Genomic DNA, 72,089 nt, shown 5'->3' on the forward strand with positions numbered 1-72,089 from the left:
CCCTAGGGACCAGAGCATAAGCATAGAAAGAGAGTAGGACCCGATACTTCTCATCCCTGTACAAGTGAGAGGGCTCAGTCCAAGCCCGCTGAAGTCAAGGGTGCCTGCCCACTGGTATTAACAGGCTCTTCTTTAGGTCTCCAATCAGGTACAGCTACATTGGAGTTACATTGGTGTAAAACCAGTATCACATTAAGACCATGGCCTAATAAGACAAGCCCAGCTCCTCAAAGGCTTTTAGGTGCCTAACACGTAGTGAATTCAGTGGGATTTTGGCATCTAAATAGCTTTGAGGATCTGAGCCAGCATCCCTCTGTGTTCTCTGCCTTAGCTCACTACTTCCTAGCTCAACGTTTTCTGTGCGGGACAAAACCTTTCCTCTCACTGGCTTGCCTGCCCCATTCCAAACACCATCTCCTTTGCTCCTTGACCCATCTCTAAATAAAGAGAAGGTTTCACAATCCAGAGCAGTTAATTAGTACCGTGGATGAAAGTACGAGGGAGTTGTGATGCATTGTCACTTCCCTCTTCTAACCTGTGCCTTCTCTCGTGACGCTGATCATATTTGATTAGCCTGGATAATGCAGAACATCTTGTTAAAAAATAAAAGTTCTGTAGCACTTAGCGCATCCCACCAACCACCAATTATCTTAATGACAAAGAAGGAGGCTTTAGATTTTGCTATTTAGCCAGACTAATCCCCTTGTGAAAGTAACAATCTCTCCAGTCACAATGTACTTGGCGCAGTCCACTGCTGCTAATACCACGCTGGCAGAACCCAAATGTGCATTAGACAGACACAAACTATGAGCAGAAAGCAATTTGGAACCTGGGGGCCTGGTCTAATGAATAGTGCACTGGGCTCTAGGGCTCCAGGGAGCAGCATTCTATTTCCAGCTCTGGAACTGCCATGCTGGATGACCTTGGTCAAGGCTCTGTGCCTCAGTTTCCCCACCTGTAACATTGGGATGATGATACAGATCTCCTTTTGTAAGGTGCTTTGAGATCTAATGATAAGTGTTTATATAAGATCTAGGTCTCTTTATTATTATTCTCTTCCACGATAAGTGCAATGTTGTTGCCCCTTTGCCAAATGTAAATCCCTTTCCCGTTTGGAGTCAAGTTCTTTGTGGGATTTGCTTAATTACAAAATGTACATCCTTGAACAGGGATGGTAACAACATGCATACAGAAAAGGAGTACTTGTGGTAGCAGCCGTGTTAGTCTGTATTCGCAAAAAGAAAAGGAGTACTTGTGGCATCTTACAGACTAACAAATTTATTTGAGCGTAAGCTTTTGTGAGCTACACCAATCTGATGAAGTGAGCTGTAGCTCACGAAAGCTTATGCTCAAATAAATTTGTTAGTCTCTAAGGTGCCACAAGTACTCCTTTTCTTTTTGCAAATACAGACTAACACGGCTGCTACTCTGAAACATGCATACAGGCAACTCACTTGTGCAAAAGTGCCCTACTCTGAGAGGTGGCTGCACCTGCCCCTCTCTAGGGTTCATACCTATCTCCGATTAAACACACTCTGTACCTGTTTTCCTCCCTCCACAGCTGAGAAACCCCTAATGGAAGGCTCCCCTTGGACTATGTGATCTGGAGAGATAGCCTGGTCATTAACCTTCCATTTATGATGCTGCTCAGCAACGCAAAGGAAGCTCAAAGGTCTACAGGCTGAGACAATGGAGTGCTTTTACCCCACTATCTCCTCAGCAGCTCTCCAACTCTGAGGGAAGATATTACATGGGATCCCAAAAGTCTCCATAGAAAGAGTGAATCCTGGGTGCTCATATGCCAATGGCCACTAATGTGTAAGCCATCAGCACCTGGCACCTTCTGAACCCTTTCATAGTGGAGCACCACCCGTAGGCCAGCTGTCCCTTATCACAAGAAACAGCCCTTATTTTTTCATCTCTGTCCAACAAGATCAGGAGTTACTGTGTGCTGCAAAAGCAGCAAGAAATATCCCTGGCAAATGTAGGTGAGTAGTGCTTATTAAATATTAATTATTATTATTTATTAATAATATCAGGAAGAGGGGTAAAGTGGAGGGGCTAAGAAAGCAGTCCCTTATTTTTGAAATACAATATTGGTAACCCTACGGGGCTGCTGTAGTTAAAGTTAAGCCTTGTTTCGGTTTAAAGCTTGACTATTGTAAGTGTAGTAAAATCCACATTTACTTGGATGGTCTTGGGATTGCTGTGCCTTGTGAGGGTTCAGAGTCAGATTAACCATCCCAGACTGGGATCTCTGGAGCAAGGGGTTACTGAGATTCAGCCCTGCCCCTCCTAAAATCAGCTGTTTACAAAATCATCTGATTCTAACTGATCAGAATCTAACTGATTCTAATTTTCATACTCCTGGGGTCAAAACTATGCCTCTCATCCTCCCCAAACTGATCTCAGCTGCTCAGGCTTTATCTGAGCTAGTGCATGGCACCCACTGTTTCTTTGGGAAAGCAGTATGGCAAAAGTTTTATTTAACGTAACATTTGCAGGTATGACTATACTGCAGCTGGGCGTGTTCCACCTCATCAGCCCAGGCCGACAGGCACAGGCTAGCACTGCTCAAACTAGCATGTTCAAAACAGCAGTGTGGCAATTGCAGTACAGGCTAGTTACCTGAGTACAAGCCTGCCTGAGCCCTTAGCTGCAAGCACAGGTAGCTAGCCTACACTGGAGTCTCCAACTCCGCACTACTATTTGTAGGGAGCTTACCCTGCTCAAGCCAACCTGTCTGTCAGCCCAAATGGGAGGCATGCACTTATTAGGAGGGCTGCATAAGTTAAACTGAGCTCCCTGACATAATGAAATGCACCTGAACAGCACTTTAGGCTATAGCTCTGACAGCTAGAGGGTTTGCAGGCAGCCTATTGCTATGCAAGCTGGGTGGCTCAAGGTGATGTGCTGTGGTTGATGGCTGTGTTTGAGACCCATTTTTGGCAGCTTTTAGCCCATGTGGGATGGGTGCATTCTGCAGGGCTCCTTTTGGAAGCTCTGCCCTGAGACTGAAACTTGTGGTTTAAGAGTGAATGTTTCAAAGTGCACATGCAGACTGTTTTTTTGTTTTTGTAGAAGCACTGTCAAGAAAAAGAGCATTAATTAAGCAGAGGACAGATGAAAGAGTAATGCAAATGTAACCCACACATCTTCTGGGTGTGGTATTCTGTGCCATCTAGTGGCACCAAGACAATTTAAAGAAAGAGTTAAATGAGTCTGCTCTACAGCCTTAGCTAACAGGCAGTTGGCTTTTAGCTCATGAGGTAGAGGCTCATTCATTAAGCTTCAGGGGCCCCAGGTTTGATCCTGCCTGCTGACAGTTGGTTTTATAGAAACATGACACCCCTATCCCTCTGCCAAGCTTCACCCCTTAGCTCTGTAGTCTGGCTCAGCGAGTGAGGTGCTAGCACCCCCCAGACAATGACCCTTATTAGTGTAAGGGAACATTCAAACACTGATTTTAAAAACGGTGGCTGGAGCTTTGTCAAAGAACTGGGTTTCCCAAAAAGTGTCTTATTTGTTGAGGGATCGTAGAAAAGTGACCTTTGCTCTTCTGGGTACTCAGAAGTGCTGACAGAGCAGAGTTGGGCTCCTTCCCTTACAATGACATACCTGGGAGCACAAGGGTTTGGGCATTGGAACAATCTGTGACCTCCCCTGCTCCCCTACAAACCCCCAACCTCCCACAGCTGCTTCACCAGGCCAACAGAAGAGGTTCCTGAGCTTCCTTTCTCCCCATTGCTCCCCAGTCAGGGTAGGGAAGCCTGAACTCCCCACCTTCCCCACTTCTGTCTCCTATACTGGTGGAAGGGCTTTAGGCTCATCTTTCCCCAATCCCCTTGATGCTGCTGCTTCTAAAGGGAAAGAGCAGTGCAGGAGACTGGGGAAGAACGGAGGTCAAATGTGCAGTGGGGTATACAGAGGGGCTTCAGTTCCCCCCCCAAATATCCATACACCCATCTGTCTTCCTTCAAAACATGGCCCCGGAGTACTGAGAACAGGATGGGTAGCAGGAATGAGCATGTTTAGTACATAGCATAATGTTGGTCTTAAATGTGCCCCCCCTTACTGAAGCATTCCCTGGGGCTCTTGCCACCTCTTGGGGTCAGAGTCAAGGTGGTATGGATCTCAGCACTGCATTTCCTGGTTTTCAGAAGTTGAAGTTGGCATTATCTTAACTCCCAGTGTTCAGAGGGTTGACTGTACCTGAACTCAATGTTCTGAAGTGGCACAAGGTGCCAGTGGGCAACCTTGACTCTGCATTAACAAAGCTTTTGGGGGCAATTCATTTATATTACAGTAGTGCCTAGGAACTGACTCAACGATCAGGGCCTTTTTTCTTTTTTTTTGCCCCTAGGCTCAGTGCAGACATATAGAAGGTAAAGACAGTCCCTGCCACAGAGCTTAGTCTAGGTGTCAGACAGGGCAAAGCAGGTGGACAAAAGAGATAAACAGAGTGGGTGGGAGGATGAGGTAAGAAGGAAACCTCACCTTGCCCCTTTCTGAACCAGTGCCAGGGGCCAGTGATTTGAAGGCCTCATGGCAGAGGTAGGCCTTAGTAGGAGGTTTACATTTAGGCAGGACCTGTTAAATACACCAAATTGCAAGAGAAAAATAGGGAAGGTTTTTGAATCGTCTCAAACATGAGACACATTACCTGAGGGGTTTAATCCCACTAGCAGCTAAATAAGTGAGCTGTAGCTCACGAAAGCTTATGCTCAAATAAATTTGTTAGTCTCTAAGGTGCCACAAGTACTCCTTTTCTTTTTGCGAATACAGACTAACACGGCTGCTACTCTGAAACCAGCTAAAGAAGCTTTCTGATATTCAAGAAAGCTATCGTACAAGTGTGCCCCGGAGCAGCCTCTGCCAAAATTATCCTTTGCTTCAAGAGTAAGCCCTTCTTTCACTCTCCCGTGCAGGTAGATGTCATGGTATGGAGCAGGCCTGTTCCTCATTTTAGCTTTCACCCGAGCAGCTTTATACTCCCCTTTGGTTCCTCCTGTCAGGCAGTTCCTCTGTAGGATTTCTGGTTGCAGATCAAGCAAGCCAAATCTTAAATCTGTCAATTTGTTAATCCCTTTATAAACAGTTGTATTTTTTTAAACCACAAATGAAAAGTCTTGTTCCACTATATAACTTCAGTTCCCATCCAATATCCAGCCAAAATGAGACAGTCAAACTTTTGATAATTCTATTCATTTGGGACTGAACCTCAGGTAACTTGATTGTGCCCAGCAGTCTGGATTTTAATGAATCATTGACTGGCATTTTAAAGCCACTGATTTCCATTCTGCTTTATTACCTGCGGACTGCACCTGGCTCCCTATTAATTTCAGAAGGGCTCTGCCAGGTAATTGTATGTACTCTGATTTGATGTGTGAAAAGTGTGTTCTTTGGGGGACCTATCCAGGTCATTTGTTTATTAGTCCTAGGGTCTCAGGTCTTGCATACCCATCTGCCCTCTTCTTCACATAGATAGGCCGCTGCTTATGTTGTTTATATAACGGCAATGTTCAGGTGTGGAGTATAATGAGTGGATACGATGATGAGGATGGATTGACCCTCATTCGGTGAGATTTAACGTTCAGTGGGCTTTGGTTCCAGTTCATATGGTCCAATGGATAAAGTGTCTCGGTCCCTTTCTCATAGTCGATGCATGATGTCGCTCCGGCTCACGCCTCCTGGTACTGTCGGTGGCCAGTGACATGTTCAGTGTAGATGTCTCTGAACCATCAAATGGTGTCTGAGACATGAGGCGCCGCATAAGCCATGTGTGGTGTTGACCGATCCCACAGGTCTTCAGCACACGCTCGTTGCAGGGGTCCCAGGAGCCCAGGGCTCCAATGATCAGGGTGTCCATCTGCACCTCTTAGCCCTTCGCTCTCAGGGTGTTGGCCAGGGGAGCATACTTTTCCAGTTTACGAGCCTGGGCTTCGTGAAAGGCCAGCGTCCTGTGCTCAAAGGAGACCATGACGTCGACGAGGATGATCTTTTTCTGGGCCTCATCGGTGACGATGATGTCAGGTCGTTGCTGGCTGTCGGTACCAGGGATGGCAGTGCTCAGGACAGAAAGCCCAGGGCCTTGCTGGATATTCTCCAGTACTCTCTGAAAAACAGGGCTGAAGCCTTGGATGTGGACCCAGAGGTTCTCACTCTCTTCAAACTCTTAGAGTAGTTCCTCATGAGCCTCAGAGGGGATGGCAGCTGCTGGGACCACTGGACCACTTCAGTGCGGATGGCCACAAACGGTAACATCTCTAAGTCCTCATGGTTGGCTGTTGCTTCTGGTTCTGCTGAGAAATTTTGTAAGGTTCTGAATGGGAGATTTCCATTTTAAGATGGTTCAGGGAGGAGTGTGGCAGGACATCACTGATCCTTACTCTTCAATGGAACATAACTAGCTCTCCAAAAAACCATGAGAACTGTCTATGCTTCTGAGTGTTTGAAATAGAGTCAGACTGATCCAGCGGCTTTGGGGGTTTTTTTTCTAATTGGGAGAAAAATGAATGGCGTCTTGTATCTTAAGCTTTGTTCACCTTGAACGAAGATGGAAAAAGCAGCAGCAAAGCTACTTATAGGAAAATCCTACTTTCAGAACTCCTGCTGCTGCTGTAATCATTGTTTAATATTACTTACAGCTGGTCAAAATTTTTACGCTTCATTGATGTATTGGCCCAAAAAAAGAGGAAACTTCTTTACTAAACTCTTGCAAATTTTTCCCTTTTTTGACCTACTCTTTTTAAAGGTTGATGAAATCTCAAATGTTGAAAATATTCCCCTCTGTTTCCTGACCAGCTTCATTAGTATTTGTAGTATGGTAGTGCCCACTATGGGATAAACGCTGCACAGACATACAGGAAGACAGTCCCTGTTCCAGGCAGCTTGTATTCTAACCGTTGACATGATACAAAGATAGGAAACAACCATTTCTGAGTAAAGGAAGGGCAAGGAGATTGGGGGTTACAAAAATTAGGTTACATCAGTCGCCTAGTTACACAATCAACTTGTTATTCATGTACATATGGGGGAACATATCTCTGCCCCCAAACATCATAAAAATCCCCTTCTATAGCACAGACTGCTACTCAACTTTCCCCATCCTCCATCACTACCCAGCCACCCTATTTAATCTCCATGTTCCCTCTCTATCCACCCATTCAGCCTGCCTCTCAACCACCTTGTCTCCTGCTTCAACCACCCTCTCTCCTCTCCTCACCTCACCTCACATAGTGACTTCATCCTGTAAAAGTTCCATACCTCACCAAGTCAATCATGCGCCTCCCTTGGCGCAACAATCCTTCCCTTCTACCTCACTCCTGTGGCTAGGGCTAGGATGGCTATTCACCCAAACCCTGTCCTGTCACACACAGCTCCCACTCATCCTCCTCCTGGTGCATCTGTCTATATGAATAGAGATTTATATCGAGCCAGCCCTCAGAAGGTAGCAGGAGAGGGACCCCTGCCATATGTGTCTCCGGGGGGCCTACTTGGTCCTTCTGCTGTCTAATCCCTCTTTGAGGAGTTGGCTGTAATTGTCCAGGATCTAGCTAGTCACCTTTAGCCATCAGCATCCATTCTGATTCATACCGCCTGCTATTCCAGTAAGCTGGACCTGTGCTACCAAGGAGAAAAAATGAGTTTGTTCCCTCAGTAGTTTTCTATGATCATAGGCACCCCTGTATTCACACCCTACACACTCTTGCAACAATATTTGTACAAACATGTCTTGGGAGGTATCCTATGAAAGCTAATAACTTGCCAGTTATTGATATCACTGTAAAATGAATGAGTAAATATTATATGTGAAGTTATGAATTCCCTCTGTATGATGCTACTGGAACATGTATGAGACAAGACAGCCTAGCCAAAGTAAAGGCCATAAACAGGTCTGTCCTAGACAAAGGAATGTGGGTTTACCTCAGCTTTCATATCATCAGTAAACAAAGCTATTGTGCTGAATCTGAAAGACCAAGAATTAATGTGTCTCCTGCCCCCCAGAGAGACATAGGAGATTGAGTCCCTGACTTGTACACAAAGACAACCCCTTGGGGAGTATAAGGACTAGAGACTCTATCTTTATCCTTCACCTTAGAAGACAAAGGAATCAAGCAACTTGATCTCTGTGGTGGGTCCTGGCCAGTAAAAAGCTAGAAATGAGATTTTGAGTGAGAGACTCCATCTTGAACAAAGATTGTATCTTCCTACATGAAGTTTTAGATGCATGGTTTCATTTTTTTTATCATAACCAACTCTACCTTATCTCTTTTACTTGGTATCACTTAATCCATGCTCTTCTTCTAATAACCTTGTTTTACTTTTACTATAAATCAATTCAGTGCTGTGTTTGAAGGGAAGGGTATATTTACCGCTGTTAAATGAATAAGCTGGAAGGTACTGACTCTTTAACAGAGCAGTGAATCTAATATCTTCTGTGACTGCACAGTGGTAGGGGTTGTGCATTCCAAAGAAACATCTCTGAGGAGCTCGGGGGCTGGAGTTCACTGATTGTTATGTGTGAGGTGAGTTCTGAGCCAGGAGAGCCTTGAGGAGTTTGTCAGTGAGGAAGGTAGACTGGTGTGGCAGGGAGTTGACATTCAGTCTAATCATCTGCAAAACTCACTCTTTCTGAGGCAGAGACATAATAGAGTGGCTCATGACTCTGGGCATCCCCAGGGACATGTTATAGTTTCTTCCTTGCATTAGAAAGGAATATCTTCACACAGTACCCTTACACGAACCTCAGGCTTTTCGCTTCCTCTGAGAACTGAATGGAAGTTCACCGCTAGGACCCAATGAGACTACTTCACACCATTCACCTCCTGAGATGCAGGGGTGTCACAGAGGGAATGGAGTCCTTGCTACATTTGGTTTCTATGCAGTAAAGAACTAAATTAGTTCAAGTTCTTCCTGATTGCCTGTCCAAATTCCCCTAACAGCCCGTATGCCCACCATGCCATGAACAGACTTGTTAAGGATTGGTATTGCTTACTCCAATATCTGCAGAAGAGGATAGAGGCTAAAAAGGGGTTTACCAAACAGCAGATGCAGTATTGTCAATCCCAAACATTCCAAAATCATGAGTCAGGCTCTTCAAAATCATGACATTGGCTTAAAAAGCAAATTATTTTTAAGCACATCATACATATGCTAGATTTATTTTGTTTGCTTTCTGGATTCTGAACCTTTGGGGTACATACAGGTCACATTTTCAAAGCTTTTCTCTGCAAGCTTGGGGGCTAAAAACTTTTGTTCTTTACTTTGAATAAAATGAGAGTCTCTTATAATCACTTGACTCCAGGAGCAGGGGCTTTAAGTTCAGCACCAAATATTGTAAGACTTGCAATAAAAATATAATAAACTCCTCCAGAAGTCCTCTGCGGACTTACCTTAACAGAACCTATAACACTTCGGATGATCTTTGCAACAGACTGGCCATGTTTGTCTGAAACACTCCATGCAGTCAGCAGTGTTGATTCTGCTGGAAAATGTTTAAATTAATTCTGCTAGGCAATAGAAGGAACCGACTCATTGGGTGCAGCTCTCTGTGGATAGATGGGATTTAGGGTGTGTGACACTCTGAAGATACCCAACACTGTGGGATACCTTCTTAGCCTCTGCCTCAGCGAGAGAGAGACTTGCTGGTGTTAAACGGGTGTCGGCTCCCGTCCCTCTCACCCCAGTCTGTTAACCACCCAAACAATCTCCTCAGAAGCTCTGCTAACTTTTAATCAGCCTTCATGACCCCAAATACCTCAAAGGTCTTTCTGCAATGTCCAGCTCCTGACACTGGAACTCACAGTAATTACCATGTCCTCTGTCTCTAAAGAGACAGGGTACACATAGCTGGATGGTTATACCTCAGGATCAGGTCCCTCATAACAGCATAGCACTGTAATCATAGAATCATAGAATCATAGAATATCAGGGTTGGAAGGGACCCCAGAAGGTCATCTAGTCCAACCCCCTGCTCAAAGCAGGACCAAGTCCCAGTTAAATCATCCCAGCTAGGGCTTTGTCAAGCCTGACCTTAAAAACCTCTAAGGAAGGAGATTCTACCACCTCCCTAGGTAACGCATTCCAGTGTTTCACCACCCTCTTAGTGAAAAAGTTTTTCCTAATATCCAATCTAAACCTCCCCCATTGCAACTTGAGACCATTACTCCTCGTTCTGTCATCTGCTACCATTGAGAACAGTCTAGAGCCATCCTCTTTGAAACCCCCTTTCAGGTAGTTGAAAGCAGCTATCAAATCCCCCCTCATTCTTCTCTTCTGCAGACTAAACAATCCCAGCTCCCTCAGCCTCTCCTCATAAGTCATGTGCTCTAGACCCCTAATCATTTTCGTTGCCCTTCGTTGTACTCTTTCCAATTTATCCACATCCTTCCTGTAGTGTGGGGCCCAAAACTGGACACAGTACTCCAGATGAGGCCTCACCAGTGTCGAATAGAGGGGAACGATCACGTCCCTCGATCTGCTCGCTATGCCCCTACTTATACATCCCAAAATGCCATTGGCCTTCTTGGCAACAAGGGCACACTGCTGACTCATATCCAGCTTCTCGTCCACTGTCACCCCTAAGTCCTTTTCCGCAGAACTGCTGCCGAGCCATTCGGTCCCTAGTCTGTAGCGGTGCATTGGATTCTTCCATCCTAAGTGCAGGACCCTGCATTTATCCTTATTGAACCTCATTAGATTTCTTTTGGCCCAATCCTCCAATTTGTCTAGGTCCTTCTGTATCCTATCCCTCCCCTCCAGCGTATCTACCACTCCTCCCAGTTTAGTATCATCCGCAAATTTGCTGAGAGTGCAATCCACACCATCCTCCAGATCATTTATGAAGATATTGAACAAAACGGGCCCCAGGACCGACCCCTGGGGCACTCCACTTGACACCGGCTGCCAACTAGACATGGAGCCATTGATCACTACCCGTTGAGCCCGACAATCTAGCCAGCTTTCTACCCACCTTATAGTGCATTCATCCAGCCCATACTTCCTTAACTTGCTGACAAGAATGCTGTGGGAGACCGTGTCAAAAGCTTTGCTAAAGTCAAGAAACAATACATCCACTGCTTTCCCTTCATCCACAGAACCAGTAATCTCATCATAAAAGGCGATTAGATTAGTCAGGCATGACCTTCCCTTGGTGAATCCATGCTGACTGTTCCTGATCACTTTCCTCTCCTCTAAGTGCTTCAGGATTGATTCTTTGAGGACCTGCTCCATGATTTTTCCAGGGACTGAGGTGAGGCTGACCGGCCTGTAGTTCCCAGGATCCTCCTTCTTCCCTTTTTTAAAGATGGGCACTACATTAGCCTTTTTCCAGTCATCCGGGACTTCCCCCGTTCGCCACGAGTTTTCAAAGATAATGGCCAAGGGCTCTGCAATCACAGCCGCCAATTCCTTCAGCACTCTCGGATGCAATTCGTCCGGCCCCATGGACTTGTGCACGTCCAGCTTTTCTAAATAGTCCCTAACCACCTCTATCTCTACAGAGGGCTGGCCATCTCTTCCCCATTTTGTGTTGCCCAGCACAGCAGTCTGGGAGCTGACCTTGTTAGTGAAAACAGAGGCAAAAAAAGCATTGAGTACATTAGCTTTTTCCACATCCTCTGTCACTAGCTTGCCTCCCTCATTCAGTAAGGGGCCCACACTTTCCTTGGCTTTCTTCTTGTTGCCAACATACCTGAAGAAACCCTTCTTGTTACTCTTGACATCTCTTGCTAGCTGCAGCTCCAGGTGCGATTTGGCCCTCCTGATATCTTTCCTACATGCCCGAGCAATATTTTTATACTCTTCCCTGGTCATATGTCCAAGCTTCCACTTCTTGTAAGCTTCTTTTTTATGTTTAAGATCCGCTAGGATTTCACCATTAAGCCAAGCTGGTCGCCTGCCATATTTACTATTCTTTCGACTCATCGGGATGGTTTGTCCCTGTAACCTCAACAGGGATCTATTTATGGTAATCTATTTATGGTGAAAACAAAGGTTTATCAACAAAGAACAGATTGAAATGAATATTAAGTAAGAATAATGGAAAGAGAAATGGTTACAACTGAAACGAAAGTGTAGCACCGTTCTAAGACTAAGCATAACATTGACAAGCTACGCTGCTTTGTCCGAAGTAGTTTCTTGCCCTCAAAGTCCTTTTGAAGAGTTTGCTGATTTTTTCAGTCAAATCAGGATCCAGATTTTCATGAACCACCCCCTTCTCCCCAGGGTATTCCTCAGTGAAATGGATAACCAAGAGGTTTTTTCTTTCATAGAGTCCAGCAAAGTTTTGAAATGTATCACTTTGAAGTGTACCCCCAGATAAGATTCTCCTCCCCCATTGCTGGCTCTCCCGTGTGCCCAGCACCATTCAGCTTTTACATCCCCCTGTTACATTTGCAACTGAAGTAAACAGGAAAAACAATGTAACCTCCATTGTATTTGGCTTCAGAATGCTTTGTTTACATTAGAAATAGTTGTATAGACATGCTTTTGTACGGCCAAAGACCTGTTCATCCATTCTGCCGTGTTACAGACTTTACAGCATATCATTAAGTATCCATAATTCCTCAGTGTTGCTACATACATTTCATAGTGATATTAATTACCAGTGTGTCACCAGCTTACATTTGATATCTTACAAGACAATCTTTGGATAAACACTATGAAAACAGTGTTAGGTGTAATGAGTTTGTCAGGCCTGAGGAGTAGCTGACAGAACAGTTGGCATTGTAGGGTTTTTAGGGTCACACTTGTCTGCAGTGGAAAATCCAAGGAGCATGGGAAGAAGGCTTGAGCAGAATTTGTTAGACACAGGTTTTAAGACCAGCGGGGACTATTATAATCTGATTCTGTTAGTGCAAATAGGGTTAATAAATCTTATTCACCTTTCTATAAATAGTTTGATATTTACGGGTGAAAAGTACAAATTAGAATGGAAAAAAAGATCATATTGCACTTATCTTTTGAAACAGAGCATAGAGGATCTCAATATTTAAAGTTTCATCCTAAATATCCTAACCAGATAGACCCAAACCAACTCATTCTCAGTACTGAAACACTGTACATTGTATGCATCATTGAGAGCTGACAAAGGTTTTCTTGCGGCTTAGCAACAACCAGTGACTCCAGCAAATTCCTTTGCTCTTCAAATCAGTGCCATTTTTGGGGATCACTTTCTTATTGCCATGACCATCTGTCAGAACAGTAAATCAACCATGCATTTCCAGGGATAGTATGGCATTATTTCCAGCTTTTGACTTTGAAAAGGCGCTATTCATTCCCCTCCTAACAACCGAACCGATAGTGTAATAAACTACTATTGTATAAACATACCAGAGTAGCTTGCTTTTGTCAGTATTCAATCTGGATGAATTTTATTTTGTAATTTGAATTCTTTCCTTCATTGATAAGGTATTGCCATGAGAACAGTCCAGTGTATAAATGGTGATCCGTAGGCTGATATTTCTGTGCTTATATAATTGCATAAAATATACAAAGGGGTATTAAAATACCTTTTACACAGTGCTTTTCGTCAGTAGAAATCAAAGCATTTTACAAAAGCTGTTAGCATCATCTCCTCTTTACAGATAGGGAAGCTGAAGTGACTTGCTTAAGGTCCCTTAGCAGTTCGGCTGGGACGAGGATGGGGGTCTCCTGTGTACTAGTCTAGTGTGCAGTTCAGTAGGACACACTGCCTAGAGCTGCAAAAGTAGTTTGCAAACTTTAAGGGATCCCTTCACCCACCTCTGGCATGGACTGCACATCAGCTGTTTAGCAGCACACAACCAGTTTAGGTTAAGAGATGAAGAATAGCAGATTCAGCTGAAACTGCAGGGAGGTTCCTGAGGAAGGCAGAATGTGACCAGCCAAACGAGAATTTCTCTGAGAAAAAGAGGATGCCTTGCAATAGGGCTGTGTGAACCTTTCCCAAACCAGGGGAAATGTTGCAAGAGAACAAGCCCACTACATACTGCCCTTACAGTGATAGCCCAACAGTATCACTAGTGTGAGCTGTAGCATTTGGGACCACTATGGTAGGATAGTGCAATACTTTTTAGTCTATATGGGTGGAGCATGCCTTAGCCTCTTACTAAAAGGGGTATTGCAGCAGTAGGGGGCTTATGCTCCTGCTATTGCAGAAAAGGGGAGACTGAGTTGGATCAGAATTAAAAAATGCCTGATTTGGAAGGAGAGCAGCACTGGAAGAGTGCAAGCCAGCCTGGCCCTTAGCTTTTTTGTGTGTTGGGGGAAAGGGTGTGGTGTTTTGTAGTGAAAAAGGGCTGTGAGACAAGTGTTTTTTTTAATTAAATTTGCTTGGCTTCACACTGTCTTGCTTTGTCATTCAGGTTTTGAATGAACCAGAAATCCAGTGTGAAATTTCAGGGACCACAATTTCACGAACTGAACCTGTTTGTATACATGCAAACTGGCAGATTTTTGTACTTGACACTTCTACTGTTCTGTAAAGTGCCACACAACCTGTAATGGCCACTCAGGGTACAGGCTGCAGGCTTTTACTTATCTGACTGGCAGCACCACTTGCTCACTGCTGGTCTTGATTGGTTCACATTATTCCTGAACATTTGTAAGTGTTCAAATATATTGTGCAAATAACAAACGCAGCTCACCTACCCAGTTAGAAACACCTTCTTGGTGCAAATACTCTTGTGAATATTTATTGGCCCTATAACTTCCAAAGCTATTGCTTTATGCTGATCGTTATCTGCAAGGATATTCATATGCAAAGATAGCAAATACCAATGAAAAGAATCAGCAGGTTTTACACACAAGAATACTTATTTTTGTGTGTATTTGCCCAGCTCTATTAGCAAAACAGCTATGTCTGTATTCTCTAGTGACTCCTTCCATCACATATGTTACAGCTTATGCTAACAGATGGGACACATCAAAAGATCTGTAGGGTCAGTTCAGACAGTGCCACTTCCTGCACATGGAGAGTTCGATTGCTGTGGGGACTGATTTTGCTGAGCATGATTCTATGATTCTATGATTCTAAGTGAGTTTGGGGTGGTTTTTTTTCCTCTGTGACTAAGGAGCTGTTAGGAACATGGTTTTCTTGTAGGGTTGCAAAATTTCTAATTTCAGACAACCAAACACTCTTGTCCTGCTCTGCCCTTCCCCTCAGGCCCCACCCCCCGTTCACTCCATCGCTCATCTCTCCGCACTCGCTGTCCCCGCACCCTGTCACTCGCTCATTTTCTGGGCTGGGACACGGGTGGAGGTGGAGTGTGTGGGAGGGAGGGTGAGGGCTCCAGGCAGGGGTGTGCGTTTCTGGGGTGGATGACAGGGATGAAGGGTTTGGGTAACAGGACGTGGCTCTGGGCTGGGGCTGACCTATTTCAGTGTGGTGTATGTTTGCAAGCCTCTTGGGCTGGGCAGAGGCTTGAGGTGTGGGAGAGGGCCCAATGATGGAGCAGGGGTTGGCCCCCCAGTTGTGAGAGGAGATGCTGGCTCCAGGAAGGAGTTCTTGGGGCGCGGCGAGGCTCTGCAACAGGGGGTGCTCGACCTTCCTCTGCCCCCAGCACAGCCCCGACTACCCCCCTGGCACCACCCCTCCCGCCTTTCCCAAACCCTTCCCCAACGTCCCGTGCCCCCAACTTCACCCCCATTGTGCCCCTATTCTGAATCCTTCTCCAAATCCCTGCCCCAGCCCCACCTCTTCCCTGCCTCCTCCCCTGAGCATACCTCTTTCCCGCTCCTCCCCCCCTCCCAGCTGTTTGGTGGTGGCTCAGGGGAGGATGCGGAGGTGGGGTGGGGAGTGGAGCTTGGCTGCTTGCGGGTGCAGAGCACCCACTAATTTTTCCCCATGGGTACTCCAGCCCCGGAGCACCCACGGAGTCGGCACTTATGGCTGGAGTGGGCTCAGGGCTGGGGTAGCAGATTTGGGCATGGGAGTGGGTTGGAGGCACAGATTCAGGGCAGCGCTTACTAGTCTATATGCTTTGTAATTAAGGGTTTCAAACATTCATTGGACAGTACGTGGAAACAAATTACACACTGCGGTCGAGGTATATCTCCGCTTCCAGAACAAATAAAACCGAAATTCAAATAGCTGTCTTTGTATTTCCTAAATTTTGCATAGTTAATAACAGCTTTGTGTTTCTCGCTCCTACTATCTCCTCGGTGTTCTTCAGCCCTTACGGTGGTTGAACTTCTTGAAGGAAGTTCGATATCATCACTCTGTGGGTTTTAGTGTTTTGAAGCTGATGGCTGAATTAAGAATTTATCCATATCTGATACGTACTGGTTGTGTTTACAATGATTTTCCCTGTGCTATGTAACTTCTTGTGCTCCTGCTGAAATAGCTCCTTTACAACAGATGTCAACGGAGAATATACTGTGTAATCTGAGAATGTGAACACGTTCATTTCCGTGCATGTTTAGAAATACGGAAGGCAAGAGGTTCAGCATATCGTGCAGGAAAATTAACATGCTCTGCTGATTCAAAAAAACCAACCCACCAATGTGTCGAAGTAGCGCAGGTGTAATGGCTTTTTATTTTTTGTGCTCTCTGGCTTATTTTTGGCATGGGCCATGAAACCTCCTTGCAGACACTCCCCCCCTCCCCTGGAGGCTGCCCCAGCCCTGGTTGAGAACTGTTGGTATATATAAATTAAGAATCCAACTTGTTTTCTGAAGCATTCTCTTCTAAAGATCAGATCACACAAACTTTTTAAATTTTTTTTTAAATGAAGAAATGTTTCTCTTCATTTTTACAGTTCATTAATCTGCCCCATTTAATTCCAGCTCCATGCTTCCCCTATGTATCAATAAAACACAATGCAATCTGTGCCTAGCTTAGGGTATGTATTCACACATACACAATATACAGGTAAAATAAATCAAGAAGAAATTCCCTTAGGCAACTGCTGCCCCCTTGTTCCAGACAGATTTAGTGTATCGCAGTAAATGTCAATATAAATAGTTAAATATTAGTTCATTTCTTGCAGGCACTGTTTAATGTAGCCACACAGTCCCTCTCTAATTCCTGCAGAAGCAGCAGAAGGGACAGTTAGCTGCTCAGCAGAAACAGACAAGCACCGTTTGTGGTGCCGTGGCAGGAGGCCCATCAGGGATGGTGGCCTGGTGTTTTGTTTCCAGTGTGGGAAACCTGCCTACAAGACTTGCGTGCCCCAGGTGGCAGTGAGCACTAAACTGCTATCTGTGCCTTTGAAAAACGCAGGTGGGCTAGCAAGACAAAGGAGACCTCAACAGATGAACAAGACACCCCCTTTGTGGAACATTATTCTTCTGAGGTAAGAATTCTGCACTCCCTGTGTTTCAGCTAGACACTCTTCAGTGAGGGAGCTCCAGCAAACTAACCAAATACATGCACTGCCCGTGACCTGGCTCCTAAGTGAAATCCTCAGGGTAGAGAGTCCGTGACTCTACCCTGTAGGCACAACTTTGTCTGTGCCTGCATCATCCAGGGGTTGGGGTGCGCGGAATAACATGCAAACTTCTCCTGCTCTCAGTGCAGAGAAACTGCAAACAGGAAGCTGGAGGATGTTGTCGAAATGGCCAGAGATTTGAGTTTGCACACATCAATAGCAGTAGGAGAAGAGAGCGTGTGAGAGGCTCTGAAACTTTTCTGAGAACCAATAACTAACTTGTTCGATCCGCAGAGAATCCTGGGCTCACAGAGTTCCCTTCCTCTGTGCCATAGAGGAGGCTGCTCAGGATACAACAAACAAACATTCAAACTTGAGTGTAGAGTTTGAAGGAAGAGAGCGAAAAGTTCCTGGGATTTAAAGTGATTGATTTAAAGTTTGGAAAAAACAGAAACTGAGAGGTAGAAGATTGTATCTGAATTAGACCAATTGTGCCAGTTTCTGGAGGGACAAGAACAGCAACTCCTGGCCTAGCTGGGACAGCAGGACGAGGAGATTGAACCAGAAGGAAAATGTAACCAAACTCTCAGAGAGGTCCCAACCTGGTAATCTCATTAGTGAGATAGATGGGAACTGTGAGCAGCCAGCTAATAAATTCCTGCATGACATCAAAAGCACCTTGATCAAGTGTGAGAAAGCAAAATTCAAGAAGCCAGTAGGGATTGCTCCTAAGCTAGAAGAGAGACTGATTTCTCAGAAAAATATTGTTCTAAAGATGGATCTGAGGAAATTCAAAGTTCCAAGAAGGGATCTAGGAAAGAAAACCATCTATCTGTGATGTATACAGAGAGGAGCTTTGCCCATTTAGCTGCTAATGTAAAACCCATCTAAACAGTAATGAATTACGTACTTGGGCAAATCATTTAATCTCGCTGTGCCACAATTCCCCAACCGAGAAACAAGAATTCTAGCACTTCCCTACCTCTCATGGGTGTTAGGAGGATAAACACATTAATGATTGTGAGACGCTCAGATTCTGTGGTAAGAGGCATTTAAGTGCCATACATGGATTTATTTGCAAACTGAAGGAAGAAGAAAATACAAGAAGGGAGTTGGTGGTATGAGTTCCCTTCCCCTCCCTGCCCCCGCAAAAAACACAAACAACAAAGAATCCCCCTCTAAGATGTTTATAATCATCATTTTGACTTGTGTAATCCTCTTCTCATTCATTTGTGATCATTTAGGTTGAAAAGTCAGCCTTTATTCTTTTTCAATAGTAATGTTTTTAAATCAATTCTCACATGCAATGCATTTTTAAATATTACCTTAAAACCCTTCCAACTTCTTTGTATAATGTTTATCAAATATATAAATGTACATGTTATAGAAGGATAATTGCTATACATTCTTTAAATGATTACAAATAAAATCAGCCTCTTTAAGGCTCGTTAAATAAGGAATTGTTATTTACTCCTTCTCATAACACAAGATCTAGGGGTCACTAAATGAAATGAACAGGAAGCAGGTTTAAAACAAACAAAAGGAAGTATTTTTTCACACAATGCAGTCAACCTGTGGAACTCCTTGCCAGGAGTTTGTGAAGGCAAACTATACCAGATTGCAAAAAAAACGTAATAGTTCGATGAGAGTAGGTCCATCAATGGCGATAGCCATATGGGCAGGGACGGGTTCCCTAGCCTCGTTGCAAACTGGGAAGCGACAGGGATTACTTGGATGATGCCTGTCTGTTTCATTCCCGCTGGGCACCTGGCCATTGGCCCTGTGGAAACAGGATACTGGGCTAGTTGGACCTTTGGTCCGGCCCAGTATGGCCCAGATGGACCTTTGATCTGGCCCACTATGAAGAGATAAAAACATCTGGTTGATGAGACTCAGTGAGATGTTTCCCGCGAAGAACCCTAGGCCTCCCAGTTTTACCCCTTGTGGGTATACAGCCAAATAAACAGTAAAAGCTACTATGGCTACAAACACCTGGAAAAATATCTATATTAACAGCCATCGGAGGCTTATTTTTAAAAATATCAGGCAGATTTTTACGACTGCTAAATTGGGGAGTTGATGGCTAAAAGTGGTCTGAGCACAGGTCCTCTTCCACTCGGTAACTTTGCTTCTGAGGCTTGTTGTTTGTAGATGTATTAGAAGAAGTGTGATTGCCATTTCATCTCCCGAGCTCACATTCCGCAAATGAGAGAGACAGAGAGAACTAACAGGAATGCTAATGGATCTTCATAGGAATGTTGGGGTTTTGTAATGGGGGGTGGCTTATTTTTTGTTTGTTAACAAAAGGGTACACAGGGCAGATGGCTGCCCCCTTTTAAGCATCCTTGTCCTGCAAAGGGGACCTGGTGTTGCATAGCCTGTGTGGGGGGAGAGGTGAGCAGATGGGTTTCCATAACAACTATCTAGATGAGGAGCCACTTGGTGGCTTCTTCCTGCCATTTCAGGATTTCCTCCTGCAGGGGCTACCATGCCATCTCTCTCTTTTTGAGCACCCTGGCCTGTGAGTTCATCTCCTCCCTCTCACGACTCACAGGGAAGAGCAGCGCCATAGCATGTGGCCTCACTGGCTCTCATGATGGGAGGTGGGCAAGTTCTTGGGGCTGCATTTGGAAAAGGTTGAGGAGCCAGCCTGATGTGATGGGTGGCAGGTGACCCCTGGCCTTTGGCTCTGAGATGGGGTCTTCGGCACGTGGCCCAGCACATCTGGGTTCCTCCTGTGGTTCCACCACTGGCCATTGGTCACAGCATCCCTCATTTTGGGAGGCCTTGTTTACAGTGCCGGCAGGAAGCTACATCAGTTTGCTCTGCCACAAAGTTAAATGTTCCCACGCATTGGGGCACCTCCTACCCCTGGCTGCTTCATCTCCACCAGCCACCTCACTTCCCCCTTCTCTCCCACTCTGTTGGGAATATATGTGTTGTACAGGAGCCAAGGAACCTTTCCTAATCTTGACCAACTGACACACTGAAAGCTGAACTCCAAATGGCTGCTCTAGGACTTCCTTTTCCAGTTTGAAGTGTCAAAACAAAACCTTCTGATCACAAATGGCTAAATATTCCATTTAGACTTTCACGAGTCTAAACTCTTCAGAATATTTTCTTCTGCAATTTTTTTTTCACACTTTTGACTTTTTCTGTTCAGATTCAAAGAAGGGAAACTACTTTTGAAATGTCAAAATGTTCCACCGGACAGAAATCCCACCTCCCGACCAACTCTACTTATCAGTGCTTGGAGGGCAGCCTGCTTGGTGTGAGTAGGCAGAAAGTCTCTTTGAGAGTGACTCCCCAAATGTGTTTCAAAATGCAGGAGCTGCTGCGCCTTCTCTAGACGAAATGTCTGCGGAGATGCACTTGTGGTGCCGGAAAGAAAGCTGTGACATTTTTGTCTTTGAAGTATCAGCAGGAGCCACTCACAGAGAAACCATAATAGACTTTAATTCTGCCTTATTTATACCCAGGCTGCCACTGACTAGTTACCAGGCTGAAAGAAAAAAGCTTTTCAATTTTTGTAAGAAGCTCTGATTTTGGTCCTGCTGGGAGCAGTTTAATTACCAACCCAGAACTACTTCAAAGGCAGAATCACCTGCCCCTGGGGCTGAGGCTGGCACTAGAAGTGCATTTTCCAGCTGACTTTGGAGGTTTGGGGCACTGGAGATTTTTATTCATTATCAATGATTTTTTTTTTTATTTTTTTTAAGGGAAATAATAAATAATAAATAATCTTAGACTTTTTCTCTGCCCTTGTCTGTCTTGGGAAAATCAGTCAAGGGAGCTGATTGTAGCTAGCATATTCTGATCTGTGATTCTGCTCCCTCAAACCAGCACAGATGGAGTCATACTTGTAGCCCAAAAGTATTGAATGCCTGAGTCAGCCAGTGCCAGCTCCTCCTAGAATATGTGGGGCTGAAGGGCATGCTGTCTAGTACTGGAATGAAAGAACTCTGTAGCACAGGGGAGTAAGGGCCAGGTGTACCTGAGTTCTAATCAAGGCTCTGACAGTGACTTTTCCTGTCACAGTGGGCAAATTGATGACTATTCTCTGGCTGTAAAATGGAGATAAAATCTAATGTTACCTCAGTAGTGTGCCATGAGGCAGCAGCAGAATCCAACATGAAAGACCCTGTGAGGCGGGAAATTGGTTTGGAATGGGGTTTGAAAGTATTGCCCACTGCACGAAATTACAAATCACGCATCAGACTCCCCCAAAAATCATGTGGTTGAAAGAAAAAAAAATGAAATGATGATTTTTTTTTTTTAGTCTGTCTTTTGACTTTAGCTCCTGCCTATTCCTCTGCCAATGTTTGTGTGAGAATTTCAGGTTTAAAAGTCAACCTGTAATGCATGCAGAAATGCATGCCTCTACATGACTGCTCAGAGGGAGACTTCACTTACCCTCTCCTCACCCTGGAGGTAGGGGAACTGTTAGGGGTTTTCCCTTTGCCCCTCCCCTGGTTCTTATCATGCAGACAGAAAGCAGAAGACCAGAAGTCCGAAGTGCAGGCAATGTTTATTGGGGTTAGTTTCAAGCAAGCATATCCATATGAGAGCCTTTTTCCCAGTGTCCCTGGTCCCACCTCCCCATTCTTAGTGGGCATAATTATTCCTGTAGTCCACACCCTTGGTCCCACCCCTTACAATTTATGGCCCAGGGCCCAGCAGCACCACATCCCTGTCTCCTGCTGCCCCAGGATCCTCTCTCTGCTCTAGGGCCATACTCTGAAGGCAAGGCACAGTGGAAGGATAGGTCTGGATCTTCAGCCCCAAGGCTGTTGCAAGAACTCTGCCCAGCCCTGAAAATCAAGGGAATGGAGGAGCTTATTGCATCATTGTGACAGTTCTTCCTGCTAGTACCAAAATCCTGTGACTCGTGATTGATTCATGAGAGTTGGCAATCCTGCCTTTCCCTGACTGGGTGCACCCCCTCTCAAACTCCCTCCTGCTCCCCCTTGCTCTTTACATTCATCTTTCAAAGTGTCTCCCCTGCTCCTCTCAGTCCTCCCTCTGTCCTGTCTAGCCCCCTGAACCATAGAATGGCAGCCATTTTGCCTTTGAGCCTGGCTTCAATTTAACTGAAAACAATGGGAATGGCAACCAACTTTTAAGGCAGCCTCATTTCCACATGCAAATAGACTGTCGGGAAATGATGGCCATCTTGCTGGCTTCAATCCCCTTGACTATAATAGGAGAAGGGCAACAAAGATGATCAAGGGTATGGAACGGCTTCCATAGGAGAAGAGGCTAAAAAGATTAGGGTTTCAGAGTAGCAGCCGTGTTAGTCTGTATTCGCAAAAAGAATTTAAATGCATTTAAATGCATCCGATGAAGTGAGCTGTAGCTCACGAAAGCTTATGCTCTAATAAATTTGTTAGTCTCTAAGGTGCCACAAGTACTCCTTTTCTTTTTAAGATTAGGGTTGTTAATCTTAGAAAAGAGATGACAAAGAGGGGATATGATAGAGGTCTAAAACACATGAATGGCGTGGAGAAAGGGACTAGAGAAATGTTATTTACTGTTTCTTGCAATACAAAAACCAGCGGTCACCTGATGAAATTAATAGGTAGCTGGTTTAATACAAACAAGAGGAAGTACTTTTTCACACAATGCACAGTCAATCTGTGGAATTTGTTGCCACTGGATTTTATGAAGGTGAAAAGTATAACTGGGTTCAAAAAAGAACTAGATAAATCTGAAGAGGATAGGACCACCAGTGGCTATTAGCCAAGATGGTCAGGGATGTAACCCCATGCTCCAGGTGACCCTAAGCCTCCAAATGCCCGAAGCTGGGACTAGATGACAGGGGAAAGCATCACTCAAAATTTCCCTGTTCAGTTCATTCCCTCTGAAGTATCTGGTGTCGCCAGATGTTCAGCTGTGTGTGTGTGTGTGTGTGTGTGTGTGTGTGTGTGTGTGTGTGTTCTCCCTGTGTGCCGTCCCAGCTCTGCACAGACAGCTGGCACATCAGACCTTGAGCGAACTGCCCAATGACTACAAGATCCGTTAAGGCACGAAGGCACCTAGCCAGATTTATTGTCAACAAAGCATGGTCCTAGTTCCTCGGATCAATGTCTACAGTTATACTAGCACATGTATGCCTGTGACAATGGATGCAGCTTAGTGAATGGCGGGACTTTGTATTTCCCCCTTGGCTGGCCAAAGACACTTCCTTTGAGATATATTTTGCCACCCATTGTCACCCATTGCCTTGTACATATTGGTTTAATCAACACATTTTTATTCATTATGCTGTTATTTTAACCTTATTTTTAGAATGGGTCAGTGCATTTCTGTTAACTTTCAGGAATGTGCTGGTATTAAGGTGTTTTGGTAGCATACTTTAAAAATGTGTGTGCATGTATATTCTTGTACCTAGCACCACTTAAAAATGTGTGCTTCTGCAGTTTTAGCCCGTTTTTTTGCCAAATTTTGTTAGCAAGGTCTGCCTCTTTCTGACAACTTAACTTGCTTTATATTAGCAAAATTTTAACTACTTTAGCCCAGGCCTCAAGCCTCATACCAGGCCTCTAATACATGGGCTTATGTTTCAGGCCCTCTTCCTACTACATCTGGCAGTGGCCACTGTCAGAAGACAGGATACTTGGGTAGATGGACCATTGGTCTGACCCACTGTAGCCGTTCTAATGAGCTGTTAGCCATTTTGATTAAGGAAAACTTTGTGAGTTGACAGCCTTTCATAATGTTTTCAAATGACAAGTAAAAATACCTCAAAATAGTTAGAATTATGATGAAATTGTGAGAACTGGCACTACTGGGGTTGTGGCGACAGCCATCCTTGCTCTACCTAGAGGTCTGTAGCTAGCGAGCATCACCCTAAATGCCTGTCCATGCTTACCCACCTGTATGACTGTGCAGTGACCAGGAGGAACCAATGGTCAGGAATGAGGGCCTGCAGCTGGGGCTGGGATCAGCTGGTTCTCAACCAGGGGTACATGCTCTTTTCACTGTCTTCACCCTCAGTTGCTCATGTGCAGCTCTCAGTTAAGTTGATTTGCCATGCGGTCTTCTGTCTGCCTAGCCACCACATGTCTCTTCCTTCCTATCCTGCTGCTAGCATTCTGTAAACCCGCACTTATACACAAGGGATGCAGTCCTGCACTTTATCATGCAGGAGCCCTGCAGACGTACTCTCAAGTTAGTAGTTCTGTCACGCATAAGATGCCAGATTTACTGGTATATCCAGTTGCTTCACAGATCCACTCAGATTGACCCAAGCGGTTGCCCCTCTGTGATGATGGAGGAATGGCCAGTCCAAACCCCACTCACTCAAATTTGGTCTGGTCGCCCCTTCTTTTCATGACAGATGGGCCAAATTTGTGTGGCGCGGCGACCACATGCATCAGGTGAAGTGCCAGAGCGATGCTCTGGCTTGGATTTCAGCTGCCAGGGTGACGTTCTGGACTATTCCGACAGCACAACGCCCCTGCTGTTACAATGCAGTGAATGATGACAGAGCCTATTTAAACCTTAACCTGAGAGTTTCCCTTAGGCAGTTCGGTGCCTCAAAACACCACTGAGCCATGAAACAAATAGAAGATAAGTTTCAATTAGAATTAGAAACATGGCTCCCAATACAGACGGGCCTAACTGGGCCAGTAAACATCAAGTACCGTTGAATTTTCAGAAGATGGGAAAGGTGCAGGCTTAACAAACTGAGGGTCGAGAGCTATTTTCTGGTGGCAGGTCTTGTAATACAACTCTTTGAATTATTATTCTTTTGTATTACACTAGTTGCATGGGATGTTGCATCTTCTTCTGGGAAAAACCCCTGGCTCTTTCCACAGAAACGATGAGTAACCCATCCTGACAAATTTCTGTGTCTTACTGCTTCATCACGGCATCATCTCTACGAAACAGTTGTCGCTACCGAATATTGTGTCCATAATATTTAACCTGTGTTGGGAAGAGTCAAAATTCCCTTTCACAAAGGTACAGAAGAGATGCAGTAAGAGCAAAGGAGAACGGATACATCTTTTGTTCTGGCTTTATGTTGCTCTTTTTGGAGTGAGGAAATTACAACCCTTATAAACCATGAAACCGGATTGCAGTAATACCAAATAATACAATACATAGTCTTTTTTTAAAAGATTTTATTTTTTAGTGGATCCAATCAATTGCTGCAGTAATGTTTCTGCAGAGCTAACTTTACAATCGAAGAATAGGTTTGGCCTACATGCAAATTCTGATATACAAACTGCCCTTCAGAAGTCTGTAATGCGAGGGCAGTGGCCAGCTAATAAAGTAGTAGTTTAACAATTTCTCCCATTATTCATAGATTTGTAAGGCCTGAGGGAGACCTTTATGATTATCTGGTCTGACCTCGTGCATAACATGGGTCATAGACCTCACCCAGTGATTCCTGAAGTGGGCGGCTTGATATTTTCATGGGACTTTGAAAATGTAACACAAGTATCTAAATCATTGGATAAAATTGCAGCTAAGAGCTTCTGTGATATTTATCTTCATTATTTTCAGAAAGTAGAAGATTGCAAATGGATTGAATATAGGAGAGAAGTTCACGGGGAGGAGGGAATTAGCAGATTTGGAATTTGTGTCTTATGGTTTGAAAGATGAGAGAGACTTTGATGGGATTTTTTGTCTTTGGCCTGGAAACTCTAAGGCTTTGTTTACACTAGCACTTTTGTCAGCAAAACTTTTGTAAGTCAGGGGTGTGAAAAAACACACCCCGATAGACATAAGTTTCATCAACAAGAGCGCTGGTCTGGACAGCACTAGTTGGTGGGAGATGCTTTCCTGCTGACCTAGCTAACGCCGCTCTTTGGGCGTGGTTTAATTATGCCAGCAGAAGAGCAAAGAGTGGCTACACAGGCAGACTCTACAGCAGCACAGTTGTAGCAGTTCAGTAGTGTAGTGGTCCATAGTGTAGACATAACCTTAGACTAATACCCATGCTGCAGGTATAGACAAGCATGATGCACTCTTGTTTGAAAAGGACTGTACTGTTCTAGTATGTGCAAAACTTCTTCCTACTTATCTTCCCCCTCCATTATCTCCAAGAAACAGGAAGAAAAAAGATATTGGAACCAACCTTTGAAAGCTTGTAGGGGGACTGCTGGCCCTAGGATGATGATGTCACCATGTTTGAATAATGAGTTTACATTCAGGTACATGACACATGAATTCAAAGTGGAGCAAGAGAGGGCTGATTCAAAGCAGCTAGCAACGAGCCCTGAATACCAGACAGTGCAGAGTTGGGCTCTTGTAGGCGGAGGACTATGGAAACTGGATTTGCCTGAAGGCCAGTCTCTGAGGTTCTGCTCTGTATAAGAGGTGGAGGAAAAGGAGGTGTGTGTGCATTTTGCACCAGCCATTTGGCTATCACACAGTGCTCCTCCCAGCATGCTAGCACTGCCTCTTCCTTACCCCTTTTTCATCCCAATATAGTAGGTGGGGGGCCCTGCACTCCCCAGAGCGAGCAGAGGAAGTGTGGGGACTTCTGGTATGCATTATCCTGGAGTAGCTTTACACATGGGAGGTGGTTGCTTAGTCTGATAAAACACACCTGAGAGTGGGTGAGAATGTTCTCTTGCTGAAGCAGATTATTAAAAGGCAAATAAGACTACCATGTACAGTTTCAATGAAGATGAATGGTTACTATGGCAGCACTCGGCCAGTAGCATTGCTCCTGAAGAGTTTAGGATCTCAGTGTTCTCACTAAGGCAGGTGTTTACAAGATGTTTGTGATGTGAGTCTTAGCATTGGCATTGGGGAGGATGGATTTCAGATCTCACTGAGGTGTCAGGCTGTTAGGTGGCATCCTTCAAAATTTGTGGAAGGACACGGTGCTACCTACATCTGTTTTTAGTGGGCGCTCTTAGTGTTCGTTATTGGTCCGGTTGGGTGCTGCAAGCTAAGCAGAACCCATGCTTGGACATGAGGCATCATTAATTGCAGTAAGTGGGATTGTGTCCACAATCTTTTGTCACTGTCTCTTTTCACTGCGCCTTTCATCATTAGCTGCTTGCATATAAGCCATCCACTGAGCAGTGAGGAGACTAGAGTAAGGGAAAAATGACACAAAGTTATCTTTGATTTCTGCTTTAATATAACAAAAAAGATTAATGGCCAGTCAGGCAACATTTTCCCTGTATGATTTCTGTTCGTATCACATTCATGTAATTCTTCTGCCAGATGTAGCCGGCAGCAGAAAGGGCTGAGTTCAAATACATAGGGGATCCTCTGAAAACTAACAAACCCACCTGCTTGAGCCCCCACCCAGAAACCTAAGGGCCTATAAAAGGCAATACCTCCCTGCTGGACATCACGGAGTCTGTATAAAACAAGGGGAACTTTATTAAAGAGAAAAGGAACACAGCAGTGGTAAATCAACAATATATTTATGTAAATAAGAAGTGGACCATCCCACCAGGTATCTTTGGCAGAGTACTGCACCTCGTCCCCGACCCCTACACTGTTGTGAATGTTGAATGAACAAAAGTCTCTTTAGCACCACATTTTCCTGCCTTCCCTGCTGGTGCACCCCACTCATGGTGTGTAGTCATTGGTTAGTGATGTCCCAGAGTCCGGAAGTGCATTGGGGCAGTTCCCTCTCTAGTCCTGAGGGCAGGCGTGTTGTCTGGCTTCTGTGAAGAGATGCTTTTCTACTACCTCTCACTGCGATGATAGTCTGGCCTGATTCTGAGGCTCCACCACCAAACCTGGCTCTAGTGGTGAGAGGTGGGCTGGGCTGGGAGATGCCGTAATACCACTTCTGTATTGTCTCTTGCTGCAATGCCATTTCCGTGCTGGGTCTGGTCTGGAGTCTCTGCCACCTAACAGAACTGTAGCAGTGTCACTTCTTGTGGTGCTATGTGTGCAAGAGGTACTTACCATACTCCACTTGGCTGTAGCACTGTATTGTGAAGGAGAGGTTCAATGGCAGAGTCCTTGCCACCAGGGATTCACTCCTCACCAGAAGGTCCAAGCCCCTGCCTGCCTCATTCTGACTCTCTTCCTTCAGGTCACCAATAGATGGCTGCACAGGGCTGTTCCCTTTTAGAGCCTCAGACAACAGGCTTACATTCTTAAAGATCACCTGCAACAAAACATAGGTATTGTTTCCCCTTTTGACCTGAATGGCTAGTCAAATTTTGAAGCCCCGGGGATGTTCTAGTTGGAAGTAATAATAGATAGAATTTGGTGTTTTGATGCCACTTTGTTGATTTACAAAGAATATACAAAGTCCTGTGTCTCTGAATGCAGAAGGAACCATTGGGACCAAGAACAGAAGGAGCAGTCCCTTAGTTTACAGTTGCAAGCCTCTTTAGCCAACATATCCCAAAGCTCTCTTGTTAGCTTTTTCCAGCATCAGAACTGCGCTCAGAGGCTACTTCTACGCTTCCTTGTTGTTGTTTTTTCCCTCTGCCTCTCTCTCTCTTTTCTTGTCCGAGTCCTCATTTTTTATGTGTTCTCTCACATGCCCGCACACACTTGCCCAAAACAATACTCTGCCTAAAAGCTCCCGTTTTGTCTGTTTACAGTTATGTTAGTTGAAGGGTGAGTTCACACCTACCAATCTCAAAAGTGTCATAACCCAACACTTGACAAGGTTTCACCCAGCTCATAACAGTATGTTGAATAAAACAGAATAAAGGAACCGGATGAATTCTGCATTTTGGGCAAATTTGACACAAGTTCATGTCATCTTCATGGCCATCAAGAGGTCTCAGAGGCTCTGTGATATGGCTGTAGCATTGTCATGTATCATCTATAGAGTATTGTGAACTGATGCACAGTTTGAATCTGGAATAACCCTGGCAAAAAGTGTAAAGTTCGTACCTCTCTGGAATGAGGAAGTTACTCACCTTGTGCAGTAATGATGGTTCTTCGAGATGTGTGCCCCTACGGGTGCTCCAATGTAGGTAAAGCTGTGCCCCTGCGCTTTTAATCAGAGAATGTAGGTAGCAGTGTCTGTTTGGCCCGCACATGCACCCTCCCTCCTTCAGAGTCTGCCTTGAGACTATCTAGAGTTGCGCAGGCAAACTGCCCTCCAATTCCTTCTCTACCTCAGAGCCCCTTGTTGAGAACTCCGAAGTAGAGAGGAAGAGGGTGAATTGTGGAGCACCCATAGGGACACACATCTTGAAGAACCACTATTACTGCGTAAGGTGAATAACTTTTTCCAGTAGGGTCCCTATGGGTTTTCCACTGTAGGTGACTTCACAGCAGTATTCCCCATGGAGGGCGGAAGCTCCAGAATGGAGTCTATTGATGATTACACTGTGGAACTGAAGATGGTTTCAGAGGCTGAGTCTGAAGTAATTGTGTAGTGTTCCACGAAAGTATAGGCAGAGGCCCAGGTTGCTACCCCACAGATTTCTGAGATGGGGACATCTTTAACAAACATGACTGAAGTAGAAGCAAATCTCCTGGAGTGTATGTGGGTTTCTGATGGGGGCAGCGGGTTACCCACATAACAGAGCTCAATACAACTGTAAACCCATTTGGAGAGTCTTTCAGCTGATATTGCGCAGCCTTTGGATCTTTCTGTTAATGAACAGAAGGATTTAGGAGACTTCCTAAAGTCCTTAGTCCTGTCCAAATACCATGTTGTCATGATGTGGTTTTGGGGAAAAGGTAGGGAGGTGATTGAGTTGGTTCATATGGAAGGACAGGGTTGCTTTGGGGAGGAATTTCAGGTGTGGCCTCAGGGTGACTGTCTTTTAAAAAGTCTGCGAATGGTGGGAGCACCATTAACGTTGCTATTCCCCTATTCATCGTGCTGAGATCATAGCCACCAGAAATGCTGTCTTCATGGGCAGGTGTAGGAGGGAGCAAGTGGCCATAGGTTCAAAGGTTGCCCTAGTTAGACTGTTCAGAACCAGATTGAGATCTCATGTTGTAGAGGGTGATGCAATGTATGGGAAGAGGTTTCCCATGACCTTGAGGAATCTGCATGTTGTTGGATAGGCAATACTGAGCATCTGTCCAACTGATCATGGAAGGCCATTGTGGCCACCAGATGTACTTTCAGCAAGCTAAGAGAGAAACCAGTCTTTTTGTGGTCTAGAATATAGTCTAGCCTCAAAGGGAGGGAGGAAGATGTCAGAACTACTTGTTGGGAATTGCACCACATTTGGAATTGTTTCCACGTCCGCAGGTAGGTGCGATGAATCATCAATTTCCTACTGTGCAGTAAAAGCTCTTTCACCTCCTCAGAGCATTCTCTCTCCGAGTGTTCGAGCCATGAAGGAGCCAAGCCTGGAGGAGAGATGAGGAATGGGTCGAAGAAGAACTGGAGGACACACTGCCAGCTGTATAAGCTATGGGTACCAAACTTACTTCAGACATGAGGGGGCAGTCAGTATGACTTTCACTCTATCTTGCCATATCCGTAATAGGACATTTGGCATCGGAGAGAATGAAGAAAAGGTGTATAGCAGCTTCTGCCCCGTGGAAAGATGATAGAGTCCCTTACAGACTGGTTCCCCAGTCTGGCTTTGGAGCTGTAGCAGAGACATTTCTTGCTCCGGTAAGTAGCAAACAGGTCTGTTGTTGGGGTTCTGCATAGGTCAAATATGCCATTGCTGGGTTCATCTCTTATTCATGGTTGTATGAGAAATTCCAAATGGGACTGTCTACTGTCACATTTTGTGCCCCTGGCAGGTAAGCGGCTGAAATGAGCACATTGTGGTGGATGCATCAATTCCAAAGTTTCAGTGCTTCCGTGCAAAGGGAGGGTGATCTGGCGCCCCCATGGTGATTTATGTAAAACACGCATGCTATACTGTCTGCCATGACTTTTGTGTATCTCTGATGAGTAGGAGAAAGTGTGCACAGGCATTTCTGATGGCTCTTAGTTCCAAAAGGTTGATATGGAGAACCAATTCCATGGGAGACTACTTGCCCTGGGCTTTGTGGTTGTTTATGTGAACTCCCCAGCCTATTAAAGGGACATCTGATATTAGAATCAGTGTTGGTGGGGATTGTGTGAACGGGATGCCTGCACTGACGTTTGATGGTTCTTTCCACCAGTCCAAAGAGTGTCTGACCCTGGAGGGCATTAACAGTAGCTTTTTTAGCCCATCCTTGCTCTGAGAGTAGACAGATCTGAACCATATATGTAAACATCTCATGGGAAATCGCGCGTGTGGGGTCACAAGTGTGCATGTCACCATGTGCCCGAGAAGCTGGAGGCAATTCCTGGCTGATGTTTGTGGACTGGCCTGGACTGTCTCTGAGACTCATCAGGGTGTTGAATCTGTGCAGCAAGAGGAATGCTTTTAGAACATCGAGCTCGGCCCCAATAAACTCCAGACGTTGTACTGGGGTCAAGGTCAATTTCTGGGTATTGAACTGTAGACCCAGCCGCACTACTATGTGCATGGTCCTCTGGCTGGCTCGCCGGGTGTCTTCCAAGGAACAGGCCCTGAGAAGGCAGTCGTCCAGGTATTGGTATATGATAATCCCTAGTGTTCATAGGTGCACCACAGGGAGAATACCCTGCGTGCGAACAAGAGACTGAGTGGGCGCACTCTGTTTTGATGATGGTCCTGCCAAAAGGTAAATCAGAGGAATCTCCTGCGGGACAGTCAGATTGAACCATGGATGTACGCATCTTGTAGGTCAAGGGCTGAGAATCAATCTCCGTGTTTCAGAGAAGGAATAAAGGCTGCTAGTGTGAACATATTGAACTTTTGCACCTTCACATATCTGTTTAGTGCCCTTAAATCTAGTTTGGGTCTCCAACCTCCTTTTCTCCTATGGATCAAGAAATATATGGAATATATATCTGCCTCTGAGGTGAGTAAGGACCAGTTCTATGGCCCCTAGGCATAACAGGTGATCTATTTCCTGAGGTAATAGTCTCACTTTCTTTGTACAGTGTAGGTAGCTTTTCGGGCCAGTACTGGTTATATAACACTTCCAATTGGTCAATCAGTTTCTTGTATCCAGTTTTGTCACCTGTCCTGCCTTCAGAAGACAGCATACAATTTCACAAATTTCTAAGTTATAAAAAAACTATCTCCTGTGAATTTTCTTGTTGCAAGGTCTTTCTTCACACAAGTGCACTCCCTGAAACATATCCTCTTCAATGGCATTCTGACACTGCACAGAATATCTCTCTTGCTTTTCTACCATTGCTTTGAACATCAATATTTGTCGGCAGATAGCTCTGTGAGAATCAATGATTATGCAGTCATGTTTTAACAATTTGAGAGAATTCCGACAATTCCTGCACTGCATCATATATAATACCAAGATTACTGATGAACTGATGTGATGATAACCGCTTGCTTAGATCTGCATAACTTTGGCGCATTGCACTGTCACGGGAAATGCCTTTAGCTACTGAATTAAAGTGCTTATTCAGAACTGGATATGCTTTCCAAACAGCTTCCACCATTCTAAAGCTTGATGCAACCCATCTAGTGTGTAACACTCAGCCTATTTGCAAGGTAAATGTCAAGAGCTACTGCACACTCTTTTATCTGTGATCAGTTTTTTCCAGATATGCTATAGCTTGTCTAGCAAGATTTTAAAGTGATTTGTAACTCCCACATCTTTCATAACATCACTGACTGCAAGCTCTAACTGACAAGCAGAGCACTGCTATGCTATAATATTCGGAAACGTGTCTTGCAACCAGCTGTCAACACCAGTACTTTGCCCAAACATCTCTGAAGCACCATCAGAAGCAACTGCTACTCTTGCACTTGGCAAGAAAGTCTTAACCTTTCTGAGCGCAGACAATAACCTGTTCACTACTCCCCACTGAGCTCAACAAGGTCGACAAAAACAGTCACAGGAGCCTCCATACCATCTAACTGCATCCGCATATACACAACGAGAGCACTTTTTTGGTTTAAGGCTGTGGCTTCATCAAGTAAAAGACTCACTTTCGGAGCAAGTGCTATAATTTTGTGATTTTGAATGTTAGAGCATACCACATTGGAATGCAAAATCTGCCCCATGTCCAGTCCATGCAACTGCTGGCAGTCCATTTCTTCTTCAAAGCGCCTGTTGCACTTTGTTTCTCTATACGCAGTACAGAAGATTTTGACCTCTGTCAATATTTGAGCAGACGGGGCATTTGCAGCTGTTTGCACTAATGTGTCTTTCTTTGACCGCTCTGAAATACCAGAAGCTGTGACATGTGCTTTGGGTTGTGCATATTCTCCTATCTTTTTCTGGGATACTTTCTGTTGCTTGATTTTATCAGTACAACAGGACCTGCCACTAGCTTCTATCTATTCTTTTATCAAAGGGGTAGCCATGTTAGTCTGTATCCACAAGAACAACGAGGAGTCTGGTGGCACTTTAAAGACTAACAGATTTATTTGGGTATAAGCTTTCATGGGTAAAAAGCCACTTCTTCAGATACAACATCCATTCTTTTGACAGCTTCATTCCTGCAGATTTTTCAGGACCCAAGTTACCAACTTGCTGATACACCCTATACCTGAGATTTGATCCATTTATGACTAACCAAAGGTACTGGCTTTGGGGGGAAAAAATTGTTCACGTTTCCATCCTGCAGGAAGTAAATCTTTATGAACTGCAACATGCTGAGCTGTTTCATCATCTTTCTTACTAGTGCTCAGAATCACAATAATCAAAAACGCTTTCTATGCAACTTTCGCCTGCAGTTTTGTGAACTTACTTTTCTACTGTACAGCTGATACTGACACATTAAACAGAAGTACCTGGTAAATCTTCTTGTTCTTTTCTGTGGGTTTTATCATTCATCTTTGTGTCTGTTTTCTTTCTTTTTTTTTTTTTTTTTTACTAGCCGACTCATTCTCACTTACACCCCATTTAGAAAGATACAACCATATCTTCTTCTTGCGACATTATCACAAACACTAATGACGCTTACCGCCTCAACGAAAACTATTGGTTGCTGAATGGAGCGCTGATGCTAGTGCATCATGTAAGCAGCAGCACGGCACTCTGGGGATGTTCCTCTGGCAACTGAGTGATGTGTGAGTGGAGGCCGAATGTTGAGCTACTGCTGCTTGACTCTCTTACACACACGGAAGAACTTGCAGAATGGATACAACTTTGGTTGAGAATTTTAAGAAAAACACATTTCAGACCAAAAAATAGAGATTTGTTTTGCTTTCATAACTGATGTGGCAAGCCCACAGATGCCGGGGTTATGAACTGCCAAGCATAGAAGTGCCAAGGCTCAGTCCCAGCACACATTAAACACTGCAATATGCCTTAAAACTTCCTTGCTGTAAGCAGTTTGCATTCCAGGAAGCTGTACCATCTCCCTGTCAATGTGTGCTTCTTACCTTGTAAACGTGCTTGCTATGTAGGCATCGCCATGTTCCGTACTGTTTTTGTGAGAATGAGTCTTCACTTCTGGGGGGGGGTTCCAGTCAGAAAAGCCTGGGATTATGTAGGTGCTAAAATAGGACATGAATAGCGTTTGCACATAAAACAGAATACAGCTCCACCAATGCCTCTGATAACACTCTCCATTTGGAAGTTTTCATCCGAAAAGAAGGGGTGGGAGATATTGTTTCTGATGTTTGTGCTGCTGCTCAGAACCTACAAATTGGTCATTGTAATTTTGAAAACAGAATGTATCCAAAAAATGTCCATTGTATGCAAAACTCCGGTTATCAAAGAAGGCCATTTAGTTGGGTCTTGTTCAATGCTAACAGGAATATTATCCTCTCTATCACTGCTATTTTCACTGCCTTCTGCACGGACACATGGTAGGAAAAATGGGTCATCTCTTTCATCATTGTTTTTGTCCTGGATTTCAAGAACACTCGCTTTTCCTTTTGCTGTCTCCTGAGGGAGCAAGTTCATATCCAAGTTCATAACACATTATTTTCTGAGGAAAATGGTTCAGTGTCTGTGGAAGATGATTCTGAAGCAGTAGTGAAGAAATAGTAAGTTTGGGTTACTTAGTGTGCAATCCTGTCATTAGCAGCCGGGTGACCGAGGATTAGCGCCTCCAGTTAGCGCCCCCAACTTCGCACCCCTGTTGCCAGCAATCAAAAGTCTGAAAAAATGAAACTTTAACTGTGAAAGCTTAATAAACTGGGACAAAATCAGTATCAACAGGAGGCATACATGTGTTTTTTGTTATTTTTAGTATTAGTGTGAATATGATCAATATCTCCCTTCTATATAGTGTGTATTTCGAGTGTTGGAGGCACTCTAAGAAATCAAAGGTCAGGGTTGCAGCCCCCTCAGGTAGTTCAGCCTCGCCTAGGAGAACTTAACTTACTGTAAAAAGAAAAGGAGTACTTGTGGCACTTTAGAGACTAACAAATTTATTAGAGCATAAGCTGAAGTGAGCTGTAGCTCACGAAAGCTTATGCTCTAATAAATTTGTTAGTCTCTAAGGTGCCACAAGTACTCCTTTTCTTTTTGCAAATACAGACTAACACGGCTGCTACTCTGAAACCTTAACTTACTGTGTAAATGAGAGGCAGTTAATTAGGGCAGGGAAGCACTTAGAGGTTATCTTTCCTGAAGACATTTGATGAAACTTTGAATGTTTCCTAAACTTGTATTGTTCCATTCCAACTTGGCTGATATTATTTTCCTTTACAGTCTGAGCATGACTTGTGCCTGAACTGCGTCTTCTGCACTAGGTACTCTTTTTTTTTTTTTTTTTTTTTTTTTTTTTTTTTACTTTTTTTGGTGGTTGTTTTGCTGCTTGGCGGTTCATGAGGAGCACTAGTAAACTTTACTCTAATGGCATTCATAAACCAGTGGACAGATATGTCAGCCAGGGAAGGTAAAACAAAGCCCCAAACTATAGTTAATGTCCTTTCCTCTGGCCTGCTTTATAAACACAAACGGATGCAAAGCAACTTGTAACACTTCAGTCACAGCTACCGGAGGACTTTCCAGCATGCTGACAGCTGGAAGGGGACATGAGACCTCCTCCTGGATAGGCACCCATGTGGCTGCTCCCCCTGTACCTTTATAGCATACCCCATATGTAACAAGCAGGGAACCTGGGTTCCTTATAAATAACAGACAGAGGTGCTCTTTAAGCCCCAGTATGTATCTTGTCACAACATATTTCCAGCCTAACATAAACTATAGCTCTTGTGCTGTGTCTGCAGGAGGTCAGATCAGACCGCTGGGCTGACGGATCCGTTCAGTAGCCTCCAGGAGATTGAGAGGTGGGGCGTTCGTTAAAGTAGGTATTGATGTTACCTAGGCAACACTGACAAAAAATGCTGCCATTAATTTGGCTCCACTACAAATATTTACATCTATGAAAAGATGTTTGAGGATGGCACAACGGTAGCCATGGTTGCCTGGCATGTTAGCTGCCATTGCACTGCTGGGAAACATTAATAATCTGTAAGACTATCTCATTAGCTTTGCAGAGGAGAGATGTATTCCTGTCTAAATGCAGAAGCCTGTTAAATCCTGCAGCCTCCTCCCCCTCCTCTGTTGAGAATATAAGATTATTTTGGCTGTTTAATTCATTAACAAAAATATCATTGAGAGAGAGAATTGAGGTTGCTATATAAATAACCTGATCATGAATGTTGCATTAATTTAAACTTGCAGGTTAACGTTCATTTTGGTTGTATGTGCATTTCACTTGCATTGTTTATTATTTTTATAAGCAGTTGAGTCTAATTAGCAGAAGGAATCAGAATTCCTATGTTGCCACTGTCAGTCTGCAGTCACATGTGAATATGTGATTACCTTCTTGAGGTATCTGTGTTGGTACAGAGTGTTTGAATATGTTCTCTTGAAATTACCTTTCAGTTTAAACGGATTATCAATTCATGCACATATTGTAGCAAGTCTACTCTGCTTTCTGTTTGAAGTATGTGTTGCAAATTAAATCACTAATCTTCAATCAATTCTGCATTTAAAAATGTTGATTTTAGTATACTTGTATAAGCGAAAACTATTCATATTTTTTTCAGTAATAGTAAAATAGCATGAATGGCTTTTTACAGTTATGAGACTTCTAGGAAAAAATAATGCCATGTATACTCAGGAAAATTCTGATCACACTCCCATGGTACAATTACTCTTGCAGAAGACACAGAAATCACAATGCTGTGACTCCTCTTTTCTGAAAATGCAGTTGAACCAAAGCTGTGTGATATATTTCACATGGAGTCAAGTCTTAAATGTATACAGAAGAAAAGAGGGAACAGCAGTTGTGTAGAGATGGGGATATTTGGGGGGGGGGAAAGAGGAACTGAAAGGCGGGCATCCTAAGATGGTGCAGATCTAAGACTGTGCTGTAAGCGCTAAACAGGAATATCCCCCGACCCCCCCCCCACCTCCACAACATATACTAATAATTAATAGGGGCCTTCCTTGAGCTGCTCAGGGCCCTAAGCAATTGCTTAGTCTGTCTATGCCTAGCACCAGCTCTGGCTGCGAGCTCCCTGAATGTAGCAGTATGGAAAACATGAATTGTGTGTCTGGATGGAGTAGAACAAATGTAATCTTAGCTGAGCTGACTTTTTTGTTTTCCTTTTTTGCATTTTCTTGCTTTTGTGGTTGAGGCAGGAATATTATCTGTACAGCAACCGTGACTCTCAAATATTTTGTTGTGGATGATTTTTTTCATAGCTGGTAATCATTCCATATCCTATATATAGGGTGTATGAACTGTGTTTTGAATAATTTTCTACATATAATGTTCTTGATCAAAGTGGTTCCCACACTTTTTATAAGGTGACCAACCAATTCCATTTTGTCCTTTTTTGAGACCCACCATTACACTCTCTCTCTCATATTTATAAAGAAGGGGCTCAGCAGGTAGTCGCTGAAGGTGGAAGGGTAAGGAAGAAGAGAAGAGAGGCTAGCCCTATAGAAAAAGGGGAAGAGTCAAGGGAGACTACACCAAATATGAGCCCCAGGAGGATACAGGATGGGTTGAAGAAGATTGTAAGGAAAAATAGGAATGGAAAGAACTTGCAGCCAGAGGGAACAGGGGAGAGACTGGAGAATAGCACTGTCACCAGGAAAAGGCAGGTCTATGTGATCGGGGACTCTTTATTGAGAAGAATAGACAGGCCTGTAACTAGAGCTGATCCTGAGAATAGAAGGGTGTTCTGTCTTCCGGGTGCTAAGATACGGGATGTAGACCTGAGGTTGAAAAGGATCCTCAAGGGAGCGGGAAAGAATCCCCTAATTATCCTTCATGTGGGAACAAATGATACAGCCAGATTCTCGCTGGAAAGTATCAAGGGAGACTATGCTAGGCTGGGGAAGACGCTTAAGGAAATTGAGGCTCAGGTGATCTTTAGCAGGATCCTTCCTGTTCCTAGAGAAGGGCAACAAAGGTGTGACAAGATTATGACTGTCAACAGATGGCTTAGGCAGTGGTGCTATAAGGAGGGCTTTGGGATGTATGGCCACTGGGAGGCATTCACGGACAGAGGTCAGTTCTCTCAGGATGGACTTCATCTGAGTAGGGAAGGAAATAGACTTCTAGGATCGAGGCTGGCACAACTGATAAAGAGAGCTTTAAACTAGGAATTGGGGGGAGATGGATGGGAGATGTCCAGAAAATCTCCACGCCAGATTTTAGCATTGAGAGGGAAGAAGATGAAGTAAGAAAGGATACAGCCATGGGTAGGAGAATGTATATAAGGAGCGAGGGCGGTGTGGATACTAGTCTAATAGGTTATACTGGCTGTAGAATGACTGTGCCTAATAGGGTACAAAATGTGAGCGAGGCCAAACAGCAAAAATTAAGATGTTTGTACACCAATGCGAGGAGTCTAGGTAACAAAATGGAGGAACTAGAGCTACTGGTGCAGGAAGTGAAACCAGATATTATAGGGATAACAGAAACATGGTGGAATAGTAGTCATGACTGGACTACAGGTATTGAAGGGTATGTGCTGTTTAGGAAAGACAGAAATAAAGGTAAAGGGGGTGGAGTAGCATTGTATATCAACAATGAGTTAGAATGTAAAGAAATAAGAAGCGATGCAATGGATAAGACAGAGTCCGTCAGGGCAAAAATTACATTGGGGAACAAAACTAGTAAAGCCTCTCCTACGATAGTGCTTGGGGTGTGCTATAGACCTCCGGGATCTAATTTGGATATGGATAGAGCCCTTTTTAATGTCTTTAATAAAGTAAATACTAATGGAAACTGCGTGATCATGGGAGACTTTAACTTCCCAGATATAGACTGGAGGACCAGTGCTAGTAATAATAATAGGGCTCAGATTTTCCTAGATGCGATAGCTGATGGATTCCTTCATCAAGTAGTTGCTGAACCGACTAGAGGGGATGCCATTTTAGATTTAATTTTGGTGAGTAGCGAGGACCTCATAGAAGAAATGGTTGTAGGGGACAATCTTGGCTCAAGTGATCGTGAGCTAATTCAGTTCAAACTAAATGGAAGGATTAACAAAAATAAATCTGCAACTAGGGTTTTTGATTTCAAAAGGGCTGACTTTCAAAAATTAAGGAAATTAGTTAGGGAAGTGGATTGGACTGAAGAACTTATGGATCTAAAGGTAGTTGAGGCCTGGGATTACTTTAAATCAAAACTGCAGAAGCTATCGGAAGCCTGTATCCCAAGAAAGGGGAAAAAATTCATAGGAAGGAGTTGTAGACCAAGCTGGATGAGCAAGCATCTTAGAGAGGTGATTATGAAGAAGCAGAAAGCATACAGGGAGTGGAAGATGGGAGGGATCAGCAAGGAAAGCTACCTAATTGAGGTCAGAAGATGTAGGGATAAAGTCAGAGAGGCTAAAAGTCGAGTAGAGTTGGACCTTGCAAAGGGAATTAAAACCAATAGTAAAAGGTTCTATAGCCATATAAATAAGAAGAAAACTAAGAAGGAAGAAGTGGGGCCGCTTAACACTGAGGATGGAGCGGAGGTTAAAGATAATCTAGGCATGGCCCAATATCTAAACAAATACGTTGCCTCAGTCTTTAATAAGGCTAAAGAGGATCTTGGGGATAATGGTAGCATGACAAATGGGAAGGCGGATATAGAGGTAGATATTACCATATCAGAGGTAGAAGCGAAACTGAAACAGCTTAATGAGACTAAATCGGGGGGCCCAGATAATCTTCATCCAAGAATATTAAAGGAATTGGCACCTGAAATTGCAAGCCCATTAGCAAGAATTTTTAATGAATCTGTAAACTCAGGAATAGTACCGAATGATTGGAGAATTGCTAATATAGTTCCTATTTTTAAGAAAGGAAAAAAAAGTGATCCGGGTAACTACAGGCCAGTTAGTTTGACATCTGTAGTATGCAAGGTCCTGGAAAAAATTTTGAAGGAGAAATTAGTTAAGGACATTGAAGTCAATGGTAAATGGGACAAAATACAACATGGTTTTACAAAAGGTAGATCGTGCCAAACCAACCTAATCTCCTTTTTTGAAAAAGTAACAGATTTTTTAGATAAAGGAAATGCAGTGGATCTAATTTACCTAGATTTCAGTAAGGCATTTGATACCGTGCCACATGGGGAATTATTAGTTAAATTGGAGAAGATGGGGATCAATATGAACATCAGAAGGTGAATAAGGAATTGGTTAAAGGGGAGACTGCAACGGGTCCTACTGAAAGGCGAACTGTCAGGTTGGAGGGAGGTTACCAGTGGAGTTCCTCAGGGATCGGTTTTGGGACCAATCTTATTTAATCTTTTTGTTACTGACCTTGGCACAAAAAGTGGGAGTGTGCTAATAAAGTTTGCAGATGATACAAAGCTGGGAGGTATTGCCAATTCGGAGAAGGATTGGGATATTATACAGGAGGATCTGGATGACCTTGTAAACTGGAGTAATAGTAATAGGATGAAATTTAATAGTGAGAAGTGTAAGGTTATGCATTTAGGGATTAATAACAAGAATTTTAGTTATAAATTGGGGACGCATCAATTAGAAGTAACGGAAGAGGAGAAGGACCTTGGAGTGTTGGTTGATCATAGGATGACTATGAGCTGCCAATGTGATATGGCTGTGAAAAAAGCTAATGCGGTTTTGGGATGCATCAGGAGAGGCATTTCCAGTAGGGATAAGGAGGTTTTAGTACCGTTATACAAGGCACTTGTGAGACCTCACCTAGAATACTGTGTGCAGTTCTGGTCTCCCATGTTTAAAAAGGATGAATTCAAACTGGAGCAGGTACAGAGAAGGGCTACTAGGATGATCCGAGGAATGGAAAACTTGTCTTATGAAAGGAGACTTAAGGAGCTTGGCTTGTTTAGCCTAACTAAAAGAAGGTTGAGGGGAGATATGATTGCTCTCTATAAATATATCAGAGGGATAAATATAGGAGAGGGAGAGGAATTATTTAAGCTCAGCACCAATGTGGACACAAGAACAAATGGGTATAAACTGGCCACCAGGAAGTTTAGACTTGAAATCAGACGAAGGTTTTTAACCATCAGAGGAGTGAAGTTTTGGAATAGCCTTCCAAGGGAAGCAGTGGGGGCAAAAGATCTATCTGGTTTTAAGATTCTACTCGATAAGTTTATGGAGGAGATGGTATGATGGGATAATGGGATTTTGGTAAGTAATTGATCTTTAAATATTCAGGGTAAATAGGCCAAATCCCCTGAGATGGGATATTAGATGGATGGGATCTGATTTACTATAGAAAACTCTTTCCTGGGTATCTGGCTGGTGAATCTTGCCCATGTGCTCAGGGTTTGGCTGATTGCCATGTTTGGGGTCGGGAGGGAGTTTTCCTCCAGGGCAGATTGGAGAGGCCCTGGAGGTTTTTTTGCCTTCCTCTGTAGCATGGGGCATGGTTGACTGGAGGGAGGCTTCTCTGCTCCTTGAAGTTTTGAACCATGATTTGAGGACTTCAATAGCTCAGACATGGGTGAGGTTTTTCATAGGAGTGGTGGGTGACATTCTGTGGCCTGCGCTGTGCAGGAGGTCGGACTAGATGATCAGAGTGGTCCCTTCTGACCTTAGTATCTATGAATCTATAAAGAAACTATTTGCTATTTTTTAAATCCTGTAACTGTGCAACAGAAATATTGATTTTGTATTAACTTCATAAAACATTACTGTATCCAATATACAACAGTGAAATAGAACATGCAGTTAAATCAAAATCAGCCACTAATTCAAACAAGAAAGAAAGAAAGACAATATTACACGCTTGCCACTGTACATTATTAATGAGCAGGATGTCCTTTATTTGCTTTGCACAACCTTTCAATTCTTGGGTCAGTTTTGGAGAGGCAGAGTCTGAGGTAATTTCAACAATAAGTTTGTTGCATTGTTTGGTCTTATTTGCTGTCAGCACAGAAAAGCTGGTCTCACACAGACCAGCAAAATGGTAAAAAGCACATTTACTGCTTTTTCTGACAATTCAGGGTACTCACATCTAACTCCCAAGCAGAAAGTTTCCAATAACTGGGAAGGAAATCTTAACATCAGAGAACTAGTCAATCAGCTAATCCTTTGCTTTGCTATTGGGGAGAATGCTGACTTTTTGAGTTTACCGAGAATGGGTCCCAAACCCAGTCATTGCAATCAGATTCCAATTCAGGGAAGTAACATGACCATTTCTGGTGAGACGCTGAGTGTGTTATGATGTTTTGTTTGATGCTATCAAACAGAATGTTGTCAGTGCTGTCAAGGTATTCTGAAAGAAGTGGAAACATGTCTGCAACTGCATTCTCAATTCATATGTTCCAAACATGAAGTTTCCTCTGGAAAGCTTTTATTTCATCTTGCAAAAGGAAAGTATTGGTATTATTACCCTGCAAAGATAAATTTAGCTGTATTTGCTGTGGAAAAGATATTCACAAGGTAGGCAAATCAGGCTATCCAAGCTGGGCAGTGTCCTTTGCCTCAGTTTCCCACCTTGTGGTGTGAAAGCCTGACAAAAAATGTCCTGTCAACATGTCACTCCCCCTTCCCTCCACGGCACCCCACTCACAGTTGGTTGTCCTTGGTCAGTGAAGTCCCAGAGTTCAGATGTGCGTTCACTAAGAGCTGAAACCCTAAGGCCTGGATTAAGTGGTGGAGTGGAACATCAGAACGCAGCCATCACAGAAGTGCCGCGAGCAGCAAGCAACAGCAGCCGTAACAGTGGCAGAGGTGGCAGTGAGCTGCAGACAGTGGCCAGTGGAGGCAAAGAAGACAGCGGCAGCAGTGGCCAAAGGCAGTGGCAAGCGACAGCAGAGAGAGCAGCAGCAGTGAGCCCGCTGCAGAGGTAGCGTCTGCTGCAGAGGGGTGGGAGGTGAACCCATGTGAATGCACCTCTGAGCTCCGGGTCTTTGCTCACCTGGGACAGCCAACTACAAGTGGAGTGCAGTAGAGGGAAAGGAGAGTGCACATCTGTACAGCTGTCCATGCTCTTTTTCCAATTTATATTGCTGGTGATTTTCAATTCGTTTAGCAGTTTGAAAATTTCCTTTCCTGTCGCATGTCTCTGCAGAAAAGCATTTCTTCATTGGAGTCACCCTTCCACTCGCACAAACTGTACTAGTTGGCTTTTTGAAGCAACATCAATTCATCCAGTCGTTGCATGTATGTACCATTAACCTTAATGCTGTCAATGAGCTGTATTTTGATAGCACATAAATTCTTCAGTGTTACACTGTCAGATAAGGGATGGAGTACTTGTGGCACCTTAGAGACTAACAAATTTATTAGAGCGTAAGCTTTCGTGAGCTACAGCTCACTTCATCGGATGCATTTGGTGAAAAATACAGAGGGGAGATTGATATACACACATAGAGAACATGAAACAACGGGTTTATCATACACACTGTAAGGAGAGTGATCACTTAAGATAAGCCATCACCAGCAGCGGGGGGAGGGGGGGAAGGAGGAAAACCTTTCATGGTGACAAGCAAGGTAGGCTATTTCCAGCAGTTAACAAGAATATCTGAGGAACAGTGGGGGGTGGGGTGGGGGGGAGATAAGGGATGGTTTTCAGTTTTTGGGCAGCTTCATGACTTCATAAATGTCAATAACTGCTGGAAGTAGATGTTGTTTTTCAATCAGGTGAGATTTTTTTGTTGTTTCACTATCCTGAGTGATACAAGGTAGGATGCCCTCAGCGCCGGTGCAGCTTTAAATAAGCAGGCTTTGTTGTTGTGTTTTTTCTCACTGTTTGCATAAAAAGAAATTCACTGATTTATAAATGTGGATGTCTTATTCAAACGGTGCTGCAATTTCCTTGCCTTCAGTGACTCATTTACTAATACTTCAGAACATACCAGGCAGTGTGGTTTTGGATTTTCTTTGGGCCGACAAATCCAAAACCAAATTTTAAATAATTCTCATCATACCTCCTGATCACAGACTCTGGCATTTTCGCCTTTGGTTCTCTGCTAGTGTGTTTGCTGTTTGTTTCACTGGATTTTTACTCAAAGCATATATATAAAAGAAAACAATCCATTTTTAAACTCACTCATTACTGTGAATCCTTTACAGAGAGTCATACACCCAGTATGGGTTGCATAAGCTTTGGAAAGTACCATGGACAAGATTCATGCAACCAGCTATGCTCTCAAATGGATTGCACATCACCCTTGCCAAGTATTAAGTCAACTATGTGTAGGCCTGCTCAGATTTTAACCTTTGACAATGCCACATAGCTTCTTTAAAAGAATAGGCTTAATGTGCAGCAAGGGAGATTTAGGTTAACTATTAGGAAAAATTTTCTAACTATTAAGGTAGTTAAAGTCTGGAGTAGGCTTCTAAGGGAGGTTGTGGAATCCCCCTAATTTGAGGGTTTTTTTTAAAAAAAGGAGGTTGGACAAACACCTGTCAGAGATGGTCTAGATTTACTTGGTCCTGCTTCAGCACAGGAGGCTAGGCTTGAAGACCTCTCCAGGTCCCTTCCAGCCCTATATTTCTGAGATGGTAAGTTTTAACCTTTGACAATGCCACATAGCTTCTTAAATCACAATCAGATGATTCAGGGTACATCCTGTCACTTTCTAATTAAAATTGTACAAAACACACATGGGAAGTAGGCTGTGTAGTGCAAACATTTCTGAGGAGCTGACATTTGACCTCAGTTCCGTGTATATGGAGAATGTGGTCACATTTGATATTCACCACTTCCCCTTTTTTTCCAGAAGTATGTAAAACAATGGAGGTTACAGTTCTTACTGCCCAATTCACTAATCCTGATTTTTTTTTATATATATATATATATATATATATATATATATATATATAGTGTCATAGAATTAATATAGAGTTAATTGGTAATTCCAACATTACTTCCATTCTTGCAGTTCAAGGCACATTGTGGTGTAGCTCTGCAAAGCATTTTGGGGCATCTTCAATATTACCAGGTATAAAAAATGGGCTATAATCCAATTTGTCAATTTTTATTTTCTAAAATTTCTTCTTGTTCCTTATCAATGATTATTTGTTAAAGGCACAGCAAACTTTCAGGATTGGTATTAAACACATAGAGGATAAGAATCTCTTTTTAGTCCGATTTCTTTTTAAATTTCAGATTTAAAGTGTTCTTGCTCACTCACAGCAAAGTGTGTCATCTTTTCACTTTTAAAATTTCTTCTTCTGGCCTATTGTCAACAAGTATTGTCTTCAGTATCTGTATGTGGGCAGGATCTTCAGCCTGTCTTATTTATAGTTAACTCGTCTTAACTAAAATTCTTCCGTAAATTTACATTCCCAAAATTCTCTCTGGTAGTCTTTGTGTCAGAGCAACTCAACATTTTGTATAAGAACAACACTCCCTCCCCCCTCCAGTAAAATGTGTGTGCTTTTTTATTGGCAAATAGCTGATTTAGACTGTTCTTCAGGATTTCAGATGTACGAAAGCAAAAATGAAATTATGTACCATGCTTCATGTACAATAAGTATTCTTCAAATTCTGCTTTAATTTCCAAACAATTTCTCCCGTCAATCTTTTGTTCTTGTTTTCCATGCTCAAAAGGTAGCAACATTAATCTGTGCAGAGTAATCCCTCTACATGCAGTCACACGAATATGAGCTGTTATAATTGATGCATCTGAGCCAAAGTATAAATCAGAACTGTCTGCAGTTTCAACAGCACCAATAGCAAAATGTAACGGATTCTTTTGCAAACAGTGGCATGATTTCATTCTTATGGTTTGCAGAATGTATCCGTGTATCATGTACACTTTAGCTGTACTATGGTCATTTGACATGTATCTGCAAATGCTCTGGATCTTTTGTGATGTCATCCTGTTGTGCGTACTTCATCCTACATGGAAGTGTCACTGTTCTTCATTTGAATGGGTTCTCCAAGTTGATCTTCATCCTCAATTTGAACTTCAGGCAGCAGTTAATCAGGTGTGTGATCTTCCAGATGCCTTGTGATATTTTCCTCTTGACAGGAGTAAATTCTCTGACTATTCAAGTTCCTCAAAGGGCCAGTGGATAAGTCTGTAACAGCCCTTTGACAAACTTGAATTACCTCCTTTCTTCTTCAGGGTAAGAACATAGCAAGAGTAGAAATGTTTTCCTCTGTACTTCAGAGGTACCTCCTCTTTAGGTCTTAGATAAATCAATGAGGCCATTTTTTGTAACAGGTTCTATAGTTCCTGAAGTGGACAGGAAAGGGGCAAGGAGTAGAAATGGATAGGATGCCCTTGGACCATGAAGCCTAGTACCCATTTGTTGGCTGTCATGCAGCCCAAGCATAGAGAAAGGTGGTTCCCAAAGGTGGTTACAGGCTCCTGGGTGATTCCCCATGCCTCTGTCAGACCTGCTGCCCTGGAAAGCATGCTAATGTGTGACCTCCAATTTGAGGCAGAAGAAAAAGAAGGGGATGAAGCTGAAGTTTCCTCACTACATTTGTGAAAGGAAAAAATGTTTTGAACTTGTAAAGAAAGTACGGCCAGACACTCACTAAGTTGTGTAGGCAAGAGCATACCGAGGAAAGTTTTTGGTTGTTCCACTGACATCATTGGACATTGGATCAGTCACTGAGTGTCTTCCATCCATAAATGTTTGAAGGAACAAGAGATGCATCCAGACAATAGCTATCCACTATTATCACCAGGAAGCTGATTGTGGTCCAAATTGCATTATTGCAATAGTGTGTTCCTAATTTTCCCCAACCACTTGAATAGTTTCTTGCACCATCTGTATACACTGCAATTTATCTCATGAAGGTTCTTCACAATTAGCTGCTGGGATGTCACTGGCATTTGCCCATATTTGGCAAGGCTTGATAACTTGTGAACAGAAGTAGTGGCTAAATTAATGAAATTGTCTGCTGCAAATAGTTTTCCCAGCTCTGGCCACAGGCCAGATTCTCAGCTGGTATATTATGAAGCCATACTGTATGGCACAAGTTGAGAGTCTAGTGCAGGGACTTCAACTAAAGATCTGATCTTCTTTAGAGTTCAGAGAATTCTGGTACTTTGAAGAGTACATAAATATTCAGCAGCTGCAACCAGGAGAAATTCATGCAGCCACCCCAGCATCTGTGATGCCATTTGACGAGAGCTGGGAAACAGTCAGCTGTCGTATAGACAGGTTGTTGTGTTTTTTTTTTAAGACTCAAAATCTGCTTGTACACTATATAATTAATTTCCTTACAAAAACTTAAATGCTCAGCTGGTAAAATGCAGCTGCTTCAAATTAGAAATCCATGCAGTTCAATGCAAGGCTTTAAAGCTTTTTCAGTGTTCAGCTCTAGAGTATTTTCTATATAATGAGGTTTTAGTCACCATGGATTCTTCCTTTTGAGTTTAGGGTAATCAGTACCTCTTAGCCTGCTGGGGCCTGAGTCTAGACACAAATGGACAGATCCTGATGACTGCTGAGATCACTGAGCCACCAGTGTGACCTCAAAGGGGTACAGCAGGGTTCTTCCGTACAAGGGTTTGAGGAAGGGACATGACAACAGCCAGAAGGCAATGCAGTCCATTGATCCCTAGCTGGCGGAATGGTCCATAGGTGTTAGCTCCACTTTGGAGTAGCCCTGTAGCTCTTTATTTAGCCAAGGCCTTGTTCAGGCTCAGACAAAGTGTAAAGGAGGGTAGGAGTCACTTTTCAACAGCTGCACAGAGTGTGATTAAGGCCATACACCTGAAAAGAAGAGAACCAAACCTTTAGGGACACAAAAAAGCAAACTTAAGCATGAACGTGTTTTTAAGGGGTGGTCGCTGAGGTCTCTTTCCCTCCCCCTTGCACATTTTTAAATATGGCATAGTATACCAATCTGTCCAGAAGATCATTACAGCTATACACTACCCTCCCTATACATGTGGTTTCTTTCTAGTCCTTAGGGGGACATAGGGAGCGTATTTGTATGAACACTCCCACTTTGCAACTTGCCACTGTTGAGGAGAAGGGATTTGTTCTGAAATTCGCATGTTCTAGACTGCTGTTATTGACACCCTGAGATCGGACTAAGCAAGTCTGTACAGGGATTTAAAAAGCACTTTAGGAGATTCTGAACCACATGCTAGCTGAGTTTCCTGAGGATCATCTCATCTATGGATATCAGAACATCTACTACCTTGTTTAAAAGCCAGCAGGATAAATACATTTTACTAGCCTTTCAAGCACTCTGTGTCTGAGCTGTGTTAAGTATTCTTCCTTTCAGGAAAGAGAGAGGGTTTTTATTTTTTCTTCTCTAAGTTCCATTTATAAGTGTCCGCAAAAAGAAAAGGAGGACTTGTGGCACCTTAGAGACTAACAAATTTATTTGAGCATAAGCTTTCGTGAGCTACAGCTCACTTCATCGGATGCATTCAGTGGAAAATACAGTGGGGAGATTTATATACACAGAGAACATGAAACAATGGGTGTTATCATACGCACTGTAAGGAAAGTGATCACTTAAGATGAGCTATTACCAGCAGGTGGGGGGGAGGAGAAAACCTTTTGTAGTGATAATCAAGTGGGCCATTTCCAGCAGTTGACAAGAACATCTGAGGAACTGTGGGGGGTGGGGTGGGGGGAAATAACATGGGGAAATAGTTTTTACTTTGTGTAATGACCCAAGGATAAAATTATTTCCACATGTTATTTCCCCCCACTGTTCCTCAGACATTCTTGTCAACTGCTGGAAATGGCCCACCTTGATTATCACTACAAAAGGTTTTCTCCCCCCCCCCCCACCTGCTGGTAATAGCTCATCTTAAGTGATCACTCTCCTTACAGTGTGTATGATAACACCCATTGTTTCATGTTCTCTGTGTATATAAATCTCCCCACTGTATTTTCCACTGAATGCATCCGATGAAGTGAGCTGTAGCTCACGAAAGCTTATGCTCAAATAAATGTGTTAGTCTCTAAAGTGCCACAAGTCTTCCTTTTCTTTTTGCGAACACAGACTAACACGGCTGCTACTCTGAAACCTGTCATTTATTAGTGTGTAATTGCATTTATACTTCATTGTAGAACTTCGGAACCCAACAGATGGCAAAATGCAATGGTTAGTATTGCTGATTTGGTTACGACAATCCACTGATTGTCTGGGCACTCTTCAGATATGCAGACAAGCACTGCAGGCAGAGAGAGGATACAAAAAAAATGGTCCTGCATGAAGGGATTTTGCAGCAACAGAGGACTATAGGCCTTTGCTTCCTGCAGCGAAAGCTTCCCCATGGACCAGTGAAAAGGAACATGTTTTACAAGTCACGGGAGAGAAATCAATATAGCTAGAGGCAGCATAGACCACCAACAGCAATTATTATGACTCAGCTAACTGGGTGAACCCAATAATAATATGGTATGAAAGGGGGGAGTGCTATACATACACCGCGTGACGAGATCGGATTTTCTTCCTAATGAAAACTGGGTGTTGTGCTGTTTCCAGTTGCATCAGCACATCTCAGCTATGTTTTGAAAAGCACATACTGTTAGAACAATGTATAGTTAGGGTCTGATCCACAGCCCAGCTGGTTGACTTCCTTCAGGTTTGGATCAGGCCCTGAGAGTACGTCTACTCTGTAGCTGGTAGTATGTTACTCAGCTTGGGTAGACAGACAGGGGCTAGCTCTGCTTGAAAGAGCATGCTAAAAATAGCTGTGTAGCTAAAAATAGCCTTTTAGCTGTGTAGCTAAAAGGCAGCAGTTCAAATGAGCCTCCTGAATACAAATTCACCCAGACCTCTAGAGTACATACCCAGACAGCTAGGCCAAGCTGCCACCCATGTTACCCTGGTGACAGTGTTATTTTTAGAGCTCTAGCTTGAGCAGAGCTAACACATTTTGGTCTACCTGTGCTGGGAACCATGGTCCCAGTGCAGCGCAGACATATTCTTAGACAACTGCACCCAGAGAGTTTAGCTTCTGCTTTGGCCCCATTAGGAACAATGGTACAAAAGGAATCTCACAGGTGACTACCATTCCCTTTATGTATGCACACATTGTTATGGGCTGGGTTTCAGACAACCGCGCTTTGCACATATGCAGTAGAACCAGAGCCGGCTCCAGCTTTTTTACTACCCCAAGCGGCAAAGACAAAAAAAAAAGAAGCAGGACCTGCCACCGAAGAGGGAGAGAGGGAGTGAAGGACTTGCTGCCAAATTGCCGCGGAAGACGCAGCCATGCCACTCCAATAACAGACAGAGTGCCACCCCTGTCTATTGGCCGCTGTAGGCACCTGCTTCCTTCACTGGTGCCTGGAGCCGGCTCTGAGTACAATTATTTTATTTGTGAATCATTTGCTTTCCTTGTTCAAGCTAATCTTCTAGCTTGCTATTTATAGGCTGCAGCTGCCAACTGAAAGCCAACAAAAATGGGAGCAGTAAGACAAAACAGTTTGTTAAGCGCTCCTTATACTGCAGGTAATGGTGTCAGGCCAATCAAAATGTACAGTTAATTATCCCTCCAGAATAATATGATTGCCCTGCCATGTAAAAGGCTGTGATTCTGCAATTCATGTCAATGGCAAAACTCCACCACTGCTTTCAATGGGAGGAGGGTTGTGTTTATCGACTAGTAGTACAATTCGAAATTCTGTGAAATGATTTTACCCTCTTAAAAAAATATAATGAACTTGACTCTGCGTGAGTGTAACTCCAGTCCAATACCTACAAGTCAGTGTAAGCATTGTGTTTCTCATTTGTGAGTGATGATTTTAGATTACTTTAAAAGTTGATTCTCTCCATCGTCTGGAGGATTAGTGGGGGCACATGATAACTTCTTCCACAACTCTTAGAAGCTCCTCCTATTCAGAGTGATTAATACTCTGCTCCACTGCAGTGAAACTGCTTGCAAGTTGGAGTGCTAATTGCTGAGGGGAACAAGGACAAGGTCTAGCCCAATAGTACTGTCACTGAATAGCATCCAGTCCAGAACTCCATTCCAACAATGAGTCTTTCCTATGAGGCTGTGACTTCCATGTCTGTAATGAATTCCTTCATAGATGGGCCTTGACTGCTTGAGAATTGTACTCCTGGCAAAGTGGACATAAATGGACCCCACACGGGCATATTTTTTAAACGGCAGTCCCGGAAGTATGCAGGATTCTCTGGAAGACATCGGACCTGAGTTTCTCTCTTGCTTCTCCCCAGTTCTGAAGCGTGCACACCTGTCTTTAATAGCCAGCTTGGCAAGGTGTTAAAACAACAGGAGGTTTTCACCGACTTCATTCACTTACTCAGAGCTCAACTGTTAGTGGAGCACCTCGGGGAACCTTGGTGGCTTATGAGTAGTTTAAGGGAGAAGTAGCAGAAGGAAGAAATGATTTTAAATTGTGTCCCCAGAATGGTGTAAATGAGGTACAGGGACGGACCACCTCCCTTTAGCCAGAGAGCAGTCACAGCCCGGCTATAGGAGGGCAATCTTCCACCTCATATGTCAAGAAAGAGGCGCCTGTCTTGTGTTGTGATGCCAAGTAAGGCGGTGGGTTTTTTGTAATGAGGGCTTGTAGCAAAGCGAAGGTTGAAGACTCACCGGCGCGACGCTTCCTTCTGGTCATCCTGGGAATTAGCTCTTTTCCAGAGTACAGAGCATCCTCTGCAGGCCAGTGTCTCACCTGCCGCTGGCCCCGTGTCCCTCCCAGACCCAGTGCCCTTTATCTCGGGGCTCTGCCCCAGCAGTACCCCCACACTCTGGGTCTCCCCTCCCTGGGGAACCCCCAACCCTGTAAACCCACCTTGCCTCAGTGGCTACTGCCAGTCATCATCCAGCCCCCGCTCCCTGGGGCAGACTGCAGTCTGTAATGGCCACGCATCATTGGCAAGAAGGTTGGACCAGCTGCCTCTGCCTAACCTTGGGCTGCACCTCCCAGCCCCAGTATCTGCACAGGCCTTCACCAAGGCCTGCAGCCTGGGGGTTTACCAGGCTGGAGCTCCCCAGCAGCTCTTGCCTTTCCCCAGCCCTGCTCCACTCCCAGTACCCCGCACTCCCAGGTAGCCAGGCCCTTCTCTCTGCACAGCTAGAGAGAGACTCCTCAGCCCCTGGCTCACAGTCAGTGGTGAGCTGGAGCCGGTTCGCACCAGTTCGCTGGAACTGGTTGTTAAATTTAGAAGCCGGTTGTCCCTCACGGAACAACCGGTTCTAAAAGGGCTTCTAAATTTAACAACCGGCCAAAAGTGGCGCCTTAGGCGCTGACTCCATGGGTGCTCCAGGGCTGGAGCACCCAAGGGGAAAATTTGGTGGGTGCAGAGCACCCACCGGCAGCTCCCCGCCCCGTGCCCGGCCCCAGCTCACCTCTGCTCCGCCTCTGCCTCCTCCCCTGAACGCACCACCCGCCTCTGCTTCTCTCCCCCCCCACCCCCAGGTTTCCCGCGGATCAGCTGTTCGTGCGGGAAGCCTGGGGGGCGGGGGGGCTGAGAAGCAAGCAGTGGCTTTGCGCTCAGGCCCAAGGAGGCGGAGGCGGAGGGGAGCTGGGGTGGAGGGCACAATGAGGGCCGCCCGCGCCGCAGCAGGTAACCTGGCGGGGCGGGGGGGGAGCGCAGGGGAACCGCTCCCCGCCCCAGCTCACCGCCACCACCCTGGGCCTGAGCGCGAAGCCGCCGCTTGCTTCTCAGCCGTCCCTGGCTTCCCGCGCAAACAGCTGATTCGCGGGAAGCCGTGGGGGGGGACCTCGGAGAAGCAGAGCCGGGCGGCGCGTTCAGGGCAGGAGGCAGAGGCGGAGCAGAGGTGAGCTGGCGCTGGGCGCGGGGCGGGGAGCTGCCGGTGGGTGCTCTGCACCCACCAAATTTTCCCCGGGGGGTGCTCCAGCAGGGAGCACGCATGGAGTCGGCACCTAAGGTGCCACTTTTGGCCGGTTGTTAAATTTAGAAGCCATTTTAGAACCGTTTGTTCCGTGAGGGACAACCGGCTCTAAAAGGGCTTCTAAATTTAACAACCAGTTCCAGCGAACCGGCTCCAGCTCACCACTGGCTGTGAGCCAGGGGCTGAGGAGTCTCTCTCTAGCTGTGCAGAGAGAAGGGCCTGGCTACCTGGGAGTGCGGGGTACTGGGAAGAATGTCTGAGGAACAGTGGGGGGTGGGGAAATTAACATGCAGAAATAGTTTTACCCATGGGTCATTACACAAAGTAAAACTATTTCCCCATGTTATTTCCCCCCACCCCACCCCACCCCCCACAGTTCCTCAGATGTTCTTGTCAACTGCTGGAAATGGTGTTATCGAGGGAAGAGAGCAGAGTGTTCTTACACCCAGGATGACCTGTAGGATGACCCATGGAATGGTTGAACATGTTCAGTGTATCTGACTTCTGAGATGGCTTGATAAGGAACTGTGTTGATTCTCTTTAACTAGGTGCCAAGTTTTTATTGGACAGTGCTGGCAGCGACAACCCGATCAATGGTCCAGCCTTCACCCTAAGGATTTCTCAGACTCACCTGGAGTTATCGTGCTAAGCCCATCTCTACTGACTCCAGGCCTTGCAGTTCTCGATTGTGTAAGAGTCATGAGCTGGGCTAATGAGGAGCTCATGGCACTTCCTGGCTTGCACCTTCAGATGGGACAGCCTGAAGAAGCACTCTGGAGCACTGATGGCTTTGCTCATACCTTCCCATAAGTCACTGAGCAAGTCCAAATCATCAGCAAGGGCTGCAGCTGTTACTTTTTTCAATCTCACAAGATTTGCCGTTGTTCATTAAGCTAACACCCTTCATTAGTGTTAAACTTAATTGGGTATGTTTAGCCTTTGACTTCTTTTGAAATCAAGATCTTAGTTTTAGATTCGGGGCATGTAAAAGTTGTAGACAATTTACCCAAATCTTCTGTTGAATTATTATGTACAGGGGCTGGAGAGGCAGGGGTAGGTGTGTGTGTGTCCCTTCACCCAGTTGTTCACCAAACCTATCCATAATCCTCCCCTATCCCTTGTGCAGACCGTGCATCCACAGTACACCACGTGGATCCAGGCTCTACACAAGGGATGGGGGAAGATTATGGGGTGTAGAGAAGTGGGGGAAACAGCTGTAGAGCTGACTGATTCCCTTTTATGTGTATTGAGGGGAGGGATCTGTAATGCAAGATGCCCCCTCTGTGTGCAGATCTGAGGGGTAGAGGGCAATCCAGAAACCAGGCTGGGTATTGCTAGAAATTACTATGGATTATTGTATATTACTCTAAATTATTATTAATTACTTTCAAAATGGACTTGCTCTCCTGCTCCTACGGAAATGAATGACTAATTATAGGTGGTGCTGATTTGGGGGCTATTGTATTTATTGGGTGGGTCCATGAGCTGGATGGTGATTTTTAAAGGATTTAACCAGGTAACACATAATCAGACTGTATAAAAGTGACATACACTTTGAAATTGTCTTGTCATTTCAGAGAGCAATTTTCCAAGACTTTTTCAGCACCTTGAGCTGTGTTAAGTTTATGCAGACATAAAGTTAATGGGAAAGCAAACTATCAAGTATTTCTTCAGAATCCAGTGCTGCATTTCTCCATCAGTTTCTCATGGAAACACAAAATTCTATGTTTCCCTTCCAATCATAAGAACATAAGTACAGCCATACTGGGTCAGACCAAAGGTCCATCTAGCCCAGAATCCTGTGGCCAATGCCAGGTGCCCCAGAGGGAATGAACATGGAATGAACAGAGCAGGTAACCATCCATACCCTGTCATCCATTCGCAGCTTCTGGCAAACAGGCTAGGAATACCATCCCTGCCCATTCTGGCTAATAGTCATTGATGGACCTACCCTCCATGAACTTATCTAGTTCTTTTTTTAACCCTGTTATAGTCTTGGTCTTCACAATATCCTCTGGCAAGGAGTTCCACAAGTTGACTGTGCATCATGTGAAAAAATACTTCCTTTTGTTTGTTTTAACCTCCTGTCTATTAATTTCATTTGGTGACCCCTAGTTCTTGTGTGATGAGAAGAAATAAATAACACTTCCTTATTTACTTTCTGCACACCTGTCATGATTGTAATGACCTCTATCATATCACCCCTTAGTAATCTCTTTTCCAAGCTGAAAAGTCCCAGTTTTTATTAATCTCTCCTCCTATGGCAGCTGTTCCATACCCCTGATCATTTTTGTTGACATTTTCTGAACCTTTTCAAAGTCCAATATATCTTTTTTTGAGATGGGGCCACCACATCTGCACACAGTATTCAAGATATGGGCATACCATGGATTTATATAGAGGTAATATGATATTTTCTGTCTTATTATCTATCTCTTTCTTAATGATTTCCAACATTCTGTTAGCTTTATTGATTGGCCAGGACCAATTTTGGATAGCCTCTAGTTTGTTCAGTTGGGGCTTGACCATGCCCCTTCCTAAAATGTAGCCAAGGTATTTAGCCTTGGCTAGCCGTATAGAACACTTGGCTGGGTTGGCTGTAAGGCCAGCCCATCTTAGCGTGTCCAGAACCGCTTCCACCTTTTCTAAGTGGGTTTCCCAGTTGTGGGGTGTGAATAATCATATCATTCAGGTATGCCGCTGCATAACTGGTATGGGGGCATAGGAGCTTGTCCATAAGACGCTGGAAGGTGGCAGGTGCCCCATGCAGTCCAAAAGGAAGAACCGTATATTGAAACATACCCTCTGGGGTAGAGAATGCCGTCTTTTCTTTCGCATCTTTGGCAAGGAGAATCTGCTAGTATCCCTTTGTTAAATCAAGGGTGGTCAAAAATCAGGCATTATCCAGGCAGTCAACTAATTCATTGATACAGGGTATGGGGTATGCATCGAATTTGGTTATCTCATTCAGCCGGCAAAATTACAAAACCTAGTGGTGCCATCGGGTTTGGGCACCAACACAATTGGGCTTCACCACTGACTGTGGGACTCTTCGATGACTCCCAGCTCCAACATCTTTGTTACCTCTGCCTTGATCTCCTCCCTTTTTGCTGCTGGGACCTGATAGGGCCTTAAAGTTACCTTTGCCCCAGGGTCTGTGATAATGTGGTGATATGCTTTGGTGGTCCGACCTGGTTTGGTTGAAAACACGTCCTGGTATCGGTTGATCATCTGAGTTACCTCCTTCTTCTGGTTTGGTGTCAGATCAATGGATATCCTGATTTGCTCCTGCATGTTATTTCCCTGGATCAGAGTCTCTTGGGCCACGCCTCTCATTGGTGCCAAGGCTTTAAAAGGTTAATGTGATAAATTTGTTCTTGTTTCCGGCATCCTGGCTGCCGCACCTTGAAGGTTACTTCCCCCACGGGTTCAACCACCTCATAGGGCCCCTACCATGGGCCAGAAGCTTGCTTTCTGCTGTGGGTACCAACATCATCACCCGATCCCCTGGTTGGAACTGTCGACTTTTGCCTGGTGATTGTAATGGGTTCATTGGGCCTCCTCCGCCTTTTCCAAATGTTCCCGTACAATAGGGGTGACCCGGGCTATCCGTTCTCGCATCTGCAACACATGGCCAATTATATTTCTCCCTTCATTGGGTTCCTCTTCCCAGATTTCTTTTGCGATATCTATTATGCCATGGGGGTGGCGTCCGTATAATAATTCAAAGGGAGAAAACCCAGTTGAGGCCTGAGGTACCTCCTGAATTGCAAACATAAGGTAGGGTAGTAGGGTGTCCCAATCCTTCCTGTCCCGACTTACCACTTTCCTTATCATTGCCTTGAGGGTTTGGTTAAACCTTTCTACCAGCCCATCGGTCTGGAGATGATAGTCTGAAGTTCTCAGGGTATGTATATGGAGCAGCTTAGAGAGGTCCTTCATTAGTTTTGACATAAATGGGGTATCTTGGTCTGTTAATATCTCTTTTGGTAGCCGCACTCAGGCAAACATCGCCACCAACTCTTTAGCTATCGTTTTAGAGGCTGTGTTCCACAGGGGGACGGCTTCTGGGTAGCGAGTAGCATAATCCAGAATGACAAGTATATATTGGTGGCCCCGGGCTGTCTTCTTCGGGGGTCCTTAGGGGTACTAGATCCATGGCTATTTGCTCGAAGGGGACCTCTATGATGGGAAGGGGTACTAAAGGTGCCCTCAAGTGGGGACGGGGACTGTGCAGCTGACCCTCTGGGCAGGACGCACAGTACCTCCCCACTTCATCATGTACTCTGGGCCAGAAGAATCATCGCAGGACCCATGCCAGGGTCTTCTCTACCCCCAAATGCCCCCCAAAAAGATGACTATGGGCAAGACTTAATACAGCATTCTGGTGTTTTTGAGGTACTAGGATCTGCTATACCTTCTGCCTCTGTACTAGTGCAACCTGGTATAAGAGATTCTTCTTCATTATGAATTAGGGTCCTGGTCCCTGGATTTTCCCTTCCACGAGGACCCCATCTATTTCGGTCACCTCCTTCCTAATTTTGTCATACCTTGGGTCTTCAGCCTGGTCCCATCCAAAATTTCCTCTCCCGGGGCTAATCTGCCCAAGATCTAGGGGGCCAGTTTCTGTTGCCTCTACTGGTTCAGAGGCGTTAGGGTGTGGGTCAGACTCGGGTGCTTCTTCCTCCTTTTCAGCTGCTCGGGTCCGCCTACCTACGAGAGCAACCCTCTGACTTTGGGCCAGTATTCGGGTTCCCAAGGCTTTAGTTGCCCTCCTTTCCCTTTTTGACTTTCTATCCTGTCTAGGAGTGGAGAACAACTCTGGGGATATTTCAGAGAAGATTGTGGGTTGACAGTCTACTGTGGATGCCTCACTAACTTCAGGGCTTCCCAGGGTTTGGAGACTTACTCCCAGGGAAGAAGAAAGGGGGAAGTCCCTCCCTATGAGCACCAGGTATGAGAGTTTAGGGACTACACCTGCTGCTACCTCAGTAGTGTTCCCCTGAATCTCGATTTTTACTGGGATGGTGGGGTAATAACCAACTGTCCCATGGACACGTTATCCCCGTATGCTTAGCCCACAGCAGCTGACTACGCTTCACGAGCTTCCCCGAGACGAGCGCGAAAGCACTCCCCGAATAAACCAGTGCCGTGATCTCTACCCCATTTAGCTTCACTGGTCTGGTGGACATATGTGGGGTTAGTGAGACCCCCACAAGGTGCATAAGGGAGCCTGGGTCTGCCCAGTTCTCCAGGTTACACTGCATAGGCTCCTCAGCACTGGGACACTGTGCAGCTATGTGTCCCCACTCCCCGCAGGCGTAACATCTGTTTGGAGCCCTAGGCATTCCCTGGTCTCTTGGTTTAGGCAGTCCAACATCACGATCCTCTTCCCCTTCAGTGCTTCGACTCTTTGTGGCTTCTGGTGGGCCTTCAGCCCCTCTCTTTTTCCACCTGGGCTCTCCGGCGGCCCAGTCACCCGAGCTCTAGGGCTTGGTGCTGCTAGTTTAACCCGAGGTGCTTCTTTCTTAACTGGTCGGGTCAGCTCCCTCGCCATCCTTTGTCTTTCTACCAGTGCGACAACCTCGTCATAGGTGGAGGGTTCATTCTGGCTTACCCAGGTGCAAAGATCTGGCGGTAGTCCTCTCATGTACCGGTCAATGACCAGAACCTCTAGTATCTCCTCCGGACTCTGGGACTCAGTTCGTAACCACTTTCGTGCAAGATGGATGAGGTCATATAATTGGGACTGTGGGGTTTTGTTTTCCTGGTACCTCCACTCATGATATCGCTGGGCCCGCACTGTGGTCGTTACCCCAGATCTGGCCAGGATCTCTGCTTTCAGCTGGGGGTAGTCTGCCGCAGCCTCTTCAGGCAAATCATAGTAGGCCTTCTGGGCCTCCCCACACAGGAATGGAGCAAGGATGCCAGACCACTGTTCTCAGGGCCAAGCCTCCCGCAGAGCTATCCTCTCAAAGGCCAGGAGGTATGCCTCTCCATCATCCTCCCGCGTCATTTTCTGCAGCCGATTGCTGGCCCTTATGTTCTGCATCCCATCATGGCCGCGGTTCAGCTCTGTAAGGGCCTTTACCTGGTTTACCAGTTCCCACAACATAGTCCGGTCTTGAGCAGCCTGGTCCATCGGCAAGCGATTAATCTCTTGCTGCAGCCACACTGCCTCCTGTTGGGCGGCTGCCTGGACACGAGTAGCCTCCTGCTGAGCAGCCGTGGTTTGTATCAGTGCCCACACAACCTCCTCCATTGTGGTGGAAAAAAAAATAAACCCTCTCCCTTTTTTTTAAATTTTTTTTCCAAACACCCTCCATCTTCTGTCATGCTGTGCACATCAGATCCCACTCCTAACACCAGTTGTGACAAAGTTCCTCCTCTACCTTGGTGGGTCTTGCACTTATTGGCGGATTTGCTTGCCTCGGCAATTCACAGCAGCCCTCAGTTTGGCCGTTTTCGTGAACCCACAGTCCAGGTCAACTTCTCCTGTGTCTGACCAGGAGTTGGGAGGTTTGGGGGGAACCCAGGCCCGCCCTCTACTCCGGGTTCCAGCCCAGGGCCCTGTGGAATGCAGCTGTCTCGAGCGCCTCCTGGAACAGCTGTGCGACAACTACAACTCCCTGGGCTACTTCCCCATGGCCTCCTCCCAGCATCTTCTTTATCCTCACCACAGGATCTTCCTCCTGGTGTCTGATAAAGCTTGTACTCCTCAGTTCTCCAGCAGTACACCTTCTCACTCTCAGCTCCTAGCACCTCTTGCTCCCAGCTCCTCACATGCGCACCACAAACTGAAGTAAGCAACTTTTTTAACCCAGGTGCCTTGATTAGCCTGCCTTAATTGATTCTAGCAGCTTCTTTTGAAAGGCTGCAGGTGTTCTAATCAGCCTGTCTGTCTTAATTGTTTCCAGAAGGTTCCTGATTGTTCTGGAACCTTCCCTGTTACCTTACCCAGGGAAAAGGGACCTACTTAATCTGTGGCTAATATATCTGCCTTCTATCACTCTCCTGTAGCCATCTAGTGACCACAATATATACTTATACAAATAATTATAGTATATATTACTGCGGAACCTTATGGAACCATGAAAGATCAGGGCCCCGGTATGCTAAGCATTGTACATACAGATAGCGATCCCTGCCCCGAAGAGCATACAGTCTGAGTAGACATGACAGTCTAAAAAGCAGGAAGAGAAATAGCCACAGAGAGGTGCCCAAGGTCACAGCAAGACAGTGGCAGAACCTAGGTCTTCTTACACCCAGACAAGTATCCTTTCCATTGGACCACACTCAGCACAGTTGCTGTTCGTATTCAATGATAATGAACCCTCAGATTCAACTGGCACCATCAAATTACCTTGTCTGAAGTAATGAAATGCACCAGTGGGAAAGCAAACTGTGTAGCATGTTTCTTATTGTGAGGGATTTTTGCTGTGGTTACAACAGGCCATGCTCCCACAGTAACAGACTCAGGGTAAGAAAAACATATATTTCCAAGCATCCATCTAGCAAGAGAAATCTCTGAGGAATGCACTCATGCTTCAATAAGCTAGATACTGAAATGGAGATACAAGCACTGCAGCTGTGGCACAAATAGAATAGACACTGTGTATATGCACAGGGTTGTGAATCTGAAGGCGGAAAGTAATTTGGGTAAAAGTGATTATGAAATGATAGATTTCATGATTCCAAGGAAAGGAAGGAGTGAGAGCAGCAGAATAAAGGACAATGGACTTCAAAAATGCAGACGTTAACAAATTCAGAGAACTGGGAGGTAAGGTCCGATGGGAAGAAAATCTAGGGGATGAAGGAGTTCAGGAGAGCTGGCAGTTTCTCAAGGAGACAATATTAAAGGCACAACTGCAAACTATCTTGATGCAAAGGAAAGACCGGAAGACTTCTAAGAGGCCAATATGGCTTCATCAGGATAAGTTTTACTGACCTGAAAATGGAAAAGGACTTATAAAAAAAATGGAAATATGGACAAATAGCTAGGGATAAATACAAAATAATAGCACAAACCTGTAGGAACAAAAATCAGAAAGACTAAGGCACAAAATGAGTTACATGTACCAAGGGATGTAAGAAGCAAAAAAGAAGAGTTTCTTGAAAAAAAACATTAGGAGCAAGAGAAAGACAAAGGAAAGTGTAGGTCCTCTATTTAGCAAGGAAGAAGAGCTAAAGCATAACATCATGAAGACTGCGGTGTGTAATGACTAGTCTGCTTCATCTTCACTAAAAAGATTAATAGTGACGAGATACTCAACACAATTAATATTAACAACAAGGGGGAAGGACTGCAAGCCAAAATACGGGGGAAGTTAAAGAATAATTAGATACATTTGCTGTATTCAAGTCGGCAGAGCCTGATGAAATTTATCGTGCAGTACTTAAGGAAGCAGCAGAAGCAATCTTGGAACCATTAGCAAGTATCTTTGAGAACTCATGGAGGATGGGTGAGATCCCAGGGGACTGGAGAAGGGCAACCATTGTGTACCTGTCTTTAAAAAGGGAAGCAAAGGGAACCCAGAGAATTATAGACCAGTCAGCCTAATTTTGATACCTGGAAAGATGCTTGAACAGTTTATTAAACAATTAGTTTGTGAGCACCTAGAGGATAAGGAATAGCCAGCATGGATTTGTCAAGAGAAAATCATGCCAAATCAAACTAATCTTTGATTGGATTGCTGGCCTAGTGGATGGGGGAAGCTATAGGCAAGGAAGCAGTTATCAATGTTTTGCTGTCAAGATGGGAGGACATATCTAGTGGGGTCCCTCAAGGGTCTGTCCTGGGTTCAGTACTATTCAATAGTTTCATTAATGACTTGGATACAGGAGTGGAGAATATGTTTATAAAATTTGTGGATGACACACAGCGGAGAGGAGTTGCAAGCACTTTGGAGGATAGGATTAGAATTCAAAACAACCTGGACAAATCAGAGAATTGGTCTGAATTCAACAAGATGAAATTCAATAAAGGCAGGTGCAAAATACTACACTTAGGAAAGAAAATTCAAACGCACATCCACAAAATAGACAATAACTGGCTAGGTGACAGTATTGCTGAAAAGGGTCTGTGAGTTATAATGGATCATAAATTAAATATGAATCAAAAATGTCATGCAGCTGCATGGGAAAAATTAGAGGGAACACTGATGAGCGCTGAGACTTATTGCTGCTCCGCTCAGGTCAGGTGGCCTCAGCTTTAAAGACAGCTAAGTCCCCTCAGAGTGAGCACCGAGCAAGGGCATGGCTGGGAGGAGGCGTGGCCTCCCTCAGAGATTGACAGGGAGGGACGGCCACGCATGCTTACAAGATCCTCACTATTTCTTTAATTACAATGCTATATTATTACAAGTCAATAGCCTTTTTTGTCTGCCCACTGGGGGAATACAGTGTATGTTAACACTGCAATATAAGCCCAGATTTTGAACTCAGGCTCCTAGCACCCCTTCAGTCTACACACAAGTTATGCTAACCCAAGGCTTGGACCCAAGGTCCCAGGACCCCGGGGGGTGGAAGGCCTGAGCATGACTCAAGCTGGGACCTAGGGCTCAAGCCCTATTGCTTTGCAGTGTAGATGCAGGCCTACTGGACTCCTGCTGTGGCAATCTGCCAAAAATATCCCGGAATCCCACAATCCGACTTTCTTTGTCCTCTGGAGAGTCAAGTTTTCCCACACTCCACCACAATCAAATGGCTAGAGCAGCCATATTTTGGAGGGCACTATGATGACTGGGATATGAGTGGTTGGACTTGGCCCCTCTTAATGCCATGGAGATGCTGGATCCCCAGGTTGGGGCCCAGAGCTCAGCCATTCCTAACCTGGAGTTACAAATAATTGTAGATTCTCAAGACCTAGTTTAACAAACCAAGGGTCTGCTGACTCGAGTTCTACTAACCTTGTACTGACATTGCTGTGTAGACAGGCCCACACTTACAGGATGGCAAAAGAAGGAACATAGAACAGATTAAAATAATACATTTCCACAGTGGTATAAGCTATGTAAATATAAGCAGAGGAACAGCCAGGTCTTTTGAATTACATTATGCTATGAGCAAAGGAGTTCCAGTTGTCATTCATTTCTGCTGGCATACACGTGGTTCTAATGGTCGAGTGAAGACATTAATTATAGGCAGTGGCAGCTTCAGAGCTTTACATCCATAGTTAGTGACAGTTGAATCAATCCATTCTCTTTGCTGCACATGTGGCTTAAGTGGAACCTCTCACATGTATAACAGAGGCCTCTACACCGGCCTCTTGCCCATAAAAATGGGTGATGTTGAATTAAAGATTTCTGCAAAGTAAACTTTTTGCTAGGTGCAACAGCATTAAAGTGCTGTTATAGATTGAAGAAACAACTTAAAGTACAACCTTCTATTTTTTTCTTGCAGTTTGGAACAGTAAAAAAGTGCCCATAAACAGCTTTACAAAATGAAATACGAATTTCAGTTGCTTTCACCTCTTCCATCACTCCAGTAAGTTTGCCAGTTCTTTACTTTCTATGTACTCTCCTCAAAGTCCCAGCAAAACAAATGTGGCCAGCAGCATGCCCCATATTCAACAAATCCAAGTCCAGAAGGGAATTGCACAGGGACCTTTATGAAGAAGGGCTTGCCAGCCACCTGCCTCTCTATTATATTGTAGGGCATCTAGGATCAGTGCCTCACATGTTGCAGTGTATCAAAGGGGAGAGAGGTGCTTTCCCAGTTGGGCTGGCCTCAGGCTATCTACTGTTTTAATGACATACTTTATTAATGCATACTAGGTATAGGCAACCACAGTTTTCACATTTCTGATGCCAGCCGGCTCTGTAGCCCACAGTCATGTTTGGTGTAACAACAGGTATGTGTACACTGAAGCTGGAGGTGTAATTTCTAGCCTGAGTGGACATTCCCACGCTAGATGTAATCAAAACTAGCCCACTAAAATAGAACTGAGTTGCACCTGCATAGGTAACAGAAGGGGCTAGCCACCGCAGTACGTACCTAGGCTCTCAGATGGATCATACTCAAGACAGCTAACCTATCCCACTTCTTATGCTGCCCTGGCTACACTTTCATTTTTAGAATGCTACCTCAGTCAGAGCTAGTGTAGATATGTCTACTTGAGCCAGAAATTACACCTTCAGCTCCGATGTAGACATATCCAATGTCAGAGGAGTCTCAGGAACATGGTTGTTCTTGTAGTGTACACAGAGCCCTAAGTTGACCTCTTACTCCTTCATCAGCATAGATACATAAGAATTCCTCTCTTGAAACACTTCTACCAGCTACAGCCTTGAAAGACAAAAGTCACATTCAATGCCTCTCTCATTAGCAGGAAACAATGTCTGTCCCATTCATTTTGATTTCCTTAAACCTGCTTGTGTTGACGCGCACACCTCAGAAAGAGTCTCCTCAGTCACGGCTTCTGCCCTGTGCAGCATGGCTTCAGCAAGAGAGAAACAATGAAATGACAAAGGACATATTAGAAAAACATTTGAAATCATTGCAGCTGAATAAAATGAGCCCTGGCTTGACCCACACGTAACCTAGAACATGGGTTTCATTTTGCTTTAGAAACTCCGAGAAATTGGTGAATTGGCAATTCATGCTTTTTAAGAATAGAAGAATACATTTATCTAGGACACAACCATTACTCATTTTATTATTTAGACCGAGAAGTGACTATGAAGTATAATGCTTTGTGGGGGAGAGGGGGAAATTCTTCCAAGACTTTTTTTCTAAATAGCAAATGTTAAGGTACCGTAAAACACCAGCCAGATAACATCTGCAGCTCAGTTGCTTTAGAACTTTTCTTCCCTAACATCTTCATAATCCTGGGTCTGCTAATCCTACAACCCTTGCATTTAGTGATGGTGATAAGGCGGAGAGCTAATTGATAGCTACATGCAGAAGGGGTTACCGCTTCAGCAAACGAATGTATAGTCGAAAGACAAAAATCAGTTGGGAGCAAAGAATTTACCTTGGGAAAACCCACAGCACAGGGATGGAGATTTATAGAGTGTGATAATACAGTAGAACTCCAGAGTTATGAACTGACCTGTCAACCACGCACCTCATTTGAAACCTGAAGTACACAACCAGGTAGCAGCAGAGACCAAAAAAAAAACAACCCCCCCCCCAAAGCAAATAGAGTACAGTACTGTGTTAACCATAAATTACGAAAATAAATAAAGGGAAAATTTTAAAAAATGAGATTTGACAAAGCAAGGAAACTGTTTCTGTGCTTGTTTCATGTAAATGAAGATGATTAAAAGCAGCATTTTTCTTCTTTATAGTAAAGTTTCAAAGCCGTATTAAGTCAATGTTCAGCTGTAAATTTTTGAAAGAACAATGATAACGTTTTGTTCAGAGTTACGAACATTTCAGGGTTATGAACAACCGCCATTCCCAAGGTGTTCGGAACTCTGAGGTTCGACTGTATTTCTAAATGATTAACTTCCTGTCATGGTCATGGATAGAAATTTGCTTACAGAATGCAGTTTAAAACCCAGCCTATGTTTTATTTGAGACAGACTCCTCTCTCTTGGGTTTACTATTTCAAAATGTATGGTAATGTGAGGTGAGACTCAGATTCGGCTTGTTGAGAAGGAAGATGATGCATGCCAATGTTACACAGTGCCCTTTGCCGTTTCTAGAGCTGTGTAATATATTACCAGGGAAATGAGAAGCCATGAAAAATTTGCCAGCTTTCGGGGTCTGTTATGCACTTGGAATTCAGCCCAGGTTTGTTAAAAGGTTTACAAAGGTTTGCAACCTTTGAAGGACACCTGAGCTTATTTACATAATGGTAATATACCACTCTTCTCTAGCACCTTCCATCTGAAGACTGCAAAATGCTTTATACACGCCATGAATTAAACCCCCCAATACTACTCTGAAGTTGGTAGTAATCCCAGCCCCTTTGTACTGATGATGAAACCAAAGACACAGATATATGGGGCAGATCATCTGCTGGTGTAAACTGGCTTCTTTCCACTGAAATAGAGGTACATCTAATTACAACTGTTGAGGATCTGGCCCAGTAGAGCAATGACTATTTATGTAAAGGCAAGCCAGGGCTGGCACATTACAGCATCTGGTTTTTTTATAGTTCCGGTTTCAGAAAATTCTCCAAAATATGATGCTGCTTTGACACAGTAGGAAGGGATGTTCTGGGGTAACTGGCAAAAAGTAAGTTGCTGATTAGTATATATTAGTAACAGCATATTTGCACAAAGGGGTTAAGCATTCTAGGCTTTACCATTGTTTTTTCTGCGAAGGGCTGGGGGGGCTCAGATTTCAGGAGTTTGAATTTGGCAGGTAAGTTTTGGTCAGTTCTTTAAAATCTGACTAAGTTTAAGCAGCCTTCTTAATAAATATTTGTATTTTTACATAAAACAGGCAAAGAGTTCTAAAAGTCACTTAGCAGCAAGAAGCTATTAGCATTTATTACAATATTGCTGTTTACTAGCGTTTTGGTAAGGCTTTTAAAAGTGCAGTAGGACTGTTAGGGTATGTCTACACTACCCGCTGGATCGGCGGGCAGCGATCAATCCCCAAGCACTGTCCTGTCGACTCCAGTACTCCACCGACAGGGGAGCAGCAGCAGTCGACTCACCGCGGTGAAGACACCATAGTAAGTAGATCTAAATACGTCAACTTCAGCTACATTATTCATGTTGCTGAAGTTGCGTAATTTAGATCAGTCCCCCCCTCCCACCCCCCAGTGTAGACCAGGACTCAGTAATGGATTGCTCTTGCAAAGGAGATGTTAAATGGTTAATTTTTTATCAGTTACATATTCTGACTTGATGCCCTCTTATAGGTCCCAAAGGGCGTGGCTTTCAGCTTACATCATACCAAAGAGTGTTCAAAATTTTAAGTATATCTTGTTAAGTATATCATGTTGCCTCTATATAAATCCATGGTATGCCCACACCTTGAATACTATGTGCAGATGTGGTCGCCCCATCTCAAAAAAGATATATTGGAATTGGAAAAGGTTCAGAAAAGGGCAACAAAAATTATTAGGGGTATGGAATGGCTTCTGTAGGAGGAGAGATTAATAAAACTGGGACTTTTCAGCTTGGAAAAGAGATGGCTAAGGGGAGACATGATTGAGGTCTATAAAATCATGTCTGGTGTAGAGAAAGTAGATAAGAAAGGGTTATTTATTACTTCTTATAACACAAGAGCTAAGGGTCACCAAATGAAATTAATAGGCAGCCAGCTTAAAATAAATAAAAGGAAGTATTTTTTCACACGACACACAGTCAACCTGTGGAGCTCCTTGCCAGAGGATGTTGTGAAGGCCAAGACCATAACAGGTTCAAAAAAGAACTAGATAAATTCATGGGGGATAGGTCCATCAATGGTTATTAGCCATGATGGGCAGGAATCATGTCCCTAGCCTCTGTTTGCCAGAAGCTGGTTGTGAGTGACAGGGGATGGATCACATGATGATTACCTGTTCTGTTCATTCCCTCTGGGGCACCTGGCACTGGGGCCACTGTTGGAAGACAGGATACTGGGCTGGATGGACCTTTGGTCTGACCCAGTAGGACTATTCTTATGTTCTTATCTTTAAGCTTATGGGCGCCAAGGATTTGTTCTTGCAGGGCTTCAGATATTGATTATTGGTGTCCATAGTCCTGGACCTGATTTGCTTTCCTGCTAACTTAGTTCCATTGAAAAACACTGAATTCCTGCACCTTCCCTTCTTGCAGGACAGATGGAACGTTTTGGTTCCAGGGCTGGAGATATATACGGTTTCAAAACTTTACAGAAAAGCTCTGTGACTAAAAATCCATCCAGGATATAGGCAAATGTGAGCCGAGGCAGTCACATGGACAATTACTTGCGTGTGCCCTTTTTAATAGCTGTAGCAAATTTGTCAGAGCTCCAGGGTATTTGTACATTATTATTTGTTTGCAGTAGTGCTTACAATGAACTGCATTCTTTCCAGTCACACACAAAAGGACAGTCCCCGCCCCCAAGGATCTCACAGTCTAAGGACTGACAGACAGGTAGACAGAGGTCAGGGAAGTGGAATAATGAAACAGCTTTTTCTATACAAATCAACAAGATTCACTAGAGACAGCATGCTATAAGTGGCTGTTTAAGGGGGACTTACAAGAGGGTGTGGCCCGGGAACTGCATGTTTAAGCTCTGGGATGTCATGCATAAGGTCACGGGGGAAGGTGTACAGCCCTTTCTGCAGTAAAATTATTGGTGGTTCTAGAATATATCAGTGTATTATATAGATGGTTGACAACTGAAGTGGGTGGGCTAGAGGGAAAAGTCACAGCCCCATCTTTCTTGAAGACTTTAGTGGCACTGATAGCAAGGTGCTCATGCTCTGGGTGGATATAGTCTGTATACAACATTTGGGGGCAAAATCCTGGCCCTATTGAAGTCCAATGGCAAAACTCCCATTGACTTCAGTGGAACCAGACTTTCACCCCAGTACTTAAGGGAAGTGGAAAATTCATGTTATCTTTTGAAGAGATTTGATGAAAATTACAATTCAATTTCTTGATATTTGCAATGGGTTTAAAGCTTCATTACACATACATAATAGTGACCAATCATCAGACTTTTCTTTTTGTACTTGCTTTTTATTCTATTTTAGATGAGTTACAGATTGCAGTTTCTTTAGCTGAGACCCACTTTCTCAAAATGACAAGAGGGTGAAGTAATAGCTTTGGCTGTGATCACAAATCTAATGATGATTAATGCACCAAGGCATAGCTGGAAAATGCCTTCATGTGACTTAAGCATTGTCAAAGGGGAGCTATGCAGACTCGAAAAATACAAGTTCCTGGAAAACATATATAATATAGGTGGCTGAAAATTTTTTGACTGGACAGTTTTCTGTAGGAGAATGCAAATTTGTCAAATGGAAAAGTTTTGCAAGAGTTTTGTTTCGAGAAGGTAAAAACATTTTGTTTTCATTTCATTTTGACTTATATTTAAATACTTATTTTATTATATACTTAATATTTTATTTTGTTGGGACGTTATTAAAATGAATTTTTGTTCTGTGGAAAATGTTGGCTTTTTGTTCTGATTCTAAATTTATTTATGTTTTGAACTATCAGAATGTCCTGCAGAACAGAACATAAGAAGGGTCATACTAGGTCAGACCAAAGTTCCATCTAGCCCAGTATCCTCTCTTCTGACAGTGACCAATGCCGAGTGCTTCAGAGGGAATGAACAGACCAGGGCAATTATCAAGTGATCCATCCCCTGTCATTCAGTCCCAGCATCTAGCAGTCAGAAATTACATTTTTCCAACCAGCTCTTATATATTTGTGTGTGTGTTTGTGCATGAATGTGCAGATATATATAAATGGACCCTAAAAGACTGTTCACTGAGTGTGAAATTCTCCCCTGTGCAAAGAGGGCCAGCACAAGCCCTAGGCATCAGTTGTCCCTCTTAAGGCCTGGGCACAACTTAATCTAATTTCAGTCCATAGGATTGAAGAGGTGCCTAGGCCTTCTGTCTGAAAAGGGACTTAATTAGTGCATAGCCTTTGTGCTGGCCCTCTGCACGGGAGTAAATGTAAACTCAAATGTAGGGCAAGTTCTAGGAGCTCATGAGTACCTGAAATTTCCCATTGATGGATCCAGTGGGGATTTGTACATAAAGCAGTGACTATAATTAAACATCGAATACTCTGCAAACCATACTTCTGTGACAGTGTTATTTCTCTCAGAGTGGAAAACTGAAACACAGTAAAGGAAGCTTAGGGTCCAGAAAAGGGACTGGCGGTCTTGATGAACCCAACGAGTAACAAACAGATTTTGCAAGATGCTATGCCTTCAAGTACCACTGACAACAATGGGAGCTGTGGGTTCTTGGGGCCTGATAAAGTCAATGGAAAGATAACTCCCATTGAGCTATATATGCTTTGAATCTAGCCCTCAGCAACTTTCTATACGTCCTCCGCATCTTGGCCAAGGGAGGTCCAGAGACAGAAGCAGCTAGGGATGTTGTGGGGGGGTTAGGGGACGGGGGGAGGATTAATTCTTTCAGGAAGGGAGTAGCAGGAAGGGGTCAGTGTGATTAATGTAAACTAAAGGAGAGGGAGATGGGCAATATCTCTGCTATTGGTCATTGCAGTTTCTTGCATAGCCCTAGCTAATATCTTGTGCAGCTTGCTATAAAGCAACTAATACTTTTTTTTCCCCAAGCAGTGTCTCTTTAAATTTGTAATGACATAAAGCATGTCTCATTGGATAATGTCAACCAGATAACATTGTAGTCATTATCCTGGATTCATTTTTTAAAATATATTAAATGTGGTGACAATTAATGGAAATTGTACTCCAAATCATAGTAGTATTTAGAGGGGAACTTCTGGGAGAAATTTGAAACCGAGATGACAACAAAATAGACAATGGACTAACGCTTCCAGCATGCTCAAATGCCAATTATCTTTTAAATGATGCTTGAGGTGTTATTTTATTTCAGTGCTTCAGGGAAATAGTTGGACACTTCTCTTTGCACCATAGTGGAACCTTTACATTTAAGGTTCCATTCCGGTGAGGTGCTGAGTACCAGGTAGCATGCTGATGGCCTAGAAAACTGAGCTGGGCAACAGGTTTATGGCTCCTTTGCATCACCAGAGCAGTGCCAAACAGCCAGAGCATTCTCGGTCTTGTGGCAGGACAAAGAAACTGAGAGCCCATTTCAATTTAAAGTGCGCTAACGGGCAAGCACACCTAAGCATCTTATTTCAAGTCTCTCTTATAGGAATAGCGAGGAAATAACACCTCAGAGAGAGGGCAATAAAATTAACCTTCTGAAATGAATAGCTCTTGGACTAACCTCCTGGAATACACTGTTCTTTGCAAAGCTACTGTTCTGAATGAGAAACCGGACTGTGCACACTGTAAGCTTTCAGAGGCAGGGGACTTTCTCTGGTTATATCTATGTGCAGCACCTTGCACAGTGGCACCCTGATTTTCGTTGGGGCCTCTAGGTGCTACTCTAATGTGAACAATTGTAATTTGGAACAAAAAGACACACTGTATGAGGCCCGGATGCTCAAAAGGAGTGAGGTGCTTAAGTCCCTATTTTAGGTGCGTATGTCCTGGTTTTGGCTCTACTGCAGATGCACTGACACCTACATTTTTGCAGTAAGAGTTCCCCGTTTTCCTTCTTGGAAGCGTGTGCAATGCTGCCTCCCTGTAAGTGTCTGGGCACCAATCTCTTACCAAGCTCCCACAGCGATTCTCAAACCAGGGTACAATAGGCATTCAGCCACCTCACTCACCTTAGGGGCTCAGAGGTCACCTAACTCCATATGAAACAGCTTGAGGAGGTGCCCATCTTGTATCTTTTTGCCCAGTGATTAAAGCACTCACTGGGATGTGAGAGACCCAAGATGAATTCCCCCCTCTCTGGCAGAAGAGAAGAAAGAATTTCAGCAGAGGTCTCCCACCTCTTAGGTGTGTGCTCCAACTACTGGGCTATGGGATATTTTCACCATTTTGGAAGTAGAAAGAAGCTGTATATCAGCCATAGCTCCCCAGCACAGAGTCCTCCCTCCCCAGCTGGCACAGAGAAGTATAGCTAGCACCTACCCCACCCCTGAAACTCCAGGTGGAAGGGGCGTGTCAGATGCCTTGTTGAAGCTGGCAGA

At 44.2% G+C, this 72,089-nt stretch overlaps 1 long non-coding RNA gene across 1 annotated transcript; it reads left to right on the forward strand.

Annotated features, from left to right (window-relative positions):
- Positions 1–1,895: 1,895 nt before the first annotated feature.
- Positions 1,896–54,956, forward strand: LOC119851613. The gene is made up of 3 exons (XR_005291309.2): positions 1,896–1,988; positions 30,570–30,882; positions 53,994–54,956. It is a non-coding gene; the product is annotated as an uncharacterized LOC119851613 (long non-coding RNA).
- The last annotated feature ends 17,133 nt before the right edge of the window (positions 54,957–72,089 follow it).

The sequence above is a fragment of the Dermochelys coriacea genome, chromosome 2 (genome assembly GCF_009764565.3).
Source record: "Dermochelys coriacea isolate rDerCor1 chromosome 2, rDerCor1.pri.v4, whole genome shotgun sequence".
Taxonomy (NCBI): domain Eukaryota; kingdom Metazoa; phylum Chordata; order Testudines; family Dermochelyidae; genus Dermochelys; species Dermochelys coriacea.